Here is a 59,568-nt window from a genome sequence, read left to right as displayed (position 1 = left end):
AGGAAGGAAGGAAGGAAGGAAGGAAGGAAGGAAGGAAGGAAGGAAGGAAGGAAGGAAGGAAGGAAGGAAGGAAAGAAGGGGAGAAGGGAGCTGTCCTTTTGACAAGAAGGGGTAGGGTCTCTTTCAGAAATGAAAGCTATTTTATAAATAAAAAAGAACATCAGAGATTTTAATACAAGCAGTCGCAAAATATACCACTGAAACTTTTGTGTTTCTTCCAAAATTTAGGAGTTCCAGAATTATACTTTAAATTATAATTGGTGCATTTAAAACCAAACTCCTGACGTTTTATTTTATTTGCTCCTTCTCTCCTGTTTTTTCACCTAGCCAATATAATAATGCTAACTGCATTCCTTATGCTGTGTTCCCTATTCCTGTGAACATCTATCAACTACTAATGTGTACATCTTTAACCCTTCATCCCATTCTCCCAGCTTCCCACCTCCCAAAACCCCTTTGTCTGTCACCAAATTGTCCTCTGTATTTGAGTCAGTTTTTGATTAGTTTGTTCTTTTTTTCCCCTTAGATTCCGCATACAAGCGAAATTATATGGTATTTATCTTTGTCTGACTTATTTCACTAAGCATAATAACCTCTAGGTCCATCCATGTCATTGCAAATGGTAGGATTTCACTTTTTAATGGCTGAGTAATATTCCATTGTTTATATTAACCATAACTTCTTTATCCAATCATCTGTTGATGAGCATTTAGGTTGCTTCCATATGTTGGCTATTGTAAATTGTGCTGCCATGAATACTGGGGTGCATAGATCTGTATGAATTATCGTTTTGGTTTTCTTTGGATATATACCCAGAAGTGCAATTGCTGGATCAAAAGGTATATCCATTTTTAATTTTTTGAGAAACATCCAGACTGTTTTCCATAGTGGTTGTACCAATTTGCAATCCTACCAACAATGTATGAGGGTTCCCTTTTCTCCACATCCTCATCAACACTTGTTCTTTGATTTATTGATGATAGCCAGTTTTACAGGTGTTAGATGATACCTCATTGTGGTTTTAATTTGCATTTCTCTGATGACTAGTGACCTAGTAGATTTTATGGTTCATTAACATGTATTGGGCGGTCTTTAAAAATACATATTCTGATAGTGGGTGTAAATCTGTATTAGAGAAATTTTTTTAGGGGAAAATATTGAGATTGCTATCCAATATTGCCCTCATGGCTCATAGTCCAAGTTGCAATAGGCTTTTAAGGATTTAAATATTCACCAAATACTCAGATGTTGCGTTTCATAGTTTACTCTACCTCCTAAAACTGATATTTGATAAAAATTACATGTGTACTTAAGGAAATATTTCACTTTTCTCAACTTCCTGATTCTCCCTGCTCTATCAGAAAGACAGAGGAAAGTGAGAGAGAATAATCCACCAAAAGCACATGCCAAAAATTGTGAGGAAGTTGGAATTTGATCTCTAAAGTATAAGATGCTGGTGACTAAGATAGCTCGAAAAATGGATCCTTCCTGCCAAATCTCATGTCAATGAGACCAATAAGAAAAGAGTAAGCATCTTGGATGATGGAGAGTTTGGTATTCTCAGACTATTCAGTCTTAGTTTGACTGTCAGCACAATAACCACTACATAATACCCCATTTTACACACACACACACACACACACACACACACACACACACACACACACACACCTAAATTGCTACTGTACACATTAGGTTTATTCATTCATTTTAGTGACTGCTATGAACCAGGCAGTTTAGGTTGGATAAACAGTTATTTTAGTGTTTTATCAAATAGAAGACTTTTCTTGTCAATTTAACATCTGAGGAGATCTGGTCAAGATGGCAGGGTAGGTAAATGCTATGGCATGTCTCTTCTCTTGACTGCATTAAAACTGCCACAAAATTATGAAACAGTTAACCTGGAGAACAATCTGAAAACTAACTGAACAGAAGTCTTATAACAAGGTTTATAAAGAGGAGATCACATTGAGACTGATAAATGGGATGGAGATATGAGACTGTCTGGTTGCACATCATGTGTGGTGATTGAGCATCAGGAGGGATATCTTAACTGTAGAGGTCCTACTGGAGGAATGAGAAGCCCCAGACCCATACTGGGGGTACCTAGCCCAGGGTTCCAGTGCCGGGAAGAGGAATCCCCACAAAATCGTTCTCTGAAAATCAGCGGGGATTCTGGTCATCCTAACAAGACAAAAAGTATCTGGAAACTCAGACAGCCTCTTAAAAGGCTTGTGCACAGACTCACTCACAGACATTCACCCCAGGCTCCAACAGAGACACAGTAGCTCAGGAGGTGTCAGAGACATATTAAGAAAAACTGAGTTGTGTAGATTCAGGGTGAGGACTAGAAGGAGAGCTGCCATTGACCTTTTATTGAGACTTCCTTCTCTGAAGCCTACAAATAAGCAGCACCTTGCCTGTGTTGAGCCTTTTCCCCACAGGACCAAATCTTAATCTGTGTTGACCTGGTGAGACCTGCTTACTCCATCCCAGTGACTCCCTAAGACTCCATTTCACCCAAATACCAAATTGCCAGTTTCAATTTCATTACTGGGCAACCAGCCCCACCCACACTCAGCAGGAGATTTTTTTGACCACAATCAACAGGCCTCAGCTCTCATATCTCTGGAGTCATATTCCATGACGAAAAACCAGCACTGACCCTAGCTGCAGTTTTTCTTAAAGAAATCTCGGGGGTGTATAGGCACAAGGTGAGCAGCAGCTGGCCTCAGTATGAGCTGAGACTTTTGTGGGTGGCCACAAGCTCAGCACGGGCAACAAATCTGAATCTGCACTAACCTAGGGAACACCAGTTACTTCAACCTCGTGACTCCCTAGACTCTGCCTCATGCAAGTCTGGTACCACCTGAGGATCATTCAGCTGCTCAGTCTTACTGGCAGCCGGCAGGCAGCCTCAGGACTGAGGGTGACCAGGGCCTTTTACAGAGCTGCCGCAGGGCTGGTACTAGTGACAGCTAGCCTCCATTTGATGCCTGGCTTCTCTCACGTGCTTCCAGGTCCAGCTCAGGCAGTGACCAAACACGGGTACCTTTGTACCTCTTACCAGCTAGCCCCAGGCAGGTCATAGATAGCAACAGACATTGGCCTGTACAGGTGTCCCTCTCAAGAGAATCCAAAGACAAAATACCTGGAGGCTGGCATTAGACCTGAACAGGGGACTACCTAATTAGCCCCTCAGGTGCCATACCCAAAGGTTGGTCTCAACCTGGCACATGAGCCCACTGGGGTGAATCTCACTTCATGGGGTTAGCTCTCACAAGCAGGTCATACACTGTGGGTGTGGCCAATACTCACAGCCAGTAAGCCAAGATTTAATACTACTCACTGACCTGCCAAAAGCAATCAGGGCTCAACTACGAAAGGAGGGCACATACAACCCATACAAGGGTCACTCCTGGGACACCTGGCACAAGTGATCAGGAAAACTGTTCCACTGGACCACACATAACACCGACCACATAAGGCCATCAAGTTAAGACTAGGTGACATAGTATATCTACTGAATACATATAAATATACACAGAGAGGAAGCCAAAATGAGAAAAATAAAATATATGTCCAAATAAAAAAAGGTGACAACTTAGGAAAAAGAACTAAGTAAAATAGAAGCAAGCAACCTACCAGATAGAGAGTTCAAAACACTGGTATTGATATAAGGATGCTCAATAAACTTAGGAAGAGAATAGATGATCTAAGTAAGAACTTCAAAAAAGAGATAGTAATAATAAAAAGGGATGTAGAAACCATAAAAAAGAATGAGTCAGAAATGAAGAATACAATAACAAAAATGAAAAATACATTAAAAGAATCAATAGTAGATTAAATGAAGCAGAGGACCGAATTAGCAATTTGGAAGACAAAGTAGCAGAAAACACCCAACCAGAACAACAAAAAGAAAAAAAATAAAAATAAACGATAAAGATAGTCTAAGAGATCTCTGGGACAGCATCAAGCATAACAATATTCACATCATAAAGGTACCAGAAGGAGAAGTGAGAAAGCAAGGAATTGAAAACTTATTTGAAGAAAAAATGATAGAAAACCTTCCTAACCTGGCGAAGGAAGTAAACATACAAGCCCAGGAAGCACAGAGATTCAAGAAGAAAAAAACAAAAGAGGCCTAGACAAAGACATACCATAATTAAAATGCCAAAAGGTTAAAAACAGAGTACCTTAAAAGAAGAAAAAAAAAAAAAAGAGGAAAGAAAAGAAAAGAAATTAGTTGCCTTCAAAGGAGCTCCCATAAGTGTCAGCTTATTTCTCAACAGAATCTTTACTGTCCAGAAAGGAATAGCATAAAGTCTTTAAAGTGATGAAAAGCAAGAAACTACAACCAAGACCACTTGAAAGAACAAGGATATCTATTAAAACTGAATGTGAGAAACAGAGCTTCCTAGATAAAAGCTATAGAAATTCACCATCACCAAGCCAGTATTACAAGATATGTTGAAGGGACTTTTATAAAAAGAAAAGATAATTAAAAATATATATTAATAATAAAATGCCAATTACTACATATCTATCAATAATCACTTTAAATGTGAAAGGATTAAATACTCTAACCAAAAAACAAAAAAACAACAAAAAAAAAAACAAAACAGGGTAGCTGAATGGAGAATGCAAGACTCATACTGTCTATAAAAAACTCACTTTAGATCAAATGACACACACAGACTACAAGGAAAGGGATGGAAAAAGATAGTGCATATGAAATAAAAAGTGGTAGTATTAATACTTATATCAGATAAATTAGGCTTTAAAACAAAGGTTATAATAAAAGACATTACATAATGATAAAGAGATCAATCCAACAGAAGGACATAACTCTAGTAAACATTTATGCACCCAACATAGAAGCACCTACATATATAAATAAAATATTGACTGACATAAAGGGAAGGATCTAGAATAATACAGTTATGGTAGGGGACTTTAACACTCCATTTACACCAATGGAGAGATCTTCCAGACAGAAAATCGACCAAGGAAACAGACAAATTTAATTGATATTTTAGAACATTTCCCCCCAAAGCAGCATAATATACATTCTTCTCAAGTTCACATGGAACATTTTTCAGGATAGACCATATGTAGGCCATAAAACAAGAAATTAAGAAGATTGAAAACATCAAAAAGTCATCTCTGACTAATATGGTATGAAAATAAAAATTGAATACAAAAGAAAATCAAAATGACACAAACACATGGAGGCTATCTAACATGCTACTAAACACTGGATTAACAATGAAATTAAGAAATAAATCAAACTGTACCTTCAGACAAATGAAAATGAAATCACAATGACTCAAAATCTATGGGACACAGCGAAAACAGTCCTCAGAGGAACATTTAGAGCAATACAGGCCCACCTCAAGAAACAAGAAAAATCTTAAATAAACAATCTAACCTTACACCTAAAAATTTGAAAAATAATAGCAAACAAAACATAAAATAAGTAGAAGAAGGAAATAATAAATAAGAACAGAAATAAATGAAAGAGTCTAAAAATACAATATAAAAGATCAAAACCAAGAGCCAGTTCCTTGAAAAGATAAAGAAATTATGGTACATATAAACAATGGACAGTTGCTCGGCCATAAAAAATGAAATCTTATCATTTGCACTAATGTGAATGGACGTGGAGGCTATTATGTTATGTTGAGTAAAATATGTCAGACTGAGAAAAACAAAAAACATAGGATTTCATTTATATTCAGAATCTAAGGAACAAAAGAAATGAACAAACAAAAGAAAACCAGACTCACAGATAAGAAAACAAATTAGTTTGCCAGAGAAAAAGGGGCTGGAATCCTGGTTGAAAAAAAAAATGAAGGGGTGAAGAAGTACAAATCAGCAGTTATGAGGCAGTCACAGAGATGTATAGCATAAAAATATAGGCAATAATATTGTAATGGTTATGTGTAGTGCCAGATAGGTGCTAGCATAAGAAAGAGAATTATTTTATATATTATATAAATGCTTAACAACTGGGAGGTTTACCTGAAGTTTAAAATAAAAAAAAAGGAATCCAAAAAAATGAGAATAGTTTAAGGGGCCTCTGGAACAACATCAAATATACCAACATTTGGATCATAGGGGTACCAGAAAGAGAAGAGAGAGAGCAAGGAATCGAAAACATATTTCAAGAAATAATGACAAAAACTTTTCCTAACTTGGTGAAGGAAATAGACATACAAGCTCGGGAAATAGACAAACAAGATGAACCTAAAGAGGCCCACACTAAAATACATCACCATTGAAATGCCAAATGTTAAAGACAAAGAGAGAACCTTAAAAGCAGAAAAAGAAAAATATCTAGTTACCTGCAAGGAAGCTACCATATGACTGTCAGCTAATTTCTCAACAGAAATTTTGCAGTCTCAAAGAGATTGGTATGAAATATACAAAGCTAGATATTCAACCGAGATTATTCTACCCAACAAAGCTATCGTTTATAATACGACAGAGAAAGACCTTTCAGGCAAGAAAAAGCTACATACATCAAACCAGTATTAAAAGAAATGTTAGAGAGACATCTTTAAGAAAACCAGAAAAAATTTTAAAACATTCAAAATATAAATGCTATAATCTAACTATGGGCAGTGAACACATAATGCAATTTATATATGACTTACTGTTGAATTATACACTTGAAACTTGTTAGATTTTTTCTTTTATTTTTGTATTTAGTTAAATGTATTTATTTATCTTTTTTTATGGTGACATTAGTTAACAAAATCCAATAAGTTTTAGCTGTACACTTTAACAGTAAGCCATAGATATATATATGTATATATATATATATATATATACATATATATGTGTATATATATATATATGTATATATATATATATACATATATATATATATATATACAGTATTTCATCTCTTATTATGACTGAATAATATTCTATTGTATATATGTACCACTGCTTCTTTAGCCAATCATCTATTGTAGGACATCTCGGTTGCTTCCATATCCTGGCAACTGTGAATAAAGCTGCTATGAACATTGGTGTGCAAATAAATATCTTTTCGGAAATAAGTTTTCAAGTCCTTGAGGTAAATACCCAGCAGAGGGATTGTTGGATCATATGGTAGATCAATTCTTAGTTTTTTGAGGAGCCTCCATACTGTTTTCCATAGTGGCTGTACCAATTTGCAGTCCCACCACCAGCAGTGTATGAAGGTTCCTTTTTCTCTGCATCCTCTCGAAGACTTGTTATTATTTGTCCTGTTGATAACAGCTATACTAACAGATGTAAGATGGTATCTCATTGTGGATTTGATTTGCATTTCCCTAATACCTAGGGATGTTGAGCATCGTTTCATACATGTGTTGGCTGTTTGTATGTCCTCTAGGGAAATGTGTCTGTTCAGGTCCTCTGATCAATTTTTGATCAGATCGTGTTTTTTTTTGTTTTGTTTTTTTGTTTTTTTTTCCTGTTGTTATTGAGTTATATGAGGTCTTTGTATATTTTGGATATTAGGCCCTTATCGGAGGTGTTGCTTGCAAATATAAGTTCCCATTTGGATGGTTGTCTCTCTACCTTGTTGATGGTTTCTTTTGCTGAGCAAAAGATTTTTAGTTTGATGTAGTCTCATTCATTTATTTTTGCTTTTACTTCCTTTGTCTTTGAGGTCAAATTCATAAAATCCTCTTTAAGTCCAAGGTCCTTGAGTTTGGTTTCTATGTTTTCTTTTATGCATTTTATTGTTTCAGGTCTTCTATTCAGGTCCTTAATCCATTTTTAGTTCATTTTGGTGTGTGGTGATAGACAACAGTCTAGTTTTACTCTTTTGCAGGTGGCTTTCCAGTTTTTCCAGCACCATTTATTGAAGAGGCTTTCTGTTCTCCACTGCTTTTTTATTGAAAATTATTTGCCTATATAAATATGGGTTAACTTCTGGATTCTCAATTCTGTTCCACTGGTCCGTGTGTCTGTTTGTCTGCCAATACCATGCCATTTTGATTACTGTCACTTTGTAGTATAATTTGAAGTAGGGCAGAATGATGCATCCAGCCTCGTTCTTTTTTCTCAGGATGGCTTTGGCAATTCGGGGTCTTTTGTGTTTCCATACAAATCTGATTTTTTGGTTCTATTTCTTTAAAAAATGCCAATCGGATTTGGATGAGGATTCCATTAAATCTCTATAATGCTTTAGGCAATAAGGTCATTTTAACTATGTTGATTCTTTCAGTCCAAGAACACGGAATATCTTTCCATTTCTTTGTATCTTCTTCAATTTCTTTTGATACTGTCTTATAGTTTTCATTATATGGGTCCTTCACATGTTTCATTAGATTTATTCCTAGGTATTTTATTCTTTTGGTGGCAATTGCAAAAGCAATTATATTTTCCACTTCTTTCTCTGACATTTCATTATTAGATTATAGGAATGCTATGGATTTTTGTACGTTGAGTTTTGTATCCAGAAACTTTACTGTATTTGCTTGTTGTTTCTAGTAGTGTTCTTGTGAAGACTTTTGGGTTTTCTATATAGAGAATCATGTTATCCACAAACAGTGACAGTTTGACTTCTTTGTTTCCTTTCTGAATGCCTTTTATATCATTCTCTTGCCTGATTGCACTTGCAAGGACTTCCATAGTAATATTAAATAACAGTGGCGACAGTGGACAACCTTGCCTTGTTCCTGATCTTAGGGGGAAGAGTTTTAGTTTTTCACCATTAAGTATAATGTTGGCTGAGGGTTTGCCATATATGGCCTTTATTATGTTAAGGTACTTACATTCTATACCAATTTTGTGAAGTGTTCTGATCATAAATGGATGCTGTATCTTGTCGAAGCCTTTTCTGTATCTGTTGATATGATTATATGATTCTTTTTCATTTCTTTAAGTGGTATACAACATTAATCGATGTGCGTATCTTAAACCAGCCCTGTGCCCCTGAGATGAATTCCATTTGATCGTGGTGTATCATTTTTTAAATATATATGTTGTTGTAATTCGGTTCACTACTATCGTATTTATGATTTTTACACCTGTGTTTATGTGAGATATCATCTGCAGTTTTCTTTTTTTGCACTATCTTTACCAGGTTTTGATATCAGAGTAATATTAGCCCTATAAAATGAGTTGGGAAGTATTGCCTCCTCGATTTTTTTGAAGAGTTTGAGGAGAATAGGTATTAAATCTTCTTTGAATTTTTGGTAGAATTCACTGACGAAGCCATCTGGTCCTGGAGTTTTACTTTTTAGTAGATTTTTGCTGATTGTTTCAATTTCCATACTGCTTATCTGTCTCTTAGATTTTCCAGTTCTTCTTGATTCAGTCTAGGATGACTGTATTTTTCTAAGTACTGGTCCATTTCTTCTAGGTCACTAAATTTGGTGTTATATACTTTTTCATAGTACTCTTGTATGATTTTTTGTATTTCTGTGGTGTCTGTCATAATTTCCCCTCTTTCATCCCTGATTTTGTTTATTTGTGTCTTTTCTCTATTTTCTATAGTGAGTCTAGCCAGGCGCTTGTCAACTTACTAACCTTTTCGAAGAACCAGCTCTTTACTGCATTTATTTTTTCTATTGTTTTTTTTTTGTTGTTGTTGTTTGTTTGTTTTCAATTTCATTTATTTCTGCTCTAATTTGATTATTTCTTTTCTTCTGCTATCTTTAGGCTTCATTCATTCTTCATTTTCTAGTTTTTTTTTTTTTTTTAAGATGAAGCAATACGTTGTTTATTTAGGTTCATTCTTATTGTTGCAGGTAGGCCTGTAATAATATCAACTTTCTTCTTATGACCACTTTTCCCTGTCCCAAATGTTTTGATATGTTTTATTAGCATTATCATTCATTTCTATGTATCTCTTGATCTCTCTTTTTTATTTCTTCTCTGACCCAGTTATTCTTCAGTAATATGTTGTTTAATCTCCATGTATTTGTGGTTCTTCCCACTTTCTTTTTACAGTTGATCTCTAGTTTAAAAGCATCATGATCAGAGAATATGGTTATTATGATTTCAACACTCTCATATTTGTTGAGGCTCTGTGTCCTAGTATGTGGTTAATGTTGAGAATGTTCCATGTGCACTAGAGAAGAATGTATAAGCAGCTGTTTGGGGACAAAGAGCTCTGTAAAATCAATTGTGTCCAGTTAGTCTCATGGGTCATTTAAGGATGTCATTTCCTTATTGATTTTCTGTTTGGATGATCTGGAGCAATTAGGTCCCCTACTACAATAGTGTTTTGGTCTGTTTCTCCCTTTAGTTCTGTTAGTAATTGCTTTACGTTTTAGGGGCTCCCTGATTGAGAGCATAGATATTAGTGTATCATTCCCTTTATCATTATGAGAGTCCCTCAATATTTTTCTTTATCTTTTTTACTTTGAGGTCTATTTCATCCTATATTAGTACCACAACTCTAACTTTTTTCTAAATACCATTAGCTTGAAATATCATTTTTCACCCTTTGACTTTAAGTCTATATTTGTCTTTGGAACTGAGATGTGTTTCCTGGAAGCAGCATATAGTTGGGTTTTGGTTTTTGATCCAATCTGCGACTCTGCACTTTTTTATTTGTGAGTGCAGTCTATTTACATTTAGGGTGATTATTGAAATATGAGGTCTTCTTACAGCCGTTTTATCTTTTGCTTTCTGGTAGCTCAGTGTTTCCATTGCTTCCTTGTCCTTGTGTTTCTGTTTTCTTTATATTGGTTTGCTTTTGTGAATTTTCCTTCTGATTCTTCTTGTTTTATGTTATATACTTCATTTCTGAATAATTGGCATGTGGTTACTATTACTAATATGTAAATGATAGTTATATATACACAGTCTTCTATTTTCTTCTGTGCGTGCCTTATCTCCATTCCCCTTTGCGAATTTGGATCTTTAGATCTTCTCATTTTCTGTCATTGTTGTCTCAATTTTTCCCTATGCCTGCTGACTGTTAATTATTATCTTGCTATAGCAAATCTCTTCTTATCGTTTAAGTTTATAATCCCCTGTTCTTAGTAAAGTTTCCACTACTCTGTTTTCTATCTGCCTACTAGTCACCTTATTCCTAATTATGTATGTCTTTTTTTTTTTTCATTTTGTTTTAATTGAGATGATCCCTTTCAGTATTTCCTGTAATGTAGGTCTCATAGTGGAGAATTCCCTCAATTTTTGTATGTCTGGAAAGGTTTTCATTTCTCCCTCATATCTAAAGGAGAGCTTAGCTGGATACATTATTCTTGGTTGGTAGTTTCCTTCATTTAATAGTTTGAATATTTGATTCCACTTCTTTCTGTATTCTAAGATTTGTGCTGAGAATTCCGATGATAATCTAATGGGTTTTCCTTTATAGGTTACCATCTTCTTTTCTCTGGCTTCCCTGAGAATTCTTTTTGTCATTTATTTTTGATAATTTTAATACAATTCGCCTTGGAGAAGGTCTTTTGGGGTTGAGATAATTCTGTGTTCTGTTGACTTTTTGAATTCCAAGCTCCAGCTCATTTCTTAGATTTGAGACATTCTCATTAATTATTTGTCTGAAAATGCTTTCTAATCCCTGTTCCTTTTCCTTCCCTTTGAGAATGCCCATTATTCTTATATTTCCTCTCCCGATGGTATTAGCTAATTCTTGTATTTTTCTTTCTTATTTTTCTTTTGGTTTCTCTCTTCTTCTGATTTATTTCTAGATTTCTGTCTTCAATATCGCTGATCCTTTCCTCCATTTGGTTGACTTTATTTCCCAAGGTTGCTATTTTATTTTTCACATCTTGCAGTGCATTCTTCATCTTCAGAATTTCTATTTGGTCCTTTTTGAGGGTCACAATCTCCTTGGTAAAAAGCTCATTGTGCTCTTCTTGTTGTTTTTTTCAATTCCTTAAATTGTTGATATGAATCATTTTGGATATCACTGAGTTTTTTCAGAATTACCATATGAATTCTCTGTCTTTTAAGTCACATATTTTTATGCCCATAAGCTTATTTTTCTGAGATTGTTCTCTTTCTTTCTGAGATGCCTTGTCACCTCGGTTGTTCAAGGTGTTTAATGGATTATTTCTGCCTGGGCATTAATGAAAGTGCATTCTACTTTTTTTTTTTCCCCAGAAAGAAGATTTATTATATAAAGGTCTCTCTTTAGCCCATTGCAAAGAAGCCATTTTTCTTTTGTTTTCCAGTAGGTGATGTCTAAGTCTCTTGGATTTCTGCTTTATATAAAGCCTTCATAATACTTTTCTTTTCTTATAGATGTTTAATTATGCTTGATACTCTCACTCTCAGTCCCTGTCAATGTTAGCAACAGTTTCGGTAGCATTTGCTCAGCTTCCCTTAGGGCTCCGCAGTGAGATGGTGGGAGGGGCCCTCTGGGTTGGGGGATGCGGGCTGTGGATCAGCCTCGGTTTTGCAAACATGGCTGCTAAATATCAACCTTTGTTTCTCTCCTGTCCCTGCTTCTGTGCTGTCCCCACTTGTCTGCTTTCTGCCCTGGTAACTGGATACTGCCGCCGGCCACATGCAGCTCACAAATTTCCCAGGCAGGGCTATTAAGAGAACTTGCTGCACCCTCTCCCCTACCTCTCCTATAGGGAGCTCTGGCAGCTGTGAGAGGTAGCTTCTTTGTTTCTCTCAGTCTACCACCCTACACCTGGGGTTCTGGCCTATGATAGCTCTTATGCGCATCCCACACTCAGACATGCTGGTGTGCAGTTTGGGTGTTTTTTGTTGAGTTTTAGTTGTTCACCTTATTGTTGTTTCAAGCGGAGAGATCTAGAGACATCTCTCACTCTTGACATGTTTCTGAAGTCACTCGAAATTTGTTGGTTTTGTTAACGATTATCACCATAATAAAAAAATATGAATACTAAAATGGCAATAATTACGTATCTATCAACAATTAATTTAAATGTAAATGAATTAAATGCTCCAATCAAAAGATAGAATGACTGAATGAATAATACAACAAAACTCTTACATATGCTACCTACAAGAGACTCATTTCAGATTGAAAGACACACATAGATTGCAAGTAAAGGGATGGGAAAAGATAATTCATGAAAATGGAAATGAAAAACAAGGAGGTAGCAATACTTGTACCAGACAAACTTAAAACAAATGCTACAACAAGAAACAAGGAAGGACCCAGTAATTCTACTTCAGTGAATCCAAAGAATCCAAAAACTACTTAGAAGAAACAGGTGCATTCATACATTCATTGCAGCATTATTTATAGTAACCAATATATTGAGGCAACCTGAATGTCCATCAGTCGGTCAATGTAATAAAAAAAAAAAGTAGTACATATGTACAGTGGAATAGTTTTTAAATATTTAATAGTAGATACTCTGGTGACTGCCTTTGCCTAAAAAGATTAAATATAAACTAATGAATGAGAATTCAAGATCTTCCATAATTCAATTGTTTCTACTTTAGTCTACAATAAAGAACTAGACCACTCTGTATGGTGTTTGTTGTACATTATATACTTTTCCTGGTTTAATGTCTGTGATGACTAAGTATGGGCTAAGAGGCAGGAAGAGGTGCGGTCTTCCTCCAAATGCCTTTACCCTGATTTTGAGATATATATATATAAATAACATGGTTTACCACTTTCTAGGTGGTCTACTGACTGAAATGCAGATTCTCAAAGCCTGCGGATTTGGGTGTTTATTGTGTACATGGCAAGTAACACTCAACAAAATAAACTAGACTAGCTGTGAAATCTTTTGGCAATTTTCCACTAAGTTCAAATAGGTTCTGTAGGTGGCCAGTTGGCTATTTACACACACCACAAATTTTACAATATAAATAGTAACCAATCCTGTAAGTCATACAGAAAAAGGACAGAGCATAAAATTCACTTTTTGCTGTCAGGGAATTTCCAAATAAGTGTACCTTTATACAACAGTGTGGGGTATAAATTATAGTTCTGTTTTTCTCAAGTCTAGATTTCTGTCTTTCTATTCTTCACTTAATCTAAATCAAAATAAATATTTAATGTACAAGATTCAATCCCTCAAACACTGACCAATTTTTTGTGAGGACTTTAATTTGTTTAATTGTGTTATTCTAACAAGTGGTCAGAAAATAAACACAAATGAGCCAGGAGTACTTATTCAGTAGCAGGTTTGCATGTAGTTATAATTAGTGTTGTACTTTAATAAAAAGTGAACTACTGCAAATTGGGGAATCAGAAGACTAATGAGAAAATATTACCACTCACTGACTCCCTGTTTGTGTAAATGCATTTGTTACAGATAGGATTTTATTTCACAATATTTAAATTTAAAAAAAAGTCTTACTTTATTACATTTTCACATTGTGCAATCTGTCCAAACTTTCCACCAACCAAGGTGTTACACATTCAGGGGCTATCTCCTCCGGCCCACAGGATTATACCAGAATCTCAGGCTTATGTAGTGACTCAGAATTGAGGGGTGATACAAATCCACAGTACATAATGGTTATCTTTTAAGTTTTCTTTTAGGCAACATAATTCTACTGTCAAAGAGACTCTCCAAGTTAATTTAGTCATTCTTCTTTGATGGTATTCAGAGTGTTCCTTATAATAGTCTGCTTAACTGACCAAAGATTCATTCACAAGGAGCCTCACCATTGTTCTCAAATTCATGATACACTTGATCAAGCCACCGCAGTCATTCTGTAGTAATCTATAGTAGTGGTCCCCAACTATTTTTGGCACGAGGGACTAGTGCTCCTATAAGAATCTAATGCCTGATGATCTGAGGTAGAGCTGAGGCTAGCACTGAGGAATGGCTGCAAATACAGATGCAACTTTGCTCACTCACTCCCTGCTCTCCTCCTGCTGTGTATTCCTGTTTTTATCAGGCCATGGACTGGTACCAGTTCACAACCTGAGGATAGGGGATCCCCGAGCTACAGAATGTAGTAATATAGACCCCTGTGAGAAAGTGGACTCCTTTTACTCTGCTCATGGAAACCTTAAAAATTCAATAATCTGTGGTAAGTTTACACAGTGACAGATGAATTAGTGGGGTAATTACATTGTAAGGAATACAAATGTTGAATCACTATATTGTACACCTGAAACTAATATAACAAGTATAAGATTGCATACCAACTATATTTACTAATTTAAAAAAAAAATAGATTATCAGACTTAAGAAAGCTATATTCAAAAACTCCACTCTCCAGGTGGCCTTTTACCACCTCTTCCAAATCTTGGAATTTCTTCTCCTCTTAACAATTTTTCCAGAAAACTGTGTTTTTGAAAATCAAAAAGCCTGCACTGCAGTCACCTTCTGTATCCTGGAAACTACTGCTTTCAGTGACTCAAAATTTAATAGTCTTCCACTCTCATCTTTGTCATGGCAAAAAAACAAAAAGTTTTGGTTATTTTTTTCAGGATGGGGAAATAAAAATATTTATCCCAGTAAGAATATAGAAATCAATATCATAATAAATTCTGCTGCCACATTTAAGTCAGTAGAAATCATGGACAAACATACAATTTTGTTTAACTTCTAATGCATGAAAAAAAATTTTGGAAATGCATGTGTTGCAGATTTGGGCCTGTGCACTCAGAAGAACCAAGTGGCACTCAGCAAACTAAGAATCAAAGGAGGTTTACTTATGCCAGTGGGCTCAGAGGAGTCACTCTCTAGCGTCTGAGCCCAGAACAAAGGCAGGCAGGTAGATTTATACACTGATTACTTCCGCATACTTGGAGGTCATTGTTTCCCACACATGAGAAAGGTAGTGTTCCAGGGAGAGGAGGTTTTTAAAATTCCTCCAGGACAGGGTAGCCATCTTAGATTTCTTTACATTTCCCATATCATTCCCCCCTTTTGATGCCTGTCTAAATTCTTTATAGGGCATCACCTTTTTTTATTACTTTGTTGATCTCCCTCTTGGTCTCCCCGGACCGGGGACAAATAATTCTATTGCATAAGGATCTTTGCTGTAGTCTTTCTCTCCACTGTAGCTTCTATAAGGGAGATAATTGTCCAAACAAGAGGCAATAGGCAAAGCAGAAGTAGGCAGGTAACAAAGAGGAGTACTACTCTAATTAAGGTCTTAAAGCCTCCGAAAGTGGAGAACCAACCTCTAAAGGTTATTGAGTCCGATCCATACTATATTTGTGTGGGCACATGTGCCAGTCCATCATCTGTTTGACAAGATCTTCAACTGCCCGACCCTGGTCTTTGCACACAACAGTTGGTGAGATTGAATTTCCCAAATACGCCTCTTTCTGTTGCTAATAGATAATCTAGTGCCAATCTGTTCTGGCAGATGGCATTTCTCATCTGAGTTTCTTGATGTGCCAGGAGGGTCAAGGCTCTCCTACTTTTATTAGTAACTACTTGTAGTTGGATAATTCGATTTAACATGTAAATGGGGGTACAGTACCCACAATATCTTTTTTGCCCAAGTGGCACGCCTATAGTATTGGATTATGTGTTCTGGGGGCCACTCATTACCCTTCCAGTCTCCTATTTGGAGTTCCCTTTTTACCTACTGTAATAGAGACAGGATTTTGCCCACGTCAGGAGTGCAGTAACTATTCATAGGCGTGATCCTACTACTACTGATTAGCACAGGAGTTTTGACCTGCTCCATTTTCCAACCTGGGCCGGTTCACCCCTCCTTAGGCAACCTGGTGGTCCCCTGCTCCCAGGAGGTCACCATATTGATGCCGAACTTAATGTGAACACCCGATCGGCACAGCACACGACAGCCCAGAACTCCTGGGTTCAAGCGATCCTCCTGTCTCAGCCTCCTGAGTAGCTGGGACTACAGGTGCGCGCCTCCACCTCGGCAAGGGCTTTTGGGACCCGGTGACCAAGCAATTCCCCTGTTCTCAGAAGTAGGAGGAAGGCTTTATCATGCTAATTATGCAGTTTCTTTCCTAATTGAGGGGAAGCGATTGTAAGCCTTGTTTCTGCAAATCTAGTTAAGTCTATGTGGGGCCACCCAGTTTTGGACCTTGCCTGGGCGGGAATCAGTTCAGTAGCATTCCAATCTTTTCCCAGCTTTAACTATTTACATCTTCTTTCTCTGGGAACCAGAGACAAGTTTCCTATATGAGATTTAAGATCGTTGAATCTAGTGAGTGTGCACACCATATTCCCTAGCACTAAGTATAGCTTTAAGCTCTGTAAAAAAACACTGCAGTCCTTTGACCCTTGTTGTCCTATGTTTTACTCCTGGTTATGACAGTCTATTCCTTAAACTTATTTAACACACGTGCTTTCTTGAATTCTACCAGCTGTGATCTGTATTTTCTCCCTCCTACTCTTTTGCGTACACTTTTCCCAAGGGAGTCTACTCACCTTACCTCATTTACACGTTTTCCCATACTCAGGTACCTGTTCAGGGGCCACTTGCCGCGTCCAACAAGTGGTAAATCCTGCCACGTCCAGCGCGGCTCTGGAAAATATATCTGAAAAGCACTGCCATTCACGGTAGCTATAAAAAACTGAAGTAGTGGACATTCTCTGATCTCTTGTGGAAACATGGATACATATTCACACTTCTTTGCACCAATTTCCTCCCTAAAGTCTAATTATAAGGAGTCCCATGATGAAATTCCTCAAGCTTCTGCCATGCATAGACTGACCAGCTTCCAGGGATGGCCAGAGCAGAGCCGACGATCTCAGATGGATTTTCCCTTGCCTCTGGAATGTGATCTGGAGAGGCTGATCAAGAAAACATTCTGCAGTCTAAGTTTCCCGGTTCTCTGGAGACGCTGTTTTCTTTACCCAGGTGTGGTGGATTTACAAAGTAATACCTGTATCTTTAATGGCAGTGAGAGTTGCTAATATAACAATGTGAAAACCTGTTTAGTTTGGCTGGAATGGATTTTTTTTTTCCTAATCCTTAACCTGTATTTCTTCTCCTGATTAAAGGGATGGAACTAATTCCCTAGAAGCATCAGGGCTCTTTCTAAAGTTTATCTTTTAAATGAGAATTATATTACAATAGTTAGGAAAATAAGCCAATTATAATCTGAGTCTTCCAACTATGACTTCAAATTTATTACAAATACCTTTTTCGGAAGGTTAATTCTACCAGCCAGATCCTAACACAGAACTTACTAAATTTCTTTCTCTACTGACTGAAGACCCTTAACTCTCTATTTTTCCTAAATTTCTGCTAAAGTAGTTGCAGTTACACCCCTCTCCCCTTTTGCGCTGCGGGGAATCCTTAAGAAAAGGATTTTGTAAGGGGAGAAGCCTAAAGGCCTTGGGGTGCATGATGGATTACGGCAAATCCCTTCCTAGATAGGATGACCTCAGTGTCTTTGCAGGCAAACCTAGAAACCCCTTAACTAATTTTTCTGCCTAACTCTTTTCTAAGAGCCATGAACCTTATTATTAGTATGGATGTTGAGGGATAGGAGGTTTCTTCTTCCGTATCTGCTTCCTGCTGAGAATGGCCTTAGTCCCTGCCTACTGGGGTTTCATGGAGCTCTTTCACTTTCTGCCTTAGTCAGAGCGGAGTCTTGGGTTTCTTGCTGAGGTGCAGCCTTAGTCTCTAGACAAAGAAAAAGATTCAAACTGATTATTTAAATCATATATCTATTAATTTTGCTATTAACTGAGTAAAGGAAAACAGGCTTGGTTAATATATTTCTTAAAGAGTAAAAAAAGACCTTTGGCCTAAAGTCCTCTACCATTCAGACTTTAAGGGCCCTGCCTGTCTTAACACCATTCTGCTTAACAATGGGTTGATGACCCTTATTAATAGCCAGAGGATCTGAGTTACCAGTTTGGGGCAATTATCAGGATTTGAGAGAGAGGACCTTCTTTTCTAAAGAGAGGAGGGAAGAAAACTTAACTAGGTTTACTAAAAAGATTAACTCTGCAAGAGATGTCCCATTTCATTTCCTCCCTCTTTTGATGGGTCTCATATCTGAGACTAGCTTAAGATGAAGTTGATTGCTTTGTTGCTGTAAGAAAATTCTTCCCTTGGTTTTGGTTTTAACATAAGAATAGATAGTTATTCCATTAATAAGAAACTATCTAGTGAGTAATTTGCATACCTTACAGAAGTAGTGGAGCTGCAGTTCAATGTCATTATCTGAGATGTTAAAACATTAGTTAGCACACTTAGTAAATGTTACACATTTTCTGCTGGTGTTATAGTAGACACTTTTAAAGAAAGCATAGCCTAATTCTTCCTGAGTTTTGGGTGGGGCCCTTTCTGTTTGCCTTGTGGGCTGACTTTTAACAGATTGCTGGGAGATAGTTGGCCTGCTAGTAGGAAACCTTGACATAGAGATAGGTTGTCTACAATGGTTTAGACTTAGGTTCCCCACAAAAGTGCAGTGTGTGGTGGGCAAGGGGTTGCCCCCCTTTAGGCCGTGTCCTAGTTTCTCAGATAAGGCGCTTTCTGCACAGGCCCCCGGTCCTGATGTGTGGCAGAGAACTTCATTGCTAATTCTGGTCTCACAATGGGAAAGGAAATTTATGTTAGGCTGTTTATTCCTGTCACTGTGCAGTTAGAATTGGAGAGAGAGACCTATGGGAAGGGTCAGCACAGAGAAGGCAGCTCTAGTATCTAGTAAAAATTCATTTTTTTTTCCTTTTTGCCATGTCGGGGGTGACCTGAGGTTCTACTGTTGTGATCCTGGCAAATTTTTTCTAGGACTGGAGCTTGCAAGTACTTGGGCCTCCATTGTTGGAGGAGAGAACAAGCCCTTCATGAGAGGCTTGCTATGTCGGGCGAGGGCTTATGAGGTCCACCCCTCCCCAGCTTCCCAGAGCTGAATGGACACTTGCCCTTTCAGTGCCCTTCCTTTTGCAGTTTGCACATTGATTATGTCTCAGTCCCGACAATATCACACATGGCCAACCAAGATCAAGGCTCTCCAGGCCTGCAAGGTTTTTATTGCCTAGGGTCACCTCGAGATGGTCCCTGTATTATGGCATCTAAAATGTGTGCCCTTTTTGTACTCTGCTTCCTTTTCTGCCCAGTCCCAGTTATTGGATACCTTAGAGACCTCTGGCACCAAGGCAGTCTGCAGGGTTTAATGAACTTAAGAGTTTTGAGATGGACTCGTGGTTTTCGCACAGCAGTCCCTGATAATAAGTTATTCAGGAGTTGGTCAGCTGCTTATTTTCTTAACTATTCATTAATGGAATTACAGTATGGGGAACCTTTACATTTAAACCTAGCACTCAGAACTGACAAAATTCAGCTGCCCCTCGAAACTTACTGACTCCTTTTTGATGTTTGGCCGCGGCTACGGTGTTGAGCGTCCACTATACAAAGCATTGATTGCCCCTACTACTTCTATTGTGACTGTTCCTAGTCTGATTGTCCTTTGGCCCAGTCTTCTTTGACAATTGGCTCAGGTTGATGCTTAAATTCTCTGGCCGTTTTGGATTTATAGTTTCCTTGCAATGAGGGCACTTGTTCTTCCAATGACTGATCTCTCTACAGAAGGCACATTGGTGACAGCGTAATTTCCTTTTGGTTTCTTTCTGCCGTGTGGGAGCAGCTGTCTGTTGCACTAGACCTAGGTTCCCTAATGCAGCTGCCAACAGGGACACCTTCTGCTTTCCCCATTTGTCAGTTACCTCCTGGTGTATCTCTGCTGTTTGGACACATTTGTTGACTTCCTAGCCCCAGCCTTTATCTATAATTTAGACTTTTCATGATGTTTTCCCTGTAGTGGAGATCTTACAAGCTTTCTAACAAATGGGACAGGAATCATTCCAACCCAGCTGTCTTTGTTCTGGGCACTCCACCACTGTTCTTCGGGCTTTTCTATTATCAAGTCGAACGTGAATGAGTTGGGAGGCATGGTATCGGGCCAAGGCTCTGGGGCTGTAGGGGGCGGCAAAAGCACTGATGGTAGAGGCCTGTATGACAATTGATAGTAAAGTGGCCTCGTGGGGACTGACGGAGTTACTAGGATGTCCGGCGGTCATTAGATAGACTCTTCCTTAGGGCCCCTGGGTGAATTAATTTTATTGGCACCTCCTTGTTCTTTTGCCTAGCCAGGTGGGCTTCAAATGCCCTATTCTGTCTCTGCCTATTTGTGCCGAACCGGACCCAAGGGAGCACTATAGTAGTGGTCTGCAGCCATGTGTCTATGTATGGAACTTGGTCTAGATATCCTGGGGTCCCTGTCACTACTCAATACACCCAATACACGCTCTCACTGTAAGGTCCCTTCAGTGGGCCAACCTACCCCTAAGGCAGTCCATTCGAACTCACAAAGAGTACAAAGTTTTCCGAGGTCAGCGTGACCCTATACTCCTCAGAGAAACTCTCCTTAAAATTTTCCAACATATAATCTAAGACAGTTGGCTTAGTGAAACTCGCAGAGAGCTTCCTTTAAGAAGTAGGCACAGAGGCCAGTGTTAGTATATTCTCCAAAGTCTTAGAAACCTAGTTAAAGCAATGGAAAACACTAAAATTTTTTCAAAGAAATACAGAATCCTAGTTTTCTTCCCAGAAAACCTTTTCAAAACATTTGCATCAGACCAATAGTCTAAAGAACATTAAAAGCAATTCCAGTTGTTTTTTTTTTTTTGTGGTTTGGTTTGTTTTTTGTTTGTTTGTTTGTTTGTTTGTTTGTTTGTTTGTTTTTTGCATTGGCTTGCTCTTGGCATTTAAATTTCCAACTTTGTTTCACTTTACTACATAAAATTACCTCTCGAAATTTCTTCACAAACCTTCTACACCTTCCCCTCACAAGATTTCCTCTCAAGATTTCCCTTCATAGACCTTCTACTACTCCCGCAAACTTTCTTTCACACTTTCTTTATTCCTTCAGTTTGCCTCTTTTTACCAGTTCAGTAATAACCACCTTTTAGGCAAATACCTTTCTTGAAATTCTTTAACATGTTCTCAAGGACCGTTGCATTACTCTGACCCGACCCCATGTTACCCACTGTGTCGGTACTGCAAAAACAGACAAAGGGTGGGGTGTCCCTTATCAAAGACCACTCTGATGCCCGCCTGGCCACATCTCTCTCGAGACTTTCAGTACGTCTTGGCTAAGGTGTACCCGTATAAACCCTGGGCCTGGTCGTTCCCCAGAGGGACGAATCACTGTTATGCCTTATGACATCGCTACGGAACCTCAGGTTGGGGCCTTACCAGATCTTGTAGTTTTTCACCATGGGGTCACAGACTGGAAACTCAGAGACAGGTCTCTGAGATCCACACAGACACACATACGCTCTCAAAGGTTAAAACATTCCCTCCCTGGTGGTCCCTGCCTGAGGGGTGCTTGCCCCAGGAGGTGATCAGTCTCCACGTCCACCCTTAAGGTGGGTCTGTCTACTGTGGGTCGCTGCCTTACCATGTCCGATTGGATCCACTGAATCTCCTTTTTCTCGCCTCTCAGAGTCCGGGGGAAACAGAGTGAGGCCGGCTGAGCGCATCCAGGCCCAAGACCACCCAACTGGGTCAGGGTGCACCTTCTAGTTCCTCAGTTGCCTCGGTCCACCAGTGTCTCGGTGTTGTGCAAAAATCGGTGGCTTCGAAGAGCCAGCGCGGTTGAGTTTCCCAGTCAGGGAACCAAAATGTTGCAGATTTTGGCCTGTGTACCCGGAAGAACTAAGCAGTACTCAATGAACTAAGAATCAAAGGAGGTTTATTTACGCCAGCGGGCTCAGAGGAGTCATTCTCTAGAGTCTGAGCCCAGAACAAAGGCAGGCAGGTAGATTTATACATTGATTACTTCTCCATACTTGGAGGTCTTTTGTTTCGCACGCATGGGAAAGGTTGTGTTCTAGGGAGAGGAGGTTCTTAAAATTCTTCCAGGACAGGGTAGCCATCTTAGATTTTTTTACATTTCCCATATCACATGAGTTATGATTTGGTTTATGGTTCTGTCCCCAAAGCCACTTTTATTGTTATTGTAGGTTTAAGAAAGATCCTGACTTGATTGGAGTAATTAGTATAAAATGTGCTTGCTTTGACACAAATAGATTTAAATTTTATATCAAAAAGGACCAGCTCAACAAATGTATGTATTTGTTAATGTCTGATAATGTTTGAAAGTATTAGTTGCACAAATATATAATTAGTTTTAGGAATAGAAGTTTAATCAGGAGTTTTTGTTTGCTGTAGATTTCTTGCATGTGTTGTGCTTGATCTTCAAAGTTTAAACAGCTGAGTACATATATGCATATCTATACACAATCTTGGGTCAGTGAATATGGAAGGAATATTCACATTTTAAAGTCAGATTTGAATAATAAGTGTTAAATGTCTCTGTTTCATACCCATTAATTATGTCTTTGAATATTAAAATTATCTCCCTTTAAAGTTTTAAACCATAATGAAGGCAGCTCTTTTAACAAAATTTATCATACACAACAGTCTTTTCAGTTAAAGTATGCAAACACTACCATCAGGCAAGATTTAAATCAAAGCAACTTGGCAATTGAAAGTCTGTTTCACTGATGTGTTGTACTGCCAGCTTGAGCATTTAGGGTAGAAATTTTTGCTTAGCATTATTCGATTGTCTTGGAAACTAATAGTGATCATAATTGTATTTGAGGTGATACAACCTGAGCCCTCGAAATATAATGAAATGTCCTACAGGGCGAGGTGAACAGGTCAAACCAGAAATGCAAATAAGACCAATACAGTCTCTTTTCATCTGAGAAGGTTTTAAGCCTGAAGGGTTGAGCTCTGCAAGTTTCTTGTAGATTTTAACAAGATGGGACAATGGGGTATTAAAGATTCCTCGGCTGAAGCTTGAAGTCTCCCAAATTCAAAAAAGCTCTAGAGCCAGGAAGCCAAATGCAGGATATCTGAAGAGAGAAAGATGTAGATCAAAAGAGTGGTTAATTCCTCATTTCAGAGATTTTACTGTTACGAAAGGGAAGACAAGTAGGCCAATTTCATAAGGAATGATCATACTCTCAAGCTTTCTTTTTAACTCATGCTTATACTTTTTCTTTTTCTCAGGCGAATCTCAGTGTATTATCCCTCCAAAAAGAAACCCCAGATATTAAATTACAGAGGTCCTGGGCATTAATATTGTCTGACTTTTCCCAGGTGTGGCAGCCATGTTCAGAATTCCAGAGGCAGACAGAGAGCTAAAAAGCTAGAGGTGAGAAGGAAGAGCTCAGGGGAAGAACAGTCTATTTTAGTATGTGAAAACATAGAAGGAAATTTTTCCTAGCAAGGTCAGCCTTAGAAGTTGGTATGTCTGTTCGATTAATTTTTACAACCAAGAAAATAAAGACAGAATTTAAACAAGTTGGAAATAAATAAAATTAAAGAAGCAGATATGAGAAATGTGAGATGGGAAATTAGAATATAAGACTATCAATTCAACTTTTTGAATAAAATAAACAAAATACATCAATAAAGCAGCTAGTGTGACTATTTTTATTAAATTAAATAATTAGTTGTTTTAGACAGGTATATATTTACAGGCATCTTACAGCATTTTACAACAAAGTACAGCATTTTACAATGCTGTATTTTTCAAAATGTGTTTCATAGACCAACTTTCTCAAAATCCTCTGGAATGCTAGTTAAAATGCACATTACTAAACTCCTTCCCCAAACTCTTAAATTGGAATTTATGGAAATCTGGGAAAGAAAAAAACAGCATTTTGAAGACATTCTCCAGGTCACAAGTTCTCAAAGTAATGTAGGGAGGAGGCAAGAGAACTAAAATTTTAAATCAACCTATATTCAGAGACTTCGATATGCTGATAAGCCCTGCAGCCAGACTAACTGAGGAAACCTGCAGAACAAAGGAATTTTTCTGCTGGGAATGCTAGCAGTTTCCCCACACACTGAAGGGAAAAGAGCAAACAAGAGCCTTTAAGTGGCTCCCTACACAAAATAAAATCATTCATTCCCTATGACTAAAACCATTAAGAACTGTGGATCAAAGGTTAGGAATTGCCAGTTGTCCTTTCACACTACATATTCTTATCTTTTCATGCTACATACTCTTATCTTTCCTCACTGTATACCTATATCAAAGGAAAATGGGTAAACAAGGTCATTAAAGTATAATTCACAAGAACTAAAGAATAATATATAAACTGGATTCCCTGATACTTGAGACTTTTTTCCTTGCCTTGGCTTTTTGTCTTTGCTTTCTTTCTCTTTGCTTTTCCCCTTCTCTAATAAACTTTCTTTTTGACTCTAACTTTGGCATGTTTGAATTCTTTCTCATGCTCAGCCAAGAACCCTTTTTTCTCTAAGTGCAGGGCTTAAGTTCCCCCATTTGGGATAATATGCCCTGCCCTGCATCAAAAGTATGCTCTGCAGACCCCTGAGGTTCACTGGTTCAGGGAGAATTCAAAGCTATTTTGATAATAATAATATATATTTTTTTTTATTTTTCATTGTACTGACATTTATTTTGATGGTGCAAAATTAATGGTGGGTAAAACTGCTGATAGCTTAGTGTAAATTAAGGTAGTGTCATCATATAGTACTTGTTATAGTCATTGTATTCATCTCTGTCTTGCAGTAAACTTTAAAATGTCTTTGATAAATCATTAAAATTAATAATTTTGTTAAATCTTAACCCTTGACTACTTTTTTGTGAGACAAAGTGCAAATTCTGCATAAAATACTTCTGACACATACCAAAGTATGATGGTTGTATCAAGGAAAAACACTAATATTTTATTACTGTTTGAGTTTCAAGGTGAACTACATACTATTTTTATATAGAACACTATTTTCACTTGAACAAAAAAGATTGACGCACTATGGTTATTCAGACTTGAGTATTTCTTGATATTTTCTTAAGAAATTAATGAAGCGAGCCTGTCACTTTAAGGAAAACAACTGACAGTATTTGTTGTTAATGATAAAAGTTAAGCTTCCAACTGAAAATTCAAATTCTGGAAAACTTGTATCTACAACCATGAGCATAACAGTTTTGTACTCTTAAAGATTTTTTTAATGATAATATCAGTAATACTAATGAATGTGATTGTATAACAAAATGTGTCAGCATTTAGAAGATCTGAATAACACAGTGAATTAAAATTTTCCAATGACCAATGAATGATATTACAAAATCATTCATGAGCAAAATATTCATTCGGAATGTAAGATAAACAAATGAATGCTAATGAAACATAGTAACTAACCTAATATTTTAACAAGCCTTTAAAAAACTACCACTCATTACATTTTGATGTAGTATCCACAATTATCTATAAAGACTTAAAATATTTTTTCCCTTTCTAACTACATGTCTGAGGCTGGATTTTCTTCCTATACATCAAACAAAACAACATATTACCATAGATTGAATGTAGAAAAAGATATAACCTAGTTGCCTTCTGTTATGCCTGATATTAAGGAGAATTGAAAAATAATTTAATTTCACTATTTTACTGTTTGTTTATTTTTTTAAATAAGATTATCTTTGTAAAACTGTGTCATTTTGGTAATGACATAATGGGTAAAAAATTAGGGGGTCCTTATAATTTTTAAGAGCATAAAGAGATCATAAATCTAAAAAGTTTGAGAACTGCTGCTCTAGGTGATTCTGATTCTTGATTACAGTTGAAAATCATTACCATAATAGTAAATCTAGGAACACATGATAATGTTTTAATAAGACTAGAAGACTGGTATATACAATGGAATATTTCTCAGCCATTAAAAAATTAGAATCTTACCATTTGTAACAACATGGATGGTCCTAGAGGGTGTTATGCTAAGTGAAATAAGTCAAACAGACAAAGACAAATACCATATAATTTCACTTATATGTGGAATCTAAAGAAAGAAGTAAATGAAAAAAAACAATGACAGACTCATAGATACAAAAAACAAACTGGCGATTGCCAGATAGGTGGGAGAATTGGGGAGCTGGGTGAAAAAGGTGAAGTGTTTCAGAAGCACAAATTGGGAGTTACAAAATAGTCATGGGGATGTAAAGTATAGCATAGTAATAACTATGTATAGTGCCAGGTGGGTACTAGTTTAATAAGGGAAATCACTTCATAAATTATGACTTCAGAATCACTATGTTGTACACCTGAAAGCAATATAAAATAATATTGAATGTCAACTCTAATTGAAAAATAAAAATAAGAAAAGAACTTTAATGTAATAAAAGAAAGTATAATTATTTTTCAACCAGTCTTAACCATCATGTAATTCTTCAAAAATTTTTATAAAGTTTAGGTACACAGCTAGTCAAAAGTATAGTGGGAAGAATCCACATGAACTCTCACGATTTCTTCCAGTTGTTTTAATCTAAATGGCTTTATCTAAAAGTGCTTAATCTAAATTTAGTTTCAATGTGATACACCTTATATTCCCTAAACTTTTATTAATCAAAGAATTTTTCCAAATAAAGTATAAATCTTGGTCATGCTTTACAATTGATTAAATATAAATCCTCCAAGGTACAGAAACTTTAAAGAATTACTTGGTAAACAAAAACACTGCATTTGAATATCACTTTATGCTAGTTTCTTTAAGGTTGCTTAATTATACAGCTAGCCACAGTCAACAGACATTCAGGGTAGATAAAAGCTCTGTTGAGAAATAAGAGAAAAGAACAAACACTCATTGGGTACCAACTATGTGCCAGTGTCTCTGCAAGCATACATTCCTTTCCTTCTAGGACTTAAAATTTTAGTGAACAAAAGTTATTTCAAGAGTTTTCTCTCAAAGTATCTGTTCTGGACTTTGTTAAATCTACTCTTATAGTTGACACAGAAGTCAAGGAACAAGGTAGTTTCTAAAGTTTAGAAACCACCACTCCAACTCAATTGTATGGCTGCTGAGATCTTGCTATCTCTTCCCCCAACACACAGTAAAAAGTATACTTCAATAAGATTAAATTGTCCTGCCCTAATATAATTGTAGGGTAAATTAGCATATCAAAATTAAAAAAAAAAGTTTATCTCAAGATTATAAACCCCAACTACGTTGTGGCTAAAATTAGGTTTTTGATCAAGCTCAAATTATTTTTTTTCTCTTTTCCACTTACTTTCTGGGTGAACTACAGCAAGACTCCTCATCTGTAAAATTCCTGTAATAATAAAACCTAACTCACTCTTGTGAACAGCAAATAAAATAATTCATCTAGAGGATACAGAATAGTATTTGTCATATAATAAGTGCATAATAAATGTTAGCTCTCATGTTTTTGTTAAAAAAATTTTTTCCTGTAAATATTTTTGGTTTAAACACATAAACTTCACCAGATCACCAAATATCAATCATTGTACTTTTCAGAGAATAGCAATAAAACATTTCACTTTTTTTCTCCTATACCTTCTAAATATGTGCAAAAACTACCAAATTAGATGTGCTAATATCTGAAAATTGGTAAAATACTTTCCTGATTTGAAAACCCCACCAAGCTCAAGAGGAAAGCACAGTATTAATGATTATATCTTTTTACAGATAAGGAGAAAGGAAGCTCAGAAAAATTAAATGAATTTGCTAAGTTCACACATTAAATGATAAAATCATGAGTTAAATCCACCTTTGGCTGACTTTACTGACATGTTCTTTTAATCTTTAACTGACAATGATCAATAAAGCTCAGAAAAATGGCAGAAGTCCTGAAAAGATTATTAATCAGAAGAAACATCAAAGGTCAATTCCTGGAAAATGATACTCCAAGCAAATGGCATCCAGAGAAAAGTGGAAATAGCTGTACTTATATCTGATGAAATAAATTTCAAGATAAAAAAGGTAACAAGAGACAAAGATGGATACTTCATAATGATAAAGAAGGTAATATATCAAGAATACATAACACTTATCCATATATATGCTCCCAATCAGGAGCACCAAAATACATAAAGAAACACTAATAAAACTAAAGGGAGAAACTGACAAAAACTAAATTAGTGTAGGGGACCTAAATACCCCACTTAAAGCTACGAATAGACATCCAAACAAAAAAAAATCAATACGAAAATATGAATGTTAAATGACATATTAGACCATTGGACATAAATGACGTTTACAGAGCCTTTAATTTCAAAATATTAGATTATACATTCTTCTTTAGTGCAAATAGAACATTCTCAAGGATAGAACATATGTTGGGAAACAAAACTAGCCTCAACAAATTTAAGAAAATTAAAATGATAACAATCATGTTCTCTATCCATAATCCTTTGAAACTGGAGATCAAATGCTAAAACAAAACAGAAAAAAAAAATATGCTGAATTTAAACAACATGCTACTAAAGAAAGACTGGGTCAAAGAAGAAGTAAAAGGAGAGATCAAGAGATACATAAAAACAAACATGAATGAAAATACAACAGTTGAGAGAGGAAAAAAATGGCATAGATGATAGAGGCTCTGTTTATCCCTCTGACAACCAAATCAAAGCAGTGATGGAAAGAAGGAGCAAGCAGCAAAAAAAAATTGCCTGGGATCTAGATTAACAAACCATACAACTAGCGAGAAATCCAAGAAATCACCCTGCAATGGCAAAAGGTAGGACGGGGTGAGGACACGAGGCTGCACGGTCTTCGGCGACTGAGTGAGATGGAGTCTGTAGTAGCAGCAGAAGCCTCTTAAAGGGGCCACGTATGCTTCATGGTGACGGACCTGCTCGCTTTGAGCACCAATGCCGATTTATTATGAAACACCCATACACACAAGATAATAAGTATTGGTGAAGATGTGAAAAAGTTGAAACACTTGTACACTGTTAGTGGGAATATAAAAGGTACATATATTATTAAGCATAATTAGATAAAAGTTGTCTTCTTTCTTTCTTTCATTCCACGTATCTTTCATGTTTTCTTTTCCAGATTATTCTTATTTCATAAAAGAAATATACTTACAATTTTTTAAAATAATTTGGAATCATTTCAATATGTTATATCCTCAAGATTTTTAAATATTTGTAGATAAATGTTTTTGGCTCAATATTTTGAGGCAAATCATATATGGACTGCTTTCACATTTCTTTAATGGCTGTTATTATTTTCAATTTTTCCATTTCATCTAGTCTCAATCTTGGCAATTTATATATTTCAAAAAAGTGTGATATTCATATATAGTTTAAAATTTATTTCCCCAAATACTATTTATTTAAAATTATTTACTCTTTCCACTTTCCAGAAGACTGCTAGGAAAAGCTTGTATTTTATTAATTTATATGTGTGTGATAGTTATAAACCCACAAGTAAATATTATTTTTGACTGATAAATGTTTAAAATGAAAGCATGAACACTCTCTCAAGTAACATATGGCTTAAAAGAAATGTAGGGAATTTAGATTGCTATACGAATTTGATATTTTATAAAGGAGGTAATATAAGTAATATCATTTAGTAAATTGGCTTTACCTGATATAACAAACTAAGCAAAAACAGGCTCACAAATATAGTAGACAATTTGGTGACAGGCAGAGGGGAGAGGAGGTTGGGGGGCTGGGAGAATGGGGACAAGGATTAAATAAGTACAAATTAGTAGCTGATGGATGGTCATGGGAATGGGGAGCACAGTATAGGGAATGCAGTTAGTGTTAATACGTTGGTTAGGTGGAGGGTCAAGGGAGGAAGGGAGAAATTGGAGGATCATTTTATGAACTATATAAATGTCTAACCAATGTACTATATACTTGAAACTAATTAAAATAAATAAATTTAAAAAATACAACAATCAAAATTCCTCTGATACTGCTAAAGTGATAACCAAAGGAAAGTTCGTATAATTACAGGACTATCTCAAAAAAAAAAAAAAAAAAAAAAAGAAAAGAAAAGAAAAGATAAAGGAAAAGAAAAAAAAAAAAGAATTCCAAACAAAATTCCAAACAATCTAACATTACGTCTTAAAGAAAAAAAAAAAAAAAACTAGAAAAATAAGAACAAATGAAGCCTAGAATCAGTAGAAGAAAGGAAATAATCTAAATTAGAGCAGAATTAAATAAAATTGAGAACCAAAAGACAATAGAAAAAAATTAAGGCAACAAAGAGCTGATTCTTTGAGTAGATTGATAAAATTGACAAATCTTGGCTAGCCCCATTAAGGAAAAAAGAGAAAGGACGCAAATAAAATCAGAAATAAAAGAGAAGTTATGATAGACACCGCCAAAATACAAAGTATCATACTAGAATAATATGAAAGATTATATACCACCAAATTCAATAACCTAGAATAAATAGACAAGTTCTTAGAAATACACAACCTTCCAAGACTGAATCATTATTAACTGGAAAATCTAAGTAGACTGATCAACAGTAAGAAAATTCAACTATCATCAAAACTCTCCCCAAAAGTAAAAATCCAGGAAAAGATCGCTTTACTAGTGAATTCTACCAAACATTCAAGGAAGATTTAATACCTGTTCTCAAACTTTTCCAAAAAAATTAAAGAATCAATACATCCTAACTCATTTTATGAGACCGACATTAATGTTTATATATGATAAAGGAGGCAAGAATATGTATATATACATATTCTTGCCTCCTTTATCATAAATTAATTGACCATATAGTGTGAATTTATTTCTGGGCTCTCTATTCTGTTCCATTGATCTATGTGTCTGCTTTTATGTTGTGATTATATAGCTTTGTAGTATAGTTTAATATTTAGTAGCATAATAACTCCAATTTTGTTCTTTCTCAAGATTCCTTTGACTATTCAAGGTCTTTTGTAGTTCCATATAAATTTTAAGATTATTTTTTGTAGTTCTGTAAAAAATGTCATTGACATTATGAGAGATTGCATTAAATCTACAGATTACTTTAGGTAATTTTGATATTTTAATGATGTTAACTCTTCCTATCCATTTATTTTTATCTTCAATTTCTTTCTTCAGTGTTCTATAGTATTTCAAATACAGCTCTTTTACCTTCTTGGTTAAATGTATATCTAGGTATATTTTTTTATGCAATTGTAAATGGAATGATTTTTCTTAATTTCTCTTTCTGATAGTTTCTTATGAATTTCTGAATATTAATTTTATATCCTGTTACTTTACTGAATTCTTTAATCAGTTTTAACTGGTTTTTGGTGGACTCTTTGGGGTTCTCTATATATAGTATCATGTCATCTGCAAATAATGACAGTTTTACTTCTTTCCTTCCAATTAAGATTCCTTTTATTTTTTTCTTGTCTGATTGCTATGATTACGACTTCCAAACTATGTTGAATAAAGTAGCAAAAGAGGGCATCTTTGCCTTGTTTCTGATATTAAAAAGAATACTTTTAGCTTTTCATCATTGAATATAATGTTGTCTGTAAATTTGTTTTATATGGTATTTGACAGCTTTTTTTTATTTCTATTTTCATAAAATTGTTTTTCATCTTTTTACTTTCACTCTATGTGTGCCTTTCAATGTGAGTCTCTCATATGCAGTATATGTAAGAGTCTTGTTTTCTTATTCATTCCATAACCTATGTCTTTTAATTAAAGCATTTAATCCATTTATATATAAAGTAATTTTTGATAAACATGTAGTTATTGCCATTTTATTATTCGTATTTTTTATCTTTATTTATTTTCTTTTCTTTTTTCTTTTCTTTTCTTTTTTTTTTTAAGAAGTCCCTTTAACATTTCCTGTACTATTGGTTTGGTGGTGATTAACTCCTTTTTTTTTTTTATTGTCTGGGAAACTCTATCTGTTCTTTAATTCTAAGTGATACCTTTGCTGGGCAGAATAATCTTTGTTGTAGGTCTTTGCTTTTCACCACTTTAAATATGTCCTGCCAATTTCTTCTGGCCTACAAAGTTTCTGTTGAGAAATTAGTTTACAGTCTTATGAGAGCTCCCTTGTAGGCAACTAACTGTTCTTCTCTAGCTGCTTTTAACATTCTCTTTGTCTTTAACCTTTGACATTTTAATTATGATGTATCTTGGTGTGGGTTTCTTTGGGTTCATCTTGTTTGAGACTCTCTGCACTTACTGGGCTTGTATGTCTCTTTTTTATACAGGTTAGAATGTTTTCTGTCATTTCTTGAAATAGGTTTTAAATCCCTTGCTCTCTCTCTTCTCCTTCTGGCACTCCTATCATGCCAATGTTGGTATGCTTGATATCCCAGAGGCCCCTTAAATTATCCTCAATTTTTGGATTCTTTTTCTTTTTGCTGTTCTGATTAGGTATTTTTTGATATCTTATCTTCTAAATTGCTGATTTGATACTCTGCTTCGTCTTATCTACTGTTGATTTCCTCTAATATATTCTTTATTTTTTTTATTGTATTCTTTATTTCTGACTGGTTCTTTTTTATGTTTTCTATTTTCCTTTTATGTTTCCTATCCTTTTGTTGAAAGTCTTCCTGAGATAATTGAGCATTCTTATAACAAGTGTATTTTTTTTTAACTCTGCATCTGGTAGATTGCTTGTCTATATTTTGTTTAGTTCTTTTTCTAAATCTTTGTTCTGTTCTTTCACTTGGGATGTTTTTGTTTCCCTGTTCTAGCTGCCTCCCTGTGTCTGTTTCTGTGTATTAGGTCAAACTGTTATATCATCTGGTTCTAGTAAAGTGGCCTTTTGTTATAGGTATTCTGTAGAGCCAAGTGGCACTGTCTCTCTAGTCATCTGAGCCAGTTGCTGCAAGTGTGTCCCTTATATGCATTGTGTATACCTTCCTGTTGTAGTTGAGACAAAGTTGCTATTTGAACATCAGGCTGATTGTTTGTGAGAACTGGCTGTGACTACAGTGGACAAGCTATTGTGCAGGGACTGACCCTTCAGAACAGGATTCACTTTATCAGAACTTTGGTGCCCGCCCAGTCCACCATTTGGATATATCATTTGTGGAGGTGGTTAGGTGGTGTTCTGGTATGGTCTGAAGATGGTAACCAGGTGTATAAGTTTGAGGGCTTCTTGGGAGGGGCTCTGTTGCAGTCCAAGATCAGCCACTGCCTGTATCCTGCCTTAAACCACTTAGTATGAGCTTCAGAGTAATGTGTAGATTGTCACCACTTCTGTTGGCCTTGAAGGTGCCTGAAAGAGGCTAAGATCTAAAGCAAAACCAGGCTTGGTTCTACTTAACAAGAAGTCTGGGGCACACCCAGATCAGATTCTACTTGTTTGAGATTTGTGAAACTTAGTGAGATTTTAGGAAAGTCTGTAGCAAGACCAATATATGTCGTTTGTATGGAAAAGCCCCTGGAAGAAGCTTGGGTTGTCTTGCAAGACAGGTTGGGTAGGGTCATGGAATCATCAGTATGGAATAAACTGTGTTAGCCATACTGATGACTCAAATCTGGTGCCCACTCATGTCTGTGTGCTGGATGGAGGGTAGCCTGAATAAAGGAACAATGGCTTCTGCCAGCACTTCAGTCTAGGAAAGTGCTGCCCTTCCAGCTCTAGCTCTGAAACCAAATAATAATTCAGTTCCCCTTTGTATATTCCTGACACCTTTTCAGCTGCTAAAGCTTACAGGGAGTGACTCCATTAGCAAGTAAGTCTTTTAAGGGCCCATTTAAGAAGAATGCCTGGGACTCCAGCTTCCCTTCTTCTCATTCAGCCACAATCTTCATTGGTTTTCATAGCTGAAGTTGTGGGGACTTTCCCTCCCAGAACTGGAACCGTTGGTTGGGAATCCTGGTGTGGGGCTGGGATCCCTCATTTCTCAGGGGCAACTTCCACACCAAGATATATCTCCCAATTTTTAATTATCACGCATAGGTTTGGGACCAGCCTGTTCTGCGTCTTTGCCCATGCTACCAGGTTCGAAGTGGCTTCTTATGTTCATCTTTAGTTATAGAACTCTTGTTTAGCTAGACATTCTGTGATTCTCAGTGGTGGCTATTCCATAGATTAGTTGTAATTGTGATAAGGTCGTAAGAGGTGCAAGCACAGCATTTTCCTACTCTGTCATCTTGACTGGATCTCTCCTACTCATTTTGCTGCACATGCCTGCATCTGACATCTTTGAACATCATCATTTCATTATCTCCCCACCATTCCATATGCTTGGATGCAAAGATTAATTCTTTTCTGTATGTAAATACTATTTATTTTGATAGGCTTTGTCTGGCCTCTGGCCTTCTAGATGCAGAGTAGGAGTCTTGACTGCTTCGGTCTGATTATTTTGGTTACTTCAGAGGCATTGCACATTCTATAGCTATTTAGAAACCCCTATCTGCACCTTCTATTATAGACTTACTACATTATAGATTCCTCAACATGGCCCATGTGGAGACAGTTTCTTTCAGCAGAATGATGACATTTTCCAGTATCCATTGTGCTCCTGGTTTTATAAGCAGTCTTCATGGCATGTTATTTGTCTCACTCTGAACTCTAGACAAAGCAGACTTCTATATTAATATAGAAAGTAATGGAGTTCTTCATGGCCCATCTCACTGCCTATTTTTTCTTCAATCTGTCTTTAACTCAATATGTTTCTGTTATTTTGATTCTGGTTCCTTTAGTTTGTGACAATGCAAGCGTGTTTTTTTTCTGTTTTTGTCTTTCTCTTAAGCACACTGTCTCAGACTGTGTCTCAAAGGATGCAGAACATATTTCTAGGAGTCAAGTCTCTGAGAATCTGAGCTTCAATAGTGTTCAGAGAGTTTGACTGTTTCTATTCTTTCATCTTGATGTTCACTGCGTCATCTGTTTCTCTTTCCCAGAACTTTGTTTGCATACAGTAGAGAAGTTTGTCCCCTGATGGATGTTACACAAGGAACATGTGTTTTTAGCTATTTCACTACTGCAGCACCCTTACATAAGCTGTAAGCCTGGACTCAGCAAATGTCTTCTTCATCATCAACAATCTTATGCATTATCCAATTAGACATTCATGAATGAGAATCATAAACATAAATAGACATTATTAACCCTCTGGATAAAAGGCCTTAGCTTCTAAAATGTCAGAAAAGTTCATCTCTAAAAGCAGACACATAACAGTGCCTTTAAAGAGCTCCTCTCAACAAATATGTCGCATTTGTTTGCTACCAATAAGAAATAAATGGCTACAGAAGTAGTCATATAGAAAGATGAAGACATTGGCCCTGGATTTTGAAACAGTGTAGTACAGAGAATGATCCTGCAGAGAAAATGGAAGAGGAAAAGTTATGCCTTTTATTTATGATAGCAATTGTTTTTAAGTGATGATAATGGCAAGAATTAGCTCCTTTTAAAAATATTGTACACCTGAAACATAATATTGTATGTCAACCCTAGTTGAAAAATTTAAAAATATATATTAAAAATAATGAAAATAATAAATCAAAATTCATCTCTTAAGTGAAGAATCTCAGATTAACACATACCCATTCTGACCATTCTTTCCCCCCCTCCTTTCAGGACCCAGGTTTTATAATGTTATTTTACCCTCATTACATTTAGTTTTTGAAATTTTCTCAGGTTGTTTTATTTCTACATGTTGAATGTCCCTTAACTAGATAGTACAATGTCTCTTACCTAGAGATAAGGATTACGTATAATAAAAATGGCACCGAACTTGGTAACTAGACTAGAAGCTGAACGCTCAATGTGCTGCTAACAAATCATGGAGCCTTTTGCATTTTAATTTTCCCATCTGTAAAATAAAGAATTATACATTCTCCTAAAGTATTTAAAATTCTATTATTTTAGATTTTTAAAAATCCTCTGTAAAGCTCACCCCACTAGGATACCCAAGCTACTGCTCTTTATCTACTACAATTTCACTCATACTCTAGATCCTGAAGACACATAGATAACCTTCAATTAATTAAGACTGGTATGCTGTTTCTTAAAAAAAAATCAAGATCATTAGGAAATATATCAAGGCCTAAGGTATTTAGAAACTATTCCTTTTTAAGTACTATGAAATACTTTTGGGCAACATCCAAAGAATAGTATAAACACTATTCAACATGTATTCAGTACCTAAATGGACAAGTTCAGACTTATTATATAGCACTGGACAAAATGTTGTACCTGATTTCAAAGAACTTATATTCTATTGGAGAAAGGCAAAGATGGTTATATTCAAATAAATTAAACCGCATGTAGTGCCTGATGGTGTTCATTGCTACGGAGAAAAATTCACAGCAAATAGAGGGTGCTGATTTTGAAAAGGGTGAAGTTTTAAACATAGATTTGGGAATGACTTTGCTGAAAAAAAGATGAGATTTCAGCAAAGACCCGAAGGAAGTGAGAATAAGAATCATGTTAATATCTGGAAAAGGATTTCCAGGCAGAAAAGAAAGCAAACACAAAGTTCCTGAGAAGCCTGCCTGACATGTTTGAGAAATAGGAAAAATGACAGGATGGATGGAGTGGAGTGATTAAGAGAGAGACTAAGGAGAAGAGATCAGAAAGGTCACGGGGACTTGATTATAAAGAGCCTTGTAAGGCCATGTAAGGACTTTAGACTTTGCTATGAAATGAAGGCCATTGAAGGATGTTCAACACTGGAAAGCCATCATCAAACATAGGTTTAAGTAGTTACTCTGGTTGCTGTGTTGAGAAAAATAAAACTGGTGGGAGGTGGAAGCAAGGGCAAAAGTAAAGAGTTGTTAAAGGCTATTGCAATACTTAAGAAAAGAGACACTAGTGATTTAGATCAGTTCAGCAGAAGTTGAGATGATGAAAAAGTCATCAAATTTTTGATATAATTTGAAGGTACAGTCAATGGACTGGGATATCTTTTTGAGGTTTTGTGATCATTAACAAATCTGGAAATCCCAGCAAGAGAGTAATATTATAATTATAGCTAGAATTATAATAATACTAGGCTAAGAATCATAGCTAACGTATAGCACTTATTACCCATCAGTCACTATTCTAAGTGCTATATGTGCATAAAATTGTTTAGTCCTCACAAGAAACCTATGAGATAGGTACTGCTTTTATCCCAGTTTTATAAATAAGGAAATGGAAGCAAAAGTAATGTGCATAAGGTCACACAGCTAGTACATGGTACAGCTAGAGTTCAAATACAAGCAGTCTGATTTTAGAGCCCATGCTACTAAACTCTATGACATATTATTTATTATTGTTCACAGTACAGTACAAATACAGGTACACATAAGGATAAAAATTCTACATTGCATATTATATTAAAACATATTTTTAACTGAGAAATCAATTTTTCATTGCCTTTGCCATGAACTTCGGTGACCTCTTAGTTATGTACTTTTTAATATACAAGATCAAGTGTTATCAGTACAATCAGCCAAGGCAAGTCTTTTTTCTAGATTGAATTTGACTTAGTCCCATTCTGGTTTTCATTTACTCATCCTAGTACTGCCCAGCTACAAAGAACAAGTTAGATTATTCTATACAGCATCCTTTCAAATATTTGAAGACATCTCTCATATCTCCCTTTTGCTTCATCTTTTTGAGTTTAAATATTCATATTCCCTCAACTAAAATGATTTTTAAACTCCTTAAACACCCTGAACAGTCCTCTCTAGACTTATTTAACTTTGGCAATATCTCTCAACATATATTTTATTTTTTTTATTTGTTCATTTAGAGAAAACAGAGTATCTACCTAGCTCTTTCCTTCAAGACCGTGACTCACTTTTTAATAAGAACAAATCTACACTTATAGAGTCTAAAGATTTCAACTTCATGCTAATTACAAAGTTGAAATTTTTGCTAAGAAGTCTTTTAAGGGTTAAAGAGTAAGAGCTAGAGGCCAGAGGAGTGAATGGTTTCCAAGTATGAGCTGAGATGGGATTCTGACATACCTTGTCGTGCCTGGGGAACTGGTGGCCTACTTACTTGGCTTGAGAAACTTCTTAAGAGAATTCTAATTGAAGAAGTAATTAGATGCAAGAAGCTTAACAGAGAAGCAAAGAGTAGATGAATCTGACTACATCAGGTTTGGTTCTTGAACCAGTCCATATTGAATTAATGTTTGAGACTTATTGAGAACAAGTAAAAACTGAAATGTTTTGCACAGATTCTGGCAAGATGTTAGGGCATCTGCATCAGCACCTGGGTGTGCCTATAAGATAATGAAGCACACAAGGGAGAGAGAAGACTGGTTTATGCTTGGCAATAAAACACAGTGTCCCTTGGGGGCTCTGGTTCATCAGTTGTGACAGAAGACAGTGGTACCAGGCAGATAAGGCAATACCTGCCAGAGGGGACAGTGATTTATGGACATTAAGATACAGAATTTATATTTAGTGATAATCGGTGGCAGGTAGAGATTAGCAATGGAAAACATATTCAAGACTACTCAAAAGTATCCTGGGAACTTCCAATCACATCTTAGGTGTGACCTTTGGAGGGGATATGGAGATCTCGTGTCATCAATTTAGCAAGAACTAGTGAAATTTATATTGCTATTTGTAATACAACTCAAATTGTAGTCACAGGCTATTGTTATAAGTTAAACTGTTCATGGAGAACAGTGTTTCTTAACCAAGGTATATCAGTATTTTTTGAAATATGAAACCCAAGAACCATCTATGAAAGTCCTCATTCAATAGGATCAAAGTAGCATTCTAGCAATTTGCATTTTGAAAAAGCTCCTCCTATAATCATGTTGTACATCTCTAATTAAAAACTGGTGATATAAAGCAGGTGTTATCAACATTCTTGTATGTAAAGAACTAGATAGTAAATAATTTTGACTTTGTGGGCCACAATCTCTGCTGCAACTACTCAACTACACTGTTGTGGGAAAGCAGCCAAAGACAATAATACATCAACAAGAGCATGACTATGTTCCAATAAAACTTTTTTTATAAAAATGGGTGACCAGCCCATAGGACATAGTTTGCTGAGCCCTGATGTAAAAAATTAATAATTAAATTAGGAGCAGGTCCTGCATGCCAAATTGACCAGAGCTGTTTAGATACAATGAGGATTGAAAGCTAATGTAAATATTAAGCAGAAGAATGTGATAGAACAAAGATAGCCTGAATGACATTGCTGATTTTTTTTTTTTTTTTTGCTCATGAATTTGAAAGGAAGGACACACATATTTCCAGAAGTTTAAAAATAAACTTCCTGGCCATAATTCAAACATGAAACTCAAGAAAATAGCTTCGAGACCAAGAAACTGAAGTTGTAGTGAACACAGTGTTCCAAGACAAGAGATAGGGAGATAACATAAACTGGCTCAAGAAGAGTTCCAATAATTCCATGGATGTCATCTCTCAAATGAGTTATTAAGGGATATGTGGGTTCTTTAGAGATCTCATAGCATTGAGGATGATATCGGGAAGGACAAACAGATCTACCCCCAAGATATTTTTTGGTTTGGGGTCCCAGTTTTTGTAATTCTAGACTAGATGAAACCCAAGTGGGACTTTTCAGGTTCTTATATAAGAATGGTGATTAGATTGAAAAGTGTCACTATTGATAGGGTCTGACTAAATTTTCAGTTCTTGAACAATGAGAAATTCCTCCAAAACCCATTCCAGCTCTAAAATTTTATGATTCCATTATTCATTCTCCTTTCCCATTCATCTTAAGGGACCTCTTCATATATCAATAGTAAGCTATCAAGCTGTAACACAATTGGGAAACACAAATGAGAAAATGACTTTCTGTAAACCCATTTTCTCCTTAGGAAGAAAGTGCCAGGCTCATTGATAGTTCTTCACTTGGCTGATTTGTTGCTTTTTCCCACTTGCATCTAAAATACTTGAAGAATGAAAGGGATTAAATAAATATAAGACCCAAATTCATTATTGAGTCAATGACTTAGAGTCCATATTAGAGACAATTTGATTGTGAGCTACTTACATTTGGAAAAAATACTCTCCATTGCACATTAAATCACCCATCTCCCAATTCTATTTCTGAATTTCACCAATTCCTAATTGAATTAATTACTAATGCATCGTTTCTAACTATGGCTTATCCATTTAGGTTGTGTGAATAATTGTCATTGGTTGTGGGAGGGAGCAACAAGAACTTTAATGACTTTCTTAAAAAGGAAACTTTGAGGAGTAATTGTTTTTTTTTCCCTCCCAGCTATTACTTTTCTGCTTTTAAATCTTAACATCTTATCAGGATAAGCACCTTATCACTAGCCAACAGGGGGAGATGGTGTTTGTATTTGTGTTTGCATTAATATGGCATTTTCATACAGTTTATTTCACACTTCTGACAGAGCAATGAATCACAAGCCTGGAGCACCCTTTCTACATGCATCACGGGAGCAACCATCTTCCATATGCTCTACAGCAGCAAACTCATTAACCTCTCTTAATTTTAATTCATAAAGAAGATGCTGTGATTAGGGAAGCATAGAAGAGTGTGTATGTCTGACTGGCTGTTTCCTCTGAATTTTGGGAAGTTGGAAATACTAGGAGAGCATCACACAAGCAACCATGGTTCCTCATAATCTGTTCTTTGCAGACATAGTTACTGGTGGACTCCTAAGCTGGATGGGTCATTGCAGCTTTTATATTACTTTAGACATTTGCCTTTTATCAGTTGGTAGCAGAGGAGGAGAAACTATATGGATCTGGCACACAGTTATTATAGAATCATCCAAGGAATTAAATTTAGGTATCATATCTTCTCCTCTTCAGAAACAATTTTCATTCAACGGATATTCATGCCCTTAAAAAAAAAAAAAACAGCTTTAAAGCTTTGTGTCATTAGCAAGATGCTATTTGTAATAGAAGGCCATCACAGAATGCTATGGAAAGCTCTGTCCACTTAAGAGTTTTAAGGTGGGCATTAATAACTTGTTGCTCAAAATTCATCAACTTCCCTTACCTCAGAGAGCCCCACTCTTTCCCAAGCTATCCAAAGTGCCCTGTCAGAAATTAAACTGAGCTGGATTGCCCAGGCAAACTTTGATGCAGCATTTTAGTATGTTCTTATATATAAATGGTCAGCAACTCCCAAACACAAAAAATGTTGACATAGAGATGCTCCATCACCCACAGTGTTAAGACTCTCTCTGGCTTTAATAGGGAAGGTAGCCTGAGATGAATTGCCAATAAGATGCAGTCTTGCAGTAATTAAGGAACTACTAAAATCAATCTTTATGGCAAGTCCCATAGATTTTCACTACCCAGAAAGACATAATGTTACAGCATTTAGTAAAATGAATAATTAGTTGCACACTGTATAAACATCAGACCCACTCTTGACTCCCCACTTACTCTCTCCATTGCCTTGCTGCAGATGTCCTGCCTAGAGGCTTTGTTAAGAATGCCTGAGTAAAATATGGCCCATCTATTAATCCTGTAGGGTGAGGCCAAGAAACTCCTCAGGGAACATTCGAAACTCTCATGCCAAGTGCAAACATTAAAATAATTTACAGAGCCTGCAGATGTCATTTAAATTAGGGTCCATGATAGGAAAACAAATGATTGGGTAAGATAATGAGAGCTTATATGGTATTCTGAATTTCTTACTCTTTACTTTTAGCCAATTAAAATTAATTCTTCAGCCTCACAGCCTAGAAATCTCAAGTTCTCAGACATGTCAAATTGTAGTTCAATTTTGAGACAGAGGCAATTCCTCAAGAAACTGCAGCCTGACAGAATCAGATAAGCCTTATAAAAGTCCACCTAATCAAAAAGCCGCACTTTATCACATCAGCTTCTTTAGCTTAAACTAAACAGACTCCCACCAGGGGTTGGGAGCTCTCAGTCAGTGCAGCCTGATATTCAAATGATCTGAGCTGCAGCACTCGAGAACTGCATTCTGGTTTTGGAAAATAATCTGCAGCTAATTAAAAGTGGTGTACTGCTTCCCACACCTGAGTCTCAGCCTCTCCTCATGACCAAGGCCAAATTGTAATGCTTCTTCAATTACAAGCACTGCCGCATTTTAGTATGTTCTGGCACACAGTTATTATAGAATCATTTCTATAATGGGCCAGGCAATTAATGAGATCGCAAAATCCAGAAAATCAGCAAGTAACAGTAAAGGTGAGGTTTGTGAAGGAGGAAGAAAGATCCAGGAAAAGGTATGGCTCAGTGAGACATCTTCTAGAAACATCCTCTGGATTCCCACACTAGTTAGCCCATTGGCAGATTTGGCTTCAACAACACTAATGCTCCTTCACATCTTCATCTTTCATATCCTCGAAACAATTAGTTAAGTGAACCAAGGCCTTTCTTTGCAGGAGTATTATGTCATACAGGGGCTTATTTTAACTGCAATTCAAATTGACAACCCAAGTCTTTTACTGTAGCTTGCTAAAATACAGAGGTGAAGTTTAGGTCATGTTTTCAATGTCAATAGAGCTAAACACATAGTTTGTGCACAGTGGATTCTGGTAGCAAAAAAGCATTCAAATCCTTTCTCCACCATTTACCAGCTGTGTGTTCCCAAGCAATTCCTCTATAACTCTGAGCCTGTTTCTAGATGTGTAAAGTGGGGATAATAATAGAAATAATTTATGTAAACTGATTTTAACTTTATGTTGATATAGTAAATGGTAAATACATTTTAGGTGAATCGATGAGAGAGAGAGAGAAAGAGAGAGAGAGAGAGAGAGAGAGAGAGAGAGAGAGAACCTAGTACAGTGACAGTGCTTGGTACATAGAATGCACTTAACAAATGCTAGTTTTCCTCCTTTGCTCTATTAAATAACCGCCCCTAGGTAGAACCTAATAAAAAGAGGAATTAGATAAGAATATGAATGGCTACAAATCTCCCTTTTATGAAAAAGGACTCAAAGCTCACATTCTATTAATACTGGATAAACAATGACACTTCCTTGTAGGAGGTAGAGAGTACTTGTGAATCCATAGTATATCTGTTGATTGTCTGTCTCCCTTAAAAATACTATACATTGCATGAGAATAGACACTTGGTTTTGTTTACTTCTATATTCATTATTACTAGAGCAGAGAGTGAATTGGCATACCCCTCTTTACACAAAACCTATCTTCATAAAAACCTGTGAGCAAATAAAAACATATATTAAATGTTTCTTAACGTGTTGCAGATTCCCTCTGCTGAAGCCTTTCCTTTTACTCATTTATTTAGCCAATATTTATCAGGCACTTGGGACATACCAGACACTGTGCTAAGCATGCAAGGAAATAGTGAAAAAGACATCTGTATTCCTTGACCTCATAGAGTTCAAAATTTACTATTGAAATATTAATTCTGAGTAGTATGAGTATTTGAAATATTTAAATCATTGCATATTATGTTTACTTAAAATAGAGCCAATGAACATAAAAATGACCACAATGAATGATGCATAATACCTGCTTCTGACATTTGGATCTAAGTTATAGCTAGTTCTGATTCATTCACTTCAATTTGCAGTATTTCTGAAAGAGACTCTCAGGACACATAAAATCTCACTGCTCTTTACTCTTTATACCTGAAAATATCCCTGTTGCATTATTCACTTTCTGTGTTTTCTTCAAATTACAAGATGTATTCCTCTTTTTAAGGCACACAGCAACATTGCTACCTGTATTAGTTTTCTATTGCTGCTGCAAAAGTTACTGGAAACTTCATGGCTTAAACAATATAAAATTATTTTTTTTAAAATTAAGTTGATTGGGGTAACATTGATTAATAGAATTGTATAATTTTCAGGTGTACATTATAATTTGACATCTGTATAATCTATTGTGTGTTTACCACCTAAAGTCCAGTTTCCTTCACTTACCATATATTTGATCCCCTTTACCCACTTCACCCTCCTCTTACCCCATATATTTGACCCCCTTTACACCATCTACCTCCCCGCAACATCCCCCAACTGCTACCCTAAGGTAATCACTAGACTATAGTCCATGTCCATGAGTCTCTGTTTGTTCGTCCTGTTCATTTGTTGCTTTTAGGTTTATATTCCACATATAAGTGATATTATGTGATTCTCAACTTTTTCAGTCTGGCTTATTTCGCTTACCATGATTATCTTGAGGTCCATCCATGTTGTCACAAATGGTGTATTTCATCTCTTATGGCTGAGGAATGTTCCATTGTATATACGCACCACGGCTTCTTTAGTCAATCATCTATGGTAGGACATTTCGATTGCTTCCATGTCCCCACCACTGTGAACATCGATGTGCAAATATCTTTTTTTAGATGTGGGTTTTCAAGTTTTGGGGGTAAATACTCACTAGAGGGATTGCTAGATTATATGTTAGATCAATTCTCAGTTTTTAAGGAACCTCCATACAGTTTCCATAGAGGCTGTAACAATTTGCCATCCCACACGCAGTGTATGAGAGTCCCTTTTTTCTCTGCATCCTCTCCAGCATTTATTATTAATTGTCCTGTTGATTATAGCTATTCTAACATATGTGAGATGGTATCTCATTGTGGTTTTTATTTGCATTTCCCTAATAGCTAGTGATGTTGAGCATCTTTTCAAATATTTGTTGGCCATTTGTATGTCCTCTAGGGAGAAATGTCTGTTCAGATCCTCTGCACATTTTTTGATTGGACCATTTGCTTTTCTGTTGCTATTGAGTTGTATGACTTCTTTGTATATTTTGGATATTTGGCCCTTATCGGAGGCGTTGCTTGCAAATATATTTTCCCATTCGGATGGTTGTCTCTTTACCTTACTGATGATTTATTTTGCTGAGTAGAAGCTTTTTAGTTTGATATAGTCCCATTCATTTACTTTAGCTTTTACTTCCCTCACTTTTGAGGTCAAATTCATAAAATCCTCTTTAAGTCCAAGGTCCTTGAGTTTCATTTCTATGTTTTCTTCTATGCATTTTATTGTTTCTGGGCTTATATTGAGGTCCTTAAAACATTCTGCATTGATTTTGGTGTTTGGTGATAGACATCAGTCTAGATTCATTCTTTTGCATTTGGTTTTCCAGTTTTCCCAGCGCCATTTATTGAAGAAGCTTTCCTTTCTCCACTGTATGTTTTTGGCTTTTTTTGTCAAAAAATATTTGCCCATATAAATATGGGTTTACTTCTGGACTCTCAATTCTGTTCCACTGGTCTGTGTGTCTGTTTTTCTCCCAATACCATGCTGTTTTGATTACTATCGCTTGGTAGTATAATTTGAAGTCGGGCAGAGTGATGCAATCAGCCTCATTCTTCTTTCTCAGGATGGCTTTGGCAATTTGGGGTCTTTTGTGCTTCCATACAGATCTGATAATTTTTCGTTCCATTTTAAAAAAAAATGCTGATTGGATGTTGATGGGGATTTCATTAAATCTTTATAATGCTTTAGGTAATATGGTCATTTTAACTATATTGATTCTTCCAATCAAAGAACATGTAATATCTTTCCATTTCTTTGTATCTTCTTCAATTTCTTTTAATAGGGTCTTATAGTTTTCATTATGTAGGTCCTTCACATGTTTTGTTAGATTCATTCCTAGGTGTTTTATTCTTTTTGTTGCAATTGCAAAAGAAATTATTTTTATGTTTCTTTTTCTGACACTTCATTATTAGAGTAAAGGAACACTATAGATTTTTGAACGTTGATTTTGTATACAGAAACTTTACTGTATTGCTTATTGTTTCCAGTAGTGTTCTTGTGGAGTCTTTAGGGTTTTCTGTATAGAGAGTCACATCATCCACAAATAGCAACAGTTTGATTTCCTTGTTTCCTATTTGGATGCTTTTATATCTTTCTCTTGTCTGATTGTACTCACTAGGACCTCCAATGTTATATTAAATAACAGTGGCGATAATGGACAGCCTTTCCGTGTTCCTGATTTTAGAGGGAAGGTTTTTAGTTTTTCACTATTAAGTAGAATGTTGGCTGAGGATTTGTCATATGATCTTAATTATGTTAAGGTATTTTCCTTCTATATATAAATAGATGCCGTATCCTGTCAAAGGCTTTTTCTGCATCTATTAATATGATCATATGATTCTTATTTTTTAATCTGTTTATGTGTTGTATCACATTAATCGATTTGTGTATGTTGAACCATCCCTGTTGCCCTGGGATGAAGCCCACGTAAACGTTATGTATAATCTTTTTAATATGTTGCTGTATTTTGTTTGCTAGTATCTTATTTAGGATTTTTGCATCTGTGTTCATGAGAGATATTGCTCTGTAGTTTTCCTTTTTTGTGTTATCCTTACCAGGATTTGGTATCAGCGGAATATTGGCCTCATAAAATGAGTTGGGAAGTATTGCCTCCTCTTCCATTTTTAGAAGATTTTGAGGAGAATAGGTATTAAATATTCATTGAATGTATGGTAGAATTCACTGATGAAGCCATCTGGTCCTGGAATTTTACTTTTTGGTAGGTTTTTGATGGTTGTTTCAATTTTTATAGTGCTGATTGGTCTGTTTAGATTTTCCAGTTTTTCTTGATTCAGTCTAGGAACATTATATTTTTCTAAGTACAGGCCCATTTCTTGCAGGTTATTAAATTGGTGTTATATACTTTTAGATAGTATTCTTGTATGATCCTTTGTATTTTGTATTCAATCATATTTTTCACTCTTTTATCTGAGATTTTTTTGATTTGTGTCCTTTCTCTTTTTTTTTTTTTTTTTTTTTTTTTTAGGGAGTCTAGCTAGGAGCTTGTCAGTTTTATTAACATTCGCAAAGAACTAGCTCTTTATTTCATTTATTGTTTTTTTTTCTGTGTTCAATTTCATTTATTTCTGCTCTAATTTTGATTATTTCTTTCGATCTGATAACTTAAGCTTCATTTGTTCTTCCTTTTCTAGTTTTTTTTTTTTTTAAGAGGAAACTTTAGGTTACTTATTTGGGCTCATTCTTGTTTTTGGAGATAGGCTTGTAATGATATGAACTTTCCTCTTATGACCTCTTTTACCTTGTCCCACAGGTTTTGATATGTTGTACTATTGTTATCATTTGATTCTATGTATCTCTTGATCTCTCTTTTTATGTCTTCCCTGATCCAGTTATTCTTCAATAGCATGTTGTTTAATCTCCACGTATTTGTGGTTCTTCCTGATTTCGTTTAGCAGTTGATCTCTAGTTTTAAAGCAGTAAGATCAGGGAATATGGTTGGTATGATTTCAACTCTCTTATATTTCTTGAGAATATCTCTGTGTCCCAGTAGGTGATCAATTCTTGAGAATGTTTCATGTGCAGTAGAGAAGACTATAAGCAGCTGTTTTGGGATGGAAGGCTCTGTAAATGTCAATTATATACAGTTGGTCTAACATGTCATTTAAGGATGTTATTTAATTATTGATTTTCTGTTTGTATGATCTGTCCATATCTAAACGTGGGATATGTAGTTCCTCAACTACAATAGTGTTTTGGTCTGTTTCTTCCTTTAGTTCTGTTAGTAATTTTGAAGCTCCCTGTTTGGGAGCATAGATATTAATAAGAGTTATGTTTATTTGGTGCATGATTCCCTTTATCATTATGAAGTGTCTCTCGGAATCTTCTTTATCTTGTTTATTTCGAAGTCTATTTTGTCTAATACTAGTACTGCTACTCCCGCTTTTTTCTCAACCACATTTGCTTGAAATATAATTTTCCACTCTTTTACTTTGAGACTATATTTATTTTTGGAGGTGAGATATGTCTTCTGGAGGCAGCATATGGTTGGGTTTTGGTTTTTGATCCATTATGAAACTCTGTGCCTTTTTATTGGTGAGTTCACTCCATTTACATTTAGGGTGATTATTGAAACATGAGGTCTTCTTATAGCAATTTTATCTCTTGCTTTCAGGTAGCAGAGTGTTTCCATTGCCTCCTGTCCTTGTGTTTCTGTTTTTGTTATTTTGGCTGGCTTTTGTGGGTTTTCCCTCTGGTTCTTCTTGTTTTGTTATATACTTCAGTTCTGATTCTTTGGTGTTTGGTTGCCATTATGAATATGTAAAGGATAGTTTTATCTATCTATCTATCTATCTATCTATCTATCTATCTATCTATCTATCGGTAGATAGATCTATCGGTAGATAGATAGATAGATAGATAGATAGATAGATAGATAGATAGATAGATAGATATACACACACACATATATACACACACTATCATACAATCGTCCATTTTCTTCTTTGCGTGCCTTATCTCCATTCCCCTTTGCAAAACTGGATCTTTGAATCCTCCCCTTTTTAGTTATTGTTGTCTCAATTTGTCCATATGTATACTGAACATTTATTACTATCTTGCTATAGCAAATCTCTTATTATTATTTAAGCTTATAATGCACTGTTCTTAGTAAGGGTTGCACTCCTCTGCTTCTCTCTACTTGATAGTCACTTTACTCCTAATTATGTTTTCTTTTTCATTTTGTTTTAGATGACCTGACCCTTTTCAGTATTTCCTGTAGTGCAGTCTTCATAGTGGATAATTCCTTCAATTTTTGTATGTCTGGAAGGTCTTAATTTCTCCTTCATATCTAAAGGAGAGTTTAGCTGGATACATTATTCTAGACTGGTACTTCCTTTGACTTAATAGTTTAAATATTTGATTCCATTTTTTTTTTTTTATGGCTTGTAAGGTCTGTGCTGAAAAGTCCAAGGATAATCCAATGGGTTTTTCTTTAAAAGTTACAGTTTTCTTGTCCCTGGCTGCCCTGAGAATCTGTGTTTGTCATTGATTTTGATAATTTTAATACAGGTGAAGGCCTTTTTAGGTTGAGGTAATTGGGTGTTCTGTTGACTTCTTGCATTTCAAACTCCAGCTCATTCCTTAGATTTAGGAAAATCTTGTCTACTATTTTTCTGGAAACACTTTCTAGTCCCTGCTCTTTTTCCTCACCTTTGATAATGCCCATTATTCTTATGTTTCCTCTCCTGATGGTATCAGCTACTTCTTGAATTCTCTTTCGTTACTTTTCATTCTTTGGTTTCTGTCTTCTTCCTTCTGATTTATTTCTAGATTTCTGTCTTTGATATCAGTGATCATTTCCTCCATTTGGCCGACTCTTTTCCCAAGCTTGCTATTTCATTTTTCAACTCTTGATGTGTGTGTGTGTGTGTGTGTGTGTGTGTGTGCATGTGTGCGTGTGTGTGTGTGTGTGTGTGTTTATCTCTAGAAGTTCTATTTTGTTCTTTTGAGGGTTTAAATTTCCTTGCTTTGCTCATCTAGGTGTTTTTTTTTTTTTTTTTAGTTCCTGAAATTGTTGACATGACACATTTTGGAACTCAGTGAGTTTTTTCAGAAGTATCATCCTTAATTCTCTGTCATTTATGTTGCATATTTCTATGTCTGTAAGCTTATTTTCTGGAGATTTTTCTCTTTCTTTCTGAGCTGCCTTGTCACCCTGGTTGTTCATGGTGTTTAATGGACTATTTCTCCACCTGGGCATTAATGGAAGTGTATTCTACTTTCTTTCCAGAAAAAATATTTATTATATAAAGTTCTTTCTTTAGCCTGTGCAAAGAAGATGCTTTTCTTTTGTTTCCAGTATGTGGCGTCTAAGCCTCTTGGATCCCTGCTTTATATAAAGCCTTAATAATGCTTTTATATAATGCCTTTATTTCCTTATAGATATTTAATCATGCTCACTGCCAGCAGTTTCAGTCTCTGTCAGTCTTAGCAAGAGTTTTGGAAGTTTTTGCTCAGATTCCTCTGGGGCTACCCGGTGATCATTTTTGGAAGGTATGGGGGGAGGGGCACTCTGGGTTGGAGTTTAGGGGCTGCGGTTCAGCCTCAGTTTTGCAACCACGGCAGGTAAAAATCAACTGTTGTTTTTCTGCCCTTTCTTTCTCTGCTTTATGCTCTGATGACTGAGCCCTGCCGCTGGCTAGGTAGATCTCACAATATTTCCCAGGCAGGGCTGTTCAGGGAAGTTGATACATCTTCTCCCCTCCCCCTCCCCCTACAGGGAACTCCAGCAGTGCAAGAGGCAGCTTCTTTATTTCTCCCAGTCCACTGCCAGACACCTGGGGTTCTGACCTGTGGTAGCTCTTATGCGCAGATCCCATGCTCAGACGTGCTGGTGTACAGTTTGGGTGTTTTGGGTTGAGTTTTAGATGTTCAGCTTATTGTTGTTTCAAGGAGAGAGATTTGGGAATATCTCTCACTCTGCCATGTTTCTTTGAACAATATAAAATTATTATCTTACTGTTCTAGAGGTCAGAAGTCTAACACAGGTCTCACTAAGCAAAAATCAAAGTTTGGGCAGGGATGTGTTCCACTCTAAAGGCTCCAAGAAAGAAAATCTATTTCTTGTTTGTTTGTTTGTTTCCAACTTCTAGAGGCTACCTACATGACTTGACTCTCTGCCCCTGTTCCCCCTTTTTCAAAGCCAGCAGAGTAGCATCATCGCATCACTTTCTGACTCAGACATTCTGCTTTCCTCATTCATCTCCTCCCTCTTATACTTTTAAGGTCCCTCGCGATTACACTGGTTCACTCCAATAATTCAGGATAATCTTTTCATCTTAAAATTTTTAAATCAATCACATCTGCAAATTCCTTTTTGCCAGGTAAGGTAACAATACATTCATAGATCCCAGGGATCAGGATGTAGACATCTTGTGTGGGAGGTCATTTTTCTACTACTACTGAGCCCTCCTCTTATCTAAATTGTCTCTGCCATCTAGTTCTGCCCTCTCTTGGTTCTTGTTACTTCCTTTTGATTTTTAAATTTAAAAAGTGCTCATGCCTTCACTCATTAAAAATAACCCTTCCTTGAGCCATTTTATCATTTGAGTCCTACTTCTTGTATACTTCAAACTGTCAAACATTTTAAAGGAAAAAAAAAAACTATACTTTCTGTCTCTACTTCCTGAACTTCAATTTCATTTTTCCTTCTGCACAGTTCTCATCCAACTTCTTTGACATTCCTTCTCCAACTTTTTCATTGGCCTTTTCCTTCTATAAACATGAGCAGAGCCACAGGCTCAGTCATAAGTCCTTTCCTCCTCTCTCTTTCTATTTATTCCCACATTGGCTTTAGTATATACCAAGGATTCACCTAGCCACCTTGATTCACTCTCTCAGCAAACAGTAATTGAACACCTACTTTGTATTCAATTTCATAGATATTAGATAAGGATGGACTACTATTTTCATAGATATTAGATAAGGATGGACTCAAAATATACACTTCAGCTATAATATGTTTTGAATCAATTCACTTTTCTCTATCCCCACTGTCACCGCCAACTAAAACAGCCTTCTATAGAGTTTCTCACAATTTCTATTTGCCCCAATAAAATCCATTCTACATTTAGCACCCAAAGTGACATTTTGAAAATGAAATGATGGTGTAAATTTCCTGCTTTAAAACTTTTTCAAAAATTCCCGATTACCCTCAGGTTAATGTTCAGACCCCTTAGTAAAGCATAAAAAGCCTTTCACATGCTGGGCCCTGATTATCTTTTCAGCTTCTTTTGTTGCCTATGCATACCTTTATAGTGTGTGCTACAAAGGTGCCAAATTAATTTTTATAACCTAAAAGAGCTCAAAGCCTTTGAACATTTTCTATCTCTTCTTTCCTCTAACTACAACAGAACTATCTCCATTCTCTTTCTCTCTCTCTCTCTCTCTCTCTCTCTCTCTCTCTCTCTCTCTCTCTCTCTCTCACACACACACACACACACACACATGCACACACACACGCACACGCACACACACACGCACACACGCATACCATCTGGAAATTCTTCATCCTTTAAAACTTCTTTTAGAAGTCACTTTGTTTACAAGCATTCCCTAAATATCCAAGTATAGATTAGGTGTTCCTCTACTATTTTATATTTTTTATCAATAGTAATGATAATATAACAGGATAACATTAAAATATATGTATATTTTTCTCTCTCACTTCCTAGCTGCATACTCCTTGAGGGCTGAGTACAAATTTTATCATCATCATATGCCTAGCAGCTAGCACTATGTTAAGAAAAGTAGGGTAGCTCTTCGGTAAAGATTTGTTGAATGAATGAGTGAGTGAATAAAATAACATAGAACAAAGATTTTACTAGAGTGTCAGGCTAGAACAAAAGAGTATTTCCAACTGTCCCAACTCTATTTACTCTGCACTACTATGGTATTACTTCTCTGTTTCTCATGGTATGCACTAGGATTCAAAAGGAAAGAGAGTCTTCTACCACATGAACTGGGAAATCTTATAGGAGCCCGCTTAGGCCCACTGCATTTCATGTCATTACATGTAATTCTCAGTAAATATCAATGAGACAGGAATTCCAGTTCCAATTTAAATTGCATTTGCACCAGAGTAAAGAATGTGTCAAATAATCTGTAGTTGTGGACACTGTTATGAGAAATTATTTACTACAGGATTGCAGCAGGTAAAATAAAACCCCTATATAATAAAACTTCAGCCAGTACAATTTTGCATGAGGATATGTGGTAAGAAGTGGTAAATATTGAGACCTGAGAGGAAGAGAAGAACTTAGAAAAGACAGCACCTCCTGTAGCCAGGAGGAGTCGGAGGGCATGAGGTTCTTGGGATGGGCCTGAGAAGTGAAATGCTGCTTCAAGGAAATGGCTTTAGCCCATCTTCTAAGAACCAAAAAATTCAAGATAATATGGATTTCAAGAGGTCAAGGGGAGAGAGAAAAGTTGCTTATCAAAATATTCGTTGGAGATTTCTAACAATGCTATTTAATAAAGAGATAATTTTAATAAAATAGAATATTTGAAGTTCCACTTTGCCTTCGGAATTAATGAGTCTTTCCACAGCTCTGGAGATTAAATAATTATTTGAATCTAACTCTATTAAATAATACATATTCAGTTCATTGGTAATAAAAATAATCATAAGTCACCAGAGGAAAATGAGGGATCTGACCTTTTAATTAAAGATCAACAGTCTCTAGCACTAGTGGGCTAATATCATAAGGACAACATGATCTTTAAATATCTTCACTAAGTATGTAAATGGGGTAACATGTGTGTATAGACATATGTATTCATATAAAGTACTGTCCTACAGCATTTAGATATAAGATGCACTGATCCTAAAAATGTGGGAAAGTCAGCATAATTTTCAATAATGTTCAGGAAAAAAAGCATATCGAACATCTATTTTATTTTAAAATTTTCTACAAAATGGTCCATGCATAGTGGTCAGTTATTCATATCATCTTTGTAAATATCAGGCAAATTTTCAGTATAAAATATCCATCTATTTTTAAAAACATGTATTCAAAATATTCTTAGTTTTGTTTTTCCCATGTAAATCAAAATAAAATCAAGTGGCTATCTTATATAGAATGCATAAGGGAGCGAGGAGCAAAAAGTCAATTAAATTTGCCAAGACAAAAAAAAGGGTGATAAAATTTATTAGAAGAATATTAAAGTATGTCACAGATCCAAGGTTAAGGAGCATAGACAGGCTTCATGAGGACTGGGAATTAGGAAATGCAAAACTGATCAGAATAAAGACTCCTTCTATCTATTTTGGGGAGAGTCAAGTGGTCTCTTGTTTCTTAATCTCCCTGTCTCTTTGTCTCTCTGTTTCTATCTGTCTCTCTCTGTCTCTCTGTCCCTCTGTCTCTGTCTCTCTCTGTCTCTGTCTTTCTCTCTCTACCTCTCTCTCTTCCTTCTGGCTTTATGTGTTGCATGTGTATATAGCCAAAACAAGGCCACTCCAGCTTCGTTCTCACATGATGACCCAAGTTGTGTGTTCAAAAAAGAGTAGTTGGAAATTCCGGTTCTGTTTCCAGTTTCCTAGGAAAGAAAATATGTTTAGCATAATACTATGGATGGATATATCATGTGAGATGTCAACCAGGCAATATACAATTCTTTAAAAAACTGTTCTCCAAGAGAGGGGGAGAAATTACAGCTCAGTTTATATTATTCTTTGGACTTGGCTGGCTGGGAAAGAACTGGACACCAGAGACAAAGGACACACTATAACATTTAATATTATATTTAACATGTATAATATATTTCCTAGAGATAAATAATCAATCTCCTCAAAAATAGCATTAACCCGCTATCTGGAATCATGCTCAATTAATTAGGAAGTATCCATTTCTCTCCAAGATACAACATATTGTAAAGCCAGTCACAGATATAAGGAAAAGCATATATAGCAAGACATTGATTCAGAACTCTATGTTCAATTGAAGCAAGAGTTAGTCAACCTTAACTGTAAGTAGAAAAATACCATCATCACTTAGATGAAAACTGTAAGATTTTATTCACTGTTGACTAGAAGAAATGATGACTGCATCGTTTGGTGATATTGAATTTATCTAGCACCTTTCTGTGAAAGACCAGAGGTTCATTTAATTAATCCTTAAAATAACTCCCTCTGAAAGAAAAGAAAGAGTCTCTAGGTTCTTAACTTTAAGACAGAAATCATACTTGGCATATTGTTTAAATTCTACACAATAATCCAATTACTGTCATGATGTGTTAAAAAAAATTATCTTCTGGCATGGTCAAGGGATATGGGTAATCTAAGATTCTACTTGCTAATTACCATTCTGCATGAACAACATTCAAAGAGTGAGAAGCGAAAATATATTTTATACTTAAGCAAGACTAAATACAGCTCGAACTTCTTTTGATAATTCAGAAGGCATTTCTGAGCCACAGGGTATCAAGGCTCTTTATATAAATATAAGCTCTTATTATTATTCTTTTTCTAATTTAATTTTTATGGTGACATTGGTAAACATAATACAATAAATTCAGTTGTACACTTTAACAGTAAAACATATAAATATTTGCATTGTGTGTTCACCTCCCATGGTTAAATTTCTTACTGTCACCACATATTCGATGCCTTTTACCTGTATACCTCCCCCCTCTCTCTACCCTCTGGTAACCACTAGTCTATTGTTCATGTCTATGAGTCTCTGTAAGTTTGTCCTATGCATTTGTTGCTTTTAGGTTTATATCCCACATATAAGTGATATCATGTGATTTTCAACTTTTTCTGTCTGGCTTATTTCATTTAGCATGATTATCTCAAGGTAAATCCATGTTGTTGCAAATGGCAATATTTCATCTCTTGTTATGGCTAAATAATATTCCATCGTATATGTGTACCACCGCTTCTTTAGCCAATCATCTATTGAAGGACGCTTCGGTTGCTTCCATGTCCTGGCCACTGTGAATAACGCTGCTATGAACATCGTTGTGCAAATATATCTTTGGATATGTGTTTTCAAGTCTTTGGGGTAAATACCCAATAGAAGGATTGCAAGATCATATGGTAGATCAATTCTTAGTTTTTTGAGGAACCTCCATATGGATTTACATAGTGGCTGTACCAATTTGCAGTCCCACAAACAATGTATGAGGGTTCCCTTTTCTCCACATCCTCTCCAACATTTGTTATTATGTGTGCTGTTGATTACAGTTATTCTAACAGGTGTGAGATAGTATATCATTGTAGTTTTGATTTACATTTCTCTAATAGCAAGCAATGTTGAGCATCTTTTCAAACATTTGTTGGCCATTTGCATGTCCTCTAAGGAGAAATGTCTGTTCAGATCCTTTCCCATTTATCGATTGGATCATTTGCTTTTTTGTTGTTGTTACTGAGATGTATGAGTACTTTACATATTTTGGATATTAGGCTCTTATCAGGGGCACTGCTTGCAAATATATTTTCCCATTCGATGGTTGTTTCTTTACCTTGTTGATGGTTTCTTTTGCTGTGCAGAAGCTTTTTAGTTTGATGTGGTCCCATTCATTCATTTTAGCTTTTACTTCCTTAGCTTTTAAGGTCAAATTCATAAAATGCTCTTTAAGTCCAAGGTCCTTGAGTTTATTTCCTATGTTTTGTCTATGCATTTTATTGTTTCAGGTCTTCTATTCATGTCTTTAATCCATTTTGAGTTAATTTTGGTGTGTGATGATAGACAACAGTCTAGTTTCATTCTTTTGCAGGTGGCTTTTCAGTTTTCCCAGCACCATTTATTGAAGGAAGACGCTTTTCTTTCAACACCATATTTTTGGCCTTTTTGCCAAAGATTACTTGCACATATAAATATGAGTTTACTTCTGGACTCTCGATTCTGTTCCACTGGTCCATGTGTCTGTTTTTCTGCCAGTATCATGCCGTTTTGATTACTGTCACTTTGTAGTATAATTTAAATTCGGGCAGGGTGATGCCTCCAGCCTCATTCTATTTTTCTCAGGATGGCTTTGGTAATTCGGGGTCTTTTGTGCTTCCATACAAATCTGATTAATTTTGTTCTCTTTCTTTAAAAGATGTCTATGGAATTTTGATTGGGATTGTATTAAATCTGTATAACACTTTAGGTAATAATGTCATTTTACCTATGTTGATTCTTTCAATCTAAGACCACAGAATATCTTTCCATTTTTTGTATCTTTTTCAATTTCTTTTAATAGTGTCTTATAATTTTCATTATATAGGTTCTTCACATGTTTCATTAGATTTATTCCTAGGTACTCTATTCTTTTTGTTGAAATTGCAAAAGGAATTATTTTTTCCACTTTTTTTTCTGACCCATCATTATTAGATTATAGGCATGCTATGGATTTTTGAAAATTGATTTTGTATCCAGAAAATTTACTGTATTTGCTTATTGTTTCTAGTAGTGTTCTTGTAAAGGCTTTAAGGTTTTCTATATAGAGAATCATGCCATCCGCAAGTAGTGACGGTTTGACTTCTTCGTTTCCTATGTGGATACCTTTTATATTTTTCTCTTGTCTGATTGTACTCATTAGGACCTCCAAATTTATACTGAATAACAATGGCAACAATGGACAGCCTTGAGTTGTTTCTGATCCTAGAGGGAATATTTTTAGTTATTCAACATTCAGTATAATTTTTGCTGAGTGTTTGTCATGTATGGCCTTTATTATAGTAAATTTCTTTCCTTCTATACTGATTTTGTTAAGTGTTTTGATCATAAATGAATGCTGAATCTTGTTGAAGTTTTTTTTTTGCATCTATTGATATGATTGTATGATTCTTATTTTTTCAATTTATCTATGTTCTGTATCACATTAATCAATTTGCATACGTTGAACCATCTCTGTACACTTGGTCGTGATGTATAATCTTTTAATATGTTGCTGTATTCAGTTTGCTGGTATCTTATTTAGTATTTTTGCATCTGTATTCATGAGAGATATTGGTCTGTAATTTTCTGTTTGCATGTTATCTTTACAGGTTTTGGTATCAGGGTAATATTGGACTCATAAAAAGAGTTGGAAAATATTGCCTCCTCTTCAAATTTTGGAAAAGTTTGAGTAGAATAGGTATTAAATCTTCTTTGAAGGTTTGGTAGAATTCAATGGTGAAGCCATCTCGTCCTGGACTTTGACTTTTTGGTAGGTTTTCAATAATTGTTTCAATTTCCATACTGCTGATCAGTCTAGTTAGATTTTCCAGTTCTTCTTGATTCAGTCTAGGAAGATTGTATTTTTTTAAGTACTGGTTCATTTCTTGTAGGTTATTCAATTTGGTGTTACGTACTTTTTCTTAGTATTCTTGTATGATCCTTTGTATTTCTACGATGTCTGTCATAATTTCCCCTCTTACTCCTCTGATTTTGTTTATTTGTGGCCTTTCCCTTTTTTCCGTAGTAAGACTAGCCAGGAGCTTGTCAATTTTATTAACCTCCTCAAAGAACAAGCCCTTTGTTGCATTTATATTTTTTATTGTTTGTTGTTGTTTGTTGTTGTTGTTGTTGTTGTTGTTGTCATTGTTCAATTTCATTTATTTTTGCTCTAATTTTGATTATTCCTTTCCTTCTTCTGACTTTAGGCTTCATTTGATCTTCCTTTACTAGTTTTCTTTAAGATGAAGCATTAAGTTGTTTATTTTGGCTAGTTCTTATTTTTAGAGATAGGCTTGTAATAATATGAACTTTTCTCTTATGACCGCTTTGTCCGTGTCCCAAAAGTTTTGATATGTGGTACTATCATTATCATTTGTTTCTATATATCTCTTGATCTCTTTTATTTCTACTCTGATCCAGTTACTCTTCAGTAGTATGTTGTTTAATCTCCATGTATTTGTAGTTTTTTCCCATTTTCTTTTTAAAATTGATCTCCAGCTTCAAAGCATTTGATCAGAGAATATGGTTCGTATGATTTCAACCCTCTTATATTTGCTGAGACTATATCTGTGTCCCAATATATGGTCAATTCTTGAGAATGTCCCATGCACACTAGAGAAGAATGTATAAGCAGCTTTTGTGGGATGGAAGGCTCTATAAATGTCAATTATGTCCAGTTGGTCTAACGTGTCATTTAAGGATGTGATTTAATTATTCATTTTCCGTTTGGATGATCTGTCTATATCTGACAGTTTGGTATTTAGGTCTCCTACTACGATAATATTTTGGTCTATTTCTCCCTTTAGTTCTCTTAGTAATTGCTTTACATATATTGGGGCTCCATCAGTGGGAGCATAAATATTAATAATTTTATGTCTTCTTGGTGCATGATTCCCTTTATCATTATGAAGTGTCAGCATCTTTACCTTTTTTTTTTATTTTGAAGTCTATTTTGTCTGATATAAGTACAACTACACCCACTTTTCTCTAAATGTCATTCGCTTGAAATATCATTTTCCACCCTTTCACTTTGAGCCTTTGGAGCTGTGATATGTCTCCCGGAGGCAGCATAAGGATAGATTTTGTATTTTGTTCCAGTCTGGAACTCTGTGCTCTTTTATTTGTGAGGTCAGTCCATTTTCATTTAGGGTGATTATTGAAATATGAGGTTTTCCTATAACCATTTTATGTTTTGCTTTCTGGTAGTCCTGTGTATCCTTTGCTTCTTTGTCCTTGTCTTTTTGTTTTTTTGTTTGTTTTTTTGTTTTTTTTACTTTGGTTGGGTTTTGAGGGTTTCCCCTCTGGTCCTTATTGTTTTATGTTATATACTTTAATTATGAATCTTTGGCATGTAGTTACCCTTATGAAAATGTAAAGGATAGTGTATATATATATATATATATATATATATATATATATATATATATA

General features: G+C 35.7%; 1 long non-coding RNA gene across 1 annotated transcript; it reads left to right on the top strand.

Annotated features, from left to right (window-relative positions):
• Window positions 1-26,772: 26,772 nt before the first annotated feature.
• Window positions 26,773-39,429, top strand: LOC105309271. The gene is made up of 3 exons (XR_897378.1): window positions 26,773-26,863; window positions 28,573-28,578; window positions 39,418-39,429. It is a non-coding gene; the product is annotated as an uncharacterized LOC105309271 (long non-coding RNA).
• The last annotated feature ends 20,139 nt before the right edge of the window (window positions 39,430-59,568 follow it).

The sequence above is a fragment of the Pteropus vampyrus genome, unplaced genomic scaffold, assembly GCF_000151845.1.
Source record: "Pteropus vampyrus isolate Shadow unplaced genomic scaffold, Pvam_2.0 Scaffold710, whole genome shotgun sequence".
Lineage (NCBI taxonomy): Eukaryota > Metazoa > Chordata > Mammalia > Chiroptera > Pteropodidae > Pteropus > Pteropus vampyrus.
Note: the sequence above shows the minus strand (reverse complement) of the source record. Positions and strands in the feature narration are given on the sequence as shown.